This window comes from Schistocerca gregaria, chromosome 5 (genome assembly GCF_023897955.1).
Source record: "Schistocerca gregaria isolate iqSchGreg1 chromosome 5, iqSchGreg1.2, whole genome shotgun sequence".
Taxonomy (NCBI): domain Eukaryota; kingdom Metazoa; phylum Arthropoda; class Insecta; order Orthoptera; family Acrididae; genus Schistocerca; species Schistocerca gregaria.
The window spans coordinates 18,174,202-18,246,290 of NC_064924.1; the positions used below are offsets into that span (position 1 = coordinate 18,174,202).

The 72,089-nt window shown below is 45.9% G+C and overlaps 3 non-coding genes across 3 annotated transcripts; all 3 read left to right on the top strand.

The window, feature by feature from the left end:
• The first annotated feature begins 24,009 nt into the window (after positions 1 to 24,009).
• On the top strand, positions 24,010 to 24,082 carry Trnar-ucg (transfer RNA arginine (anticodon UCG)). The gene has a single exon. It is a non-coding gene; the product is annotated as a tRNA-Arg (tRNA).
• Positions 24,083 to 27,043: 2,961 nt separating this feature from the next.
• On the top strand, positions 27,044 to 27,116 carry Trnar-ucg (transfer RNA arginine (anticodon UCG)). The gene has a single exon. It is a non-coding gene; the product is annotated as a tRNA-Arg (tRNA).
• A 1,426-nt stretch (positions 27,117 to 28,542) lies between these two features.
• On the top strand, positions 28,543 to 28,615 carry Trnar-ucg (transfer RNA arginine (anticodon UCG)). The gene has a single exon. It is a non-coding gene; the product is annotated as a tRNA-Arg (tRNA).
• Positions 28,616 to 72,089: the final 43,474 nt, after the last annotated feature.

Consider the following 72,089-nt stretch of genomic DNA (forward strand, 5'->3'; position numbering starts at 1 on the left):
CTCGTTCGGCTTTTGAGTCACATAAAGTATGTGCGTTAATTTTGACGCCACTAGCTCTGCTTGTTGTCATGCAATTTCTTTACCTCTCAGAAATGATTATGACATAAAAGTGAAGTACGTGACGAGTGTGACGTTAGGAAAAAATTAGGCATCATGGAGAGATTCTGTATGGGACCAACCAACCCAAACGAGTACTATGTGACGTGCTACCCGGCAAGTATTCACCGAGATAGCCGGCTAGCTCAGTCGGTAGAGCGTCAGACTCTTAATCCCAGGGTCGTGGGTTCGAGCCAGACGCTGGGCGGAACGGAATTTTGTTCCGCTGCAAGTGTAAATTACCGTTTTTCTGATTAACGAGATTTAATGGAAATAGCAACTTTAAACTTTGCCTACGTCTCTGTCAGTCGCAAGGAAGCTGTATTTGAAGGTGAAGGTGATTTTGTAGACATGTGTGAAAGACATGTTCTGAAATGCAAGTGTTGTTGTTTGGAGAGCACATCGGTTACGTGTCAGATGTGTAGTCAAGCAGTAATTTGTCGCCATAGCTGCAAATATTAGCCGGGAATATGAAGTGTTGTCAGCTAAAGTCTGATGATGCAGATGACCGTAAGGACGAAGTACCCAAGAGTACCGCTAGGCCGCGCCTCTTTAGCTCAGTGGTAGAGCACTGGTCTAATAAACCAGGGGTCGTAAGTTCCATCCTCACAGGAGAAAGATGAATTTTGGAAATCAGTTGCGCGTCGTGGCCGTATAGCAAACAGTACCTGTGATGACGAACAATTAGCGACAGGCGTTTTTTTAAGAATCACTCTCAGATGCGATTAAGGCGAATGGCGCAGATAAAGCATTTGCCAAAGCGGTACAGCATAAGGTGGGACGATGCAGTCTGAATTACATTTTATAGATGTATTTCTCACATATCTCAGAGCCTCTCGCGATATTCGTCGTCGTCGTCGTCGTCGTCGTCGTCGCCGCCGCCGCCGCCGCCGCTTCTGCAGAAGGAGCAAATGGCAATCGTAGCAAATGCGGCGAGGGACGCCCTGCCTTCGATTCCGAATGCACAAAGTGTGTGGTCTTGTTTCTCAGTCTATATTTGGTCGGTCACGTCAGAGGTTGAATGTAACGAATGGGTGGGAAAGAGCAAGGGGCAGCGGCTGTGTAGAACGAAAACACAAATCCTCAGGGGTGTGAGCGTTTCGAGATGAGTCGTATACATGTAAATGTTGGTCGTCAGCGACCGTGTGGCCTAATGGATAAGGCGTCGGACTTCGGATCTGAAGATTACAGGTTCGAATGCTGTCACGCTTGTGTTTTTCCAGTTCTGAAAAAGAAACATAACGTTTTAATGTAGCAATTGAGCAGTACGAAACCGTCTGAATGTTGCTGTTGACCATTTTTTGCTTGGAGATGCTCTTGAGCTTGAAACACACACAACAAGACCGGTGTTAACTAGCGAAATGGTCGGCAGAGTGCCGACACAGCGAGTTTTGACTATCACTTGCACATCTAAAACAACGTCGGAAAGTAACTCGTTCGGCTTTTGAGTCACATAAAGTATGTGCGTTAATTTTGACGCCACTAGCTCTGCATGTTGTCATGCAATTTCTTTACCTCTCAGAAATGATTATGACATAAAAGTGAAGTACGTGACGAGTGTGACGTTAGGAAAACATTAGGCATCATGGAGAGATTCTGTATGGGACCACCCAACCCAAACGAGTACTGTGTGACGTGCTACCCGGCAGGTATTCACCGAGATAGCCGGCTAGCTCAGTCGGTAGAGCGTCAGACTCTTAATCCCAGGGTCGTGGGTTCGAGCCAGACGCTGGGCGGAACGGAATTTTGTTCCGCTGCAAGTGTAAATTACCGTTTTTCTGATAACGAGATTTAATGGAAATAGCAACTTTAAACTTTGCCTACGTCTCTGTCAGTCGCAAGGAAGCTGTATTTGAAGGTGAAGGTGATTTTGTAGACATGTGTGAAAGACATGTTCTGAAATGCAAGTGTTGTTGTTTGGAGAGCACATCGGTTACGTGTCAGATGTGTAGTCAAGCAGTAATTTGTCGCCATAGCTGCAAATATTAGCCGGTAATATGAAGTGTTGTCAGCTAAAGTCTGATGATGCAGACGACCGTAAGGACGAAGTACCCAAGAGTACCGCTAGGCCGCGCCTCTTTAGCTCAGTGGTAGAGAATTGGTCTAATAAACCAGGGGTCGTAAGTTCCATCCTCACAGGAGAAAGATGAATTATGGAAATCAGTTGCGCGTCGTGGCCGTATAGCAAACAGTACCTGTGATGACGAACAATTAGCGACAGGCGTTTTTTTAAGAATCACTCTCAGATGCGATTAAGGCGAATGGCGCAGATAAAGCATTTGCCAAAGCGGTACAGCATAAGGTGGGACGAGGCAGTCTGAATTACATTTTATAGATGTATTTCTCACATATCTCAGAGCATCTCGCGATATTCGTCGTCGTCGTCGTCGTCGTCGTCGTCGTCGTCGCCGCTTCTGCAGAAGTAGCAAATGGCAATCGTAGCAAATGCGGCGAGGGACGCCCTGCCTTCGATTCCGAATGCACAAAGTGTGTGGTCTTGTTTCACAGTCTATATTTGGTCGGTCTCGTCAGAGGTTGAATGTAACGAATGGGTGGGAAAGAGCAAGGGGCAGCGGCTGTGTAGAACGAAAACACAAATCCTCAGGGGTGTGAGCGTTTCTAGATGAGTCGTATACATGTAAATGTTGGTCGTCAGTGACCGTGTGGCCTAATGGATAAGGCGTCGGACTTCGGATCTGAATATTACAGGTTCGAATGCTGTCACGCTTGTGTTTTTCCAGTTCTGAAAAAGAAACATAACGTTTTAATGTAGCAATTGAGCAGTACGAAACCGTCTGAATGTTGCTGTTGACCATTTTTTGCTTGGAGATGCTCTTGAGCTTGAAACACACACAACAAGACCGGTGTTAACTAGCGAAATGGTCGGCAGAGTGCCGACACAGCGAGTTTTGACTATCACTTGCACATCTAAAACAACGTCGGAAAGTAACTCGTTCGGCTTTTGAGTCACATAAAGTATGTGCGTTAATTTTGACGCCACTAGCTCTGCATGTTGTCATGCAATTTCTTTACCTCTCAGAAATGATTATGACATAAAAGTGAAGTACGTGACGAGTGTGACGTTAGGAAAACATTAGGCATCATGGAGAGATTCTGTATGGGACCACCCAACCCAAACGAGTACTGTGTGACGTGCTACCCGCAGGTATTCACCGAGATAGCCGGCTAGCTCAGTCGGTTGAGCGTCAGACTCTTAATCCCAGGGTCGTGGGTTCGAGCCAGACGCTGGGCGGAACGGAATTTTGTTCCGCTGCAAGTGTAAATTACCGTTTTTCTGATAACGAGATTTAATGGAAATAGCAACTTTAAACTTTGCCTACGTCTCTGTCAGTCGCAAGGAAGCTGTATTTGAAGGTGAAGGTGATTTTGTAGACATGTGTGAAAGACATGTTCTGAAACGCAAGTGTTGTTGTTTGGAGAGCACATCGGTTACGTGTCAGATGTGTAGTCAAGCAGTAATTTGTCGCCATAGCTGCAAATATTAGCCGGTAATATGAAGTGTTGTCAGCTAAAGTCTGATGATGCAGACGACCGTAAGAACGAAGTACCCAAGAGTACCGCTAGGCCGCGCCTCTTTAGCTCAGTGGTAGAGAATTGGTCTAATAAACCAGGGGTCGTAAGTTCCATCCTCACAGGAGAAAGATGAATTATGGAAATCAGTTGCGCGTCGTGGCCGTATAGCAAACAGTACCTGTGATGACGAACAATTAGCGACAGGCGTTTTTTTAAGAATCACTCTCAGATGCGATTAAGGCGAATGGCGCAGATAAAGCATTTGCCAAAGCGGTACAGCATAAGGTGGGACGATGCAGTCTGAATTACATTTTATAGATGTATTTCTCACATATCTCAGAGCCTCTCGCGATATTCGTCGTCGTCGTCGTCGTCGTCGTCGCCGCCGCCGCTTCTGCAGAAGGAGCAAATGGCAATCGTAGCAAATGCGGCGAGGGACGCCCTGCCTTCGATTCCGAATGCACAAAGTGTGTGGTCTTGTTTCTCAGTCTATATTTGGTCGGTCACGTCAGAGGTTGAATGTAACGAATGGGTGGGAAAGAGCAAGGGGCAGCGGCTGTGTAGAACGAAAACACAAATCCTCAGGGGTGTGAGCGTTTCGAGATGAGTCGTATACATGTAAATGTTGGTCGTCAGCGACCGTGTGGCCTAATGGATAAGGCGTCGGACTTCGGATCTGAAGATTACAGGTTCGAATGCTGTCACGCTTGTGTTTTTCCAGTTCTGAAAAAGAAACATAACGTTTTAATGTAGCAATTGAGCAGTACGAAACCGTCTGAATGTTGCTGTTGACCATTTTTTGCTTGGAGATGCTCTTGAGCTTGAAACACACACAACAAGACCGGTGTTAACTAGCGAAATGGTCGGCAGAGTGCCGACACAGCGAGTTTTGACTATCACTTGCACATCTAAAACAACGTCGGAAAGTAACTCGTTCGGCTTTTGAGTCACATAAAGTATGTGCGTTAATTTTGACGCCACTAGCTCTGCATGTTGTCATGCAATTTCTTTACCTCTCAGAAATGATTATGACATAAAAGTGAAGTACGTGACGAGTGTGACGTTAGGAAAACATTAGGCATCATGGAGAGATTCTGTATGGGACCACCCAACCCAAACGAGTACTGTGTGACGTGCTACCCGGCAGGTATTCACCGAGATAGCCGGCTAGCTCAGTCGGTAGAGCGTCAGACTCTTAATCCCAGGGTCGTGGGTTCGAGCCAGACGCTGGGCGGAACGGAATTTTGTTCCGCTGCAAGTGTAAATTACCGTTTTTCTGATAACGAGATTTAATGGAAATAGCAACTTTAAACTTTGCCTACGTCTCTGTCAGTCGCAAGGAAGCTGTATTTGAAGGTGAAGGTGATTTTGTAGACATGTGTGAAAGACATGTTCTGAAATGCAAGTGTTGTTGTTTGGAGAGCACATCGGTTACGTGTCAGATGTGTAGTCAAGCAGTAATTTGTCGCCATAGCTGCAAATATTAGCCGGTAATATGAAGTGTTGTCAGCTAAAGTCTGATGATGCAGACGACCGTAAGGACGAAGTACCCAAGAGCACCGCTAGGCCGCGCCTCTTTAGCTCAGTGGTAGAGCACTGGTCTAATAAACCAGGGGTCGTAAGTTCCATCCTCACAGGAGAAAGATGAATTTTGGAAATCAGTTGCGCGTCGTGGCCGTATAGCAAACAGTACCTGTGATGACGAACAATTAGCGACAGGCGTTTTTTTAAGAATCACTCTCAGATGCGATTAAGGCGAATGGCGCAGATAAAGCATTTGCCAAAGCGGTACAGCATACGGTGGGACGAGGCAGTCTGAATTACATTTTATAGATGTATTTCTCACATATCTCAGAGCCTCTCGCGATATTCGTCGTCGTCGTCGTCGCCGTCGTCGCCGCCGCCGCCGCTTCTGCAGAAGTAGCAAATGGCAATCGTAGCAAATGCGGCGAGGGACGCCCTGCCTTCGATTCCGAATGCACAAAGTGTGTGGTCTTGTTTCTCAGTCTATATTTGGTCGGTCACGTCAGAGGTTGAATGTAACGAATGGGTGGGAAAGAGCAAGGGGCAGCGGCTGTGTAGAACGAAAACACAAATCCTCAGGGGTGTGAGCGTTTCGAGATAAGTCGTATACATGTAAATATTGGTCGTCAGTGACCGTGTGGCCTAATGGATAAGGCGTCGGACTTCGGATCTGAAGATTACAGGTTCGAATGCTGTCACGCTTGTGTTTTTCCAGTTCTGAAAAAGAAACATAACGTTTTAATGTAGCAATTGAGCAGTACGAAACCGTCTGAATGTTGCTGTTGACCATTTTTTGCTTGGAGATGCTCTTGAGCTTGAAACACACACAAGAAGACCGGTGTTAACTAGCGAAATGGTCGGCAGAGTGCCGACACAGCGAGTTTTGACTATCACTTGCACATCTAAAACAACGTCGGAAAGTAACTCGTTCGGCTTTTGAGTCACATAAAGTATGTGCGTTAATTTTGACGCCACTAGCTCTGCATGTTGTCATGCAATTTCTTTACCTCTCAGAAATGATTATGACATAAAAGTGAAGTACGTGACGAGTGTGACGTTAGGAAAACATTAGGCATCATGGAGAGATTCTGTATGGGACCACCCAACCCAAACGAGTACTGTGTGACGTGCTACCCGGCAGGTATTCACCGAGATAGCCGGCTAGCTCAGTCGGTAGAGCGTCAGACTCTTAATCCCAGGGTCGTGGGTTCGAGCCAGACGCTGGGCGGAACGGAATTTTGTTCCGCTGCAAGTGTAAATTACCGTTTTTCTGATAACGAGATTTAATGGAAATAGCAACTTTAAACTTTGCCTACGTCTCTGTCAGTCGCAAGGAAGCTGTATTTGAAGGTGAAGGTGATTTTGTAGACATGTGTGAAAGACATGTTCTGAAATGCAAGTGTTGTTGTTTGGAGAGCACATCGGTTACGTGTCAGATGTGTAGTCAAGCAGTAATTTGTCGCCATAGCTGCAAATATTAGCCGGTAATATGAAGTGTTGTCAGCTAAAGTCTGATGATGCAGACGACCGTAAGGACGAAGTACCCAAGAGCACCGCTAGGCCGCGCCTCTTTAGCTCAGTGGTAGAGCACTGGTCTAATAAACCAGGGGTCGTAAGTTCCATCCTCACAGGAGAAAGATGAATTTTGGAAATCAGTTGCGCGTCGTGGCCGTATAGCAAACAGTACCTGTGATGACGAACAATTAGCGACAGGCGTTTTTTTAAGAATCACTCTCAGATGCGATTAAGGCGAATGGCGCAGATAAAGCATTTGCCAAAGCGGTACAGCATAAGGTGGGACGAGGCAGTCTGAATTACATTTTATAGATGTATTTCTCACATATCTCAGAGCCTCTCGCGATATTCGTCGTCGTCGTCGTCGTCGTCGTCGCCGCCGCTTCTGCAGAAGTAGCAAATGGCAATCGTAGCAAATGCGGCGAGGGACGCCCTGCCTTCGATTCCGAATGCACAAAGTGTGTGGTCTTGTTTCTCAGTCTATATTTGGTCGGTCTCGTCAGAGGTTGAATGTAACGAATGGGTGGGAAAGAGCAAGGGGCAGCGGCTGTGTAGAACGAAAACACAAATCCTCAGGGGTGTGAGCGTTTCGAGATGATTCGTATACATGTAAATGTCGGTCGTCAGTGACCGTGTGGCCTAATGGATAAGGCGTCGGACTTCGGATCTGAAGATTACAGGTTCGAATGCTGTCTCGCTTGTGTTTTTCCAGTTCTGAAAAAGAAACATAACGTTTTAATGTAGCAATTGAGCAGTACGAAACCGTCTGAATGTTGCTGTTGACCATTTTTTGCTTGGAGATGCTCTTGAGCTTGAAACACACACAACAAGACCGGTGTTAACTAGCGAAATGGTCGGCAGAGTGCCGACACAGCGAGTTTTGACTATCACTTGCACATCTAAAACAACGTCGGAAAGTAACTCGTTCGGCTTTTGAGTCACATAAAGTATGTGCGTTAATTTTGACGCCACTAGCTCTGCATGTTGTCATGCAATTTCTTTACCTCTCAGAAATGATTATGACATAAAAGTGAAGTACGTGACGAGTGTGACGTTAGGAAAACATTAGGCATCATGGAGAGATTCTGTATGGGACCACCCAACCCAAACGAGTACTGTGTAACGTGCTACCCGGCAGGTATTCACCGAGGTAGCCGACTAGCTCAGTCGGTAGAGCGTCAGACTCTTAATCCCAGTGTCGTGGGTTCGAGCCAGACGCTGGGCGGAACGGAATTTTGTTCCGCTGCAAGTGTAAATTACCGTTTTTCTGATTAACGAGATTTAATGGAAATAGCAACTTTAAACTTTGCCTACGTCTCTGTCAGTCGCAAGGAAGCTGTATTTGAAGGTGAAGGTGATTTTGTAGACATGTGTGAAAGACATGTTCTGAAATGCAAGTGTTGTTGTTTGGAGAGCACATCGGTTACGTGTTAGATGTGTAGCCAAGCAGTAATTTGTCGCCATAGCTGCAAATATTAGCCGGTAATATGAAGTGTTGTCAGCTGAAGTCGGATGATGCAGACGACCGTAAGGACGAAGTACCCAAGAGTACCGCTGGGCCGCGCCTCTTTAGCTCAGCGGTAGAGCAGTGTTCTAATACACCAGGAGTCGTAAGTTCCATCCTAACAGGAGAAAGATGAATTTTGGAAATCAGTTGCGCGTCGTGGCCGTATAGCAAACAGTACCTGTGATGACGAACAATTAGCGACAGGCGTTTTTTTAAGAATTACTTTCAGATGCGATTAAGGCGAATGGCGCAGATAAAGCATTTGCCAAAGCGGTACAGCATAAGGTGGGACGAGGCAGTCTGAATTACATTTTATAGATGTATTTCTCACATATCTCTGAGCCTCTCGCGATATTCGTCGTCGTCGTCGTCGTCTTCGTCGTCGTCGTCGTCGCCGCCGCCGCCGCTTCTGCAGAAGTAGCAAATGGCAATCGTAGCAAATGCGGCGAGGGACGCCCTGCCTTCGATTCCGAATGCACAAAGTTTGTGGTCTTGTTTCACAGTCTATATTTGGTCGGTCTCGTCAGAGGTTGAATGTAACGAATGGGTGGGAAAGAGCAAGGGGCAGCGGCTGTGTAGAACGAAAACACAAATCCTCAGGGGTGTGAGCGTTTCGAGATGAGTCGTATACATGTAAATGTTGGTCGTCAGTGACCGTGTGGCCTAATGGATAAGGCGTCGGACTTCGGATCTGAAGATTACAGGTTCGAATGCTGTCACGCTTGTGTTTTTCCAGTTCTGAAAAAGAAACATAACGTTTTAATATAGCAATTGAGCAGTACGAAACCGTCTGAATGTTGCTGTTGACCATTTTTTGCTTGGAGATGCTCTTGAGCTTGAAACACACACAACAAGACCGGTGTTAACTAGCGAAGTGGTCGGCAGAGTGCCGACACAGCGAGTTTTGACTATCACTTGCACATCTAAAACAACGTCGGAAAGTAACTCGTTCGGCTTCTGAGTCACATAAAGTATGTGCGTTAATTTTGACGCCACTAGCTCTGCATGTTGTCATGCAATTTCTTTACCTCTCAGAAATGATTATGACATAAAAGTGAAGTACGTGACGAGTGTGACGTTAGGAAAACATTAGGCATCATGGAGAGATTCTGTATGGGACCACCCAACCCAAACGAGTACTGTGTGACGTGCTACCCGGCAGGTATTCACCGAGGTAGCCGGCTAGCTCAGTCGGTAGAGCGTCAGACTCTTAATCCCAGTGTCGTGGGTTCGAGCCAGACGCTGGGCGGAAGGGAATTTTGTTCCGCTGCAAGTGTAAATTACCGTTTTTCTGATTAACGGGATTTAATGGAAATAGCAACTTTAAACTTTGCCTACGTCTCTGTCAGTCGCAAGGAAGCTGTATTTGAAGGTGAAGGTGATTTTGTAGACATGTGTGAAAGACATGTTCTGAAATGCAAGTGTTGTTTTTTGGAGAGCACATCGGTTACGTGTCAGATGTGTAGCCAAGCAGTAATGGGTCGTCATAGCTGCAAATATTAGCTGGTAATATGAAGTGTTGTCAGCTGAAGTCGGATGATGCAGATGACCGTAAGGACGAAGTACCCAAGAGTACCGCTAGGCCGCGCCTCTTTAGCTCAGCGGTAGAGCAGTGTTCTAATAAACCAGGGGTCGTATGTTCCATCCTAACAGGAGAAAGATTAATTTTGGAAATCAGTTGCGCGTCGTGGCCGTATAGCAAACAGTACCTGTGATGACGAACAATTAGCGACAGGCGTTTTTTTAAGAATTACTTTCAGATGCGATTAAGGCGAATGGCGCAGATAAAGCATTTGCCAAAGCGGTACAGCATAAGGTGGGACGAGGCAGTCTGAATTACATTTTATAGATGTATTTCTCACATATCTCAGAGCCTCTCGCGATATTCGTCGTCGTCGTCGTCGCCGCCGCCGCTTCTGCAGGAGTAGCAAATGGCAATCGTAGCAAATGCGGCGAGGGACGCCCTGCCGTCGATTCCGAATGCATAAAGTGTGTGGTCTTGTTTCTCAGTCTATATTTGGTCGGTCTCGTCAGAGGTTGAATGTAACGAATGGGTGGGAAAGAGCAAGGGGCAGCGGCTGTGTAGAACGAAAACACAACACCTCAGGGGTGTGAGCGTTTCGAGATGAGTCGTATACATGTAAATTTTGGTCGTCAGTGACCTTGTGGCCTAATGGATAAGGCGTCGGACTTCGGATCTGAAGATTACAGGTTCGAATGCTGTCACACTTGTGTTTTTCCAGTTCTGAAAAAGAAACATAACGTTTTAATGTAGCAATTGAGCAGTACGAAACCGTCTGAAAGTTGCTGTTGACCATTTTTTGCTTGGAGATGCTCTTGAGCTTGAAACACACACAACAAGACCGGTGTTAACTAGCGAAATGGTCGGCAGAGTGCCGACACAGCGAGTTTTGACTATCACTTGCACATCTAAAACAACGTCGGAAAGTAACTCGTTCGGCTTTTGAGTCACATAAAGTATGTGTGTTAATTTTGACGCCACTAGCTCTGCATGTTGTCATGCAATTTCTGTACCTCTCAGAAATGATTATGACATAAAAGTGAAGTACGTGACGAGTGTGACGTTAGGAAAACATTAGGCATCATGGAGAGTTTCTGTATGGGACCACCCAACGCAAACGAGTACTGTGTTACGTGCTACCCGGCAGGTATTCTACGAGGTAGCCGGCTAGCTCAGTCGGTACAGCATCAGACTCTTAATCCCAGGGTAGTGGGTTCGAGCCAGACGCTGGGCTTAACGGAATTTTGTTCCGCTGCAGGTGTAAATTACCGTTTTTCTGATTAACGAGATTTAATGGAAATAGCAACTTTAAACTTTGCCTACGTCTCTGTCAGTCGCAAGGAAACTGTATTTGAAGGTGAAGGTGATTTTGTAGACATGTGTGAAAGACATGTTCTGAAATGCAAGTGTTGTTGTTTGGACAGCACATCGGTTACGTGTCAGATGTGTAGCCAAGCAGTAATTTGTCGCCATAGCTGCAAATATTAGCCGGTAATATGAAGTGTTGTCAGCTAAAGTCTGATGATGCAGACGACCGTAAGGACGAAGTACCCAAGAGTACCGCTAGGCCGCGCCTCTTTAGCTCAGTGGTAGAGCACTGGTCTAATAAACCAGGGGTCGTAAGTTCCATCCTAACAGGAGAAAGATTAATTTTGGAAATCAGTTGCGCGTCGTGGCCGTATAGCAAACAGTACCTGTGATGACGAACAATTAGCGACAGGCGTTTTTTTAAGAATTACTTTCAGATGCGATTAAGGCGAATGGCGCAGATAAAGCATTTGTCAAAGCGGTACAGCATAAGGTGGGACGAGGCAGTCTGAATTACATTTTATAGATGTATTTCTCACATATCTCAGAGCCTCTCGCGATATTCGTCGTCGTCGTCGTCGCCGTCGTCGCCGCCGCCGCCGCTTCTGCAGAAGTAGCAAATGGCAATCGTAGCAAATGCGGCGAGGGACGCCCTGCCTTCGATTCCGAATGCACAAAGTGTGTGGTCTTGTTTCTCAGTCTATATTTGGTCGGTCTCGTCAGAGGTTGAATGTAACGAATGGGTGGGAAAGAGCAAGGGGCAGCGGCTGTGTAGAACGAAAACACAAATCCTCAGGGGTGTGAGCGTTTCGAGATGAGTCGTATACATGTAAATGTTGGTCGTCAGTGACCGTGTGGCCTAATGGATAAGGCGTCGGACTTCGGATCTGAAGATTACAGGTTCGAATGCTGTCACGCTTGTGTTTTTCCAGTTCTGAAAAAGAAACATAACGTTTTAATGTAGCAATTGAGCAGTACGAAACCGTCTGAATGTTGCTGTTGACCATTTTTTGCTTGGAGATGCTCTTGAGCTTGAAACACACACAACAAGACCGGTGTTAACTAGCGAAATGGTCGGCAGAGTGCCGACACAGCGAGTTTTGACTATCACTTGCACATCTAAAACAACGTCGGAAAGTAACTCGTTCGGCTTTTGAGTCACATAAAGTATGTGCGTTAATTTTGACGCCACTAGCTCTGCATGTTGTCATGCAATTTCTTTACCTCTCAGAAATGATTATGACATAAAAGTGAAGTACGTGACGAGTGTGACGTTAGGAAAACATTAGGCATCATGGAGAGATTCTGTATGGGACCACCCAACCCAAACGAGTACTGTGTGACGTGCTACCCGGCAGGTATTCACCGAGGTAGCCGGCTAGCTCAGTCGGTAGCGCGTCAGACCCTTAATCTCAGTGTCGTGGGTTCGAGCCAGACGCTGGGCGGAACGGAATTTTGTTCCGCTGCAAGTGTAAATTACCGTTTTTCTGATTAACGAGATTTAATGGAAATAGCAACTTTAAACTTTGCCTACGTCTCTGTCAGTCGCAAGGAAGCTGTATTTGAAGGTGAAGGTGATTTTGTAGACATGTGTGAAAGACATGTTCTGAAATGCAAGTGTTGTTGTTTGGAGAGCACATCGGTTACGTGTCAGATGTGTAGCCAAGCAGTAATGGGTCGTCACAGCTGCAAATATTAGCTGGTAATATGAAGTGTTGTCAGCTGAAGTCGGATGATGCAGACGACCGTAAGGACGAAGTACCCAAGAGTACCGCTAGGCCGCGCCTCTTTAGCTCAGCGGTAGAGCAGTGTTCTAATAAACCAGGAGTCGTAAGTTCCATCCTAACAGGAGAAAGATTAATTTTGGAAATCAGTTGCGCGTCGTGGCCGTATAGCAAACAGTACCTGTGATGACGAACAATTAGCGACAGGCGTTTTTTTAAGAATTACTTTCAGATGCGATTAAGGCGAATGGCGCAGATAAAGCATTTGCCAAAGCGGTACAGCATAAGGTGGGACGAGGCAGTCTGAATTACATTTTATAGATGTATTTCTCACATATCTCAGAGCCTCTCGCGATATTCGTCGTCGTCGTCGTCGCCGTCGTCGCCGCCGCCGCCGCTTCTGCAGAAGTAGCAAATGGCAATCGTAGCAAATGCGGCGAGGGACGCCCTGCCTTCGATTCCGAATGCACAAAGTGTGTGGTCTTGTTTCTCACTCTATATTTGGTCGGTCACGTCAGAGGTTGAATGTAACGAATGGGTGGGAGAGAGCAAGGGGCAGCGGCTGTGTAGAACGAAAACACAAATCCTCAGGGGTGTGAGCGTTTCGAGATGAGTCGTATACATGTAAATGTTGGTCGTCAGTGACCGTGTGGCCTAATGGATAAGGCGTCGGACTTCGGATCTGAAGATTACAGGTTCGAATGCTGTCACGCTTGTGTTTTTCCAGTTCTGAAAAAGAAACATAACGTTTTAATGTAGCAATTGAGCAGTACGAAACCGTCTGAATGTTGCTGTTGACCATTTTTTGCTTGGAGATGCTCTTGAGCTTGAAACACACGCAACAAGACCGGTGTTAACTAGCGAAATGGTCGGCAGAGTGCCGACACCGCGAGTTTTGATTGGCACTTACACATCTGAAACAACGTCGGAAAGTAACTCGTTCGGCTTTTGAGTCACATAAAGTATGTGTGTTAATTTTGACGCAACTAGCTCTGCATGTTGTCATGCAATTTCCTTACCTCTCAGAAATGATTATGACATAAAAGTGAAGTACGTGACGAGTGTGACGTTAGGAAAACATTAGGCAGCATGGAGAGATTCTGTATGGGACCACCCAACCCAAACGAGTACTATGTGACATGCTACCCGGCAGATATTCGCCGAGGTAGCCGGCTAGCGCTGTCGGTAGAGCGTCAGACTCTTAATCCAAGGGTCGTGGGTTCGAGCCACACGCTGGGAGGAACGGAATTTTGTTCCGCTGCAGATGTAAATTACCGTTTTTCTGATTACCGAGATGTAATGGAAAAAGCAACTTTAAACTTTGCCTATGTCTCTGTCAGTCACAAGAAAACTGTATTTGAAGGTGAAGGTGATTTTGTAGACATGTGTGAAAGATATGTTCTGAAATGCAAGTGTTGTTGTTTGGAGAGAACATTGGTTACGTGTCAGATGTGTAGCTAAGCAGTAATGGGTCGTCATAGCTGCAAATATTAGCCGGTAATATGAAGTGTTGTCAGCTGAAGTCGGATGATGCAGACGACCGTAAGGACGAAGTACCCAAGAGTACCGCTAGGCCGCGCCTCTTTAGCTCAGCGTTAGAGCAGTGCTCTAATAAACCAGGAGTCGTAAGTTCCATTCTAACAGGAGAAAGATGAATTTTGGAAATCAGTTGTGCGTCGTGGCCGTATAGCAAACAGTATCTGTGATGACGAACAATTAGCGACAGGCGTTTTTTTAAGAATTACTCTCAGATGTGATTAAGGCGAATGGCGCAGATAAAGCATTTACCAAAGCGGTACAGCATACGGTGGGACGAGGCAGTCTGAATTACATTTTATAGATGTATTTCTCACATATCTCAGAGCCTCTCGCGGTCGTCGTCGTCGTCGTCATCGGCGGCGCCGCTTCTGCAGAAGTAGCAAATTTCCAGCGTAGCAAATCCGGCGAGGGACGCCCTGCCTTCGATTCCGAATGCACAAAGTGTGTGGTCTTGTTTCTCAGTCTATATTTGGTCGGTCTCGTAAGAGGTTGAATGTACCGAGTGGGTGGGAAAGAGCAAGCGGCAGCGGCTGTGTAGAACGAAAACACAAATCCTCAGGGGTGTGAGCGTTTCGAGATGAGTCGTATACATGTTATAGTTGGTCGTCAGTGACCGTGTGGCCTAATGGATAAGGCGTCGGACTTCGGATCTGAAGATTACAGGTTCGAATGCTGTCACGCTTGTGTTTTTCCAGTTCTGAAAAAGAAACATAACGTTTTAATGTAGCAATTGAGCAGTACGAAACCGTCTGAATGTTGCTGTTGACCATTTTTTGCTTGGAGATGCTCTTGAGCTTGAAACACACACAAGAAGACCGGTGTTAACTAGCGAAATGGTCGGCAGAGTGCCGACACAGCGAGTTTTGACTATCACTTGCACATCTAAAACAACGTCGGAAAGTAACTCGTTCGGCTTTTGAGTCACATAAAGTATGTGCGTTAATTTTGACGCCACTAGCTCTGCATGTTGTTATGCAATTTCTTTACCTCTCAGAAATGATTATGACATAAAAGTGAAGTACGTGACGAGTGTGACGTTAGGAAAACATTAGGCATCATGGAGAGATTCTGTATGGGACCACCCAACCCAAACGAGTACTGTGTGACGTGCTACCTGGCAGGTATTCACCGCGGTAGCCGGCTAGCTCAGTCGGTAGAGCGTCAGACTCTTAATCCCGGTGTCGTGGGTTCGAGCCAGACGCTGGGCGGAACGGAATTTTGTTCCGCTGCAAGTGTAAATTACCGTTTTTCTGATTAACGAGATTTAATGGAAATAGCAACTTTAAACTTTGCCTACGTCTCTGTCAGTCGCAAGGAAGCTGTATTTGAAGGTGAAGGTGATTTTGTAGACATGTGTGAAAGACATGTTCTGAAATGCAAGTGTTGTTGTTTGGAGAGCACATCGGTTACGTGTCAGATGTGTAGCCAAGCAGTAATGGGTCGTCATAGCTGCAAATATTAGCTGGTAATATGAAGTGTTGTCAGCTGAAGTCGGATGATGCAGACGACCGTAAGGACGAAGTACCCAAGAGTACCGCTAGGCCGCGCCTCTTTAGCTCAGCGGTAGAGCAGTGTTCTAATAAACCAGGAGTCGTAAGTTCCATCCTAACAGGAGAAAGATTAATTTTGGAAATCAGTTGCGCGTCGTGGCCGTATAGCAAACAGTACCTGTGATGACGAACAATTAGCGACAGGCGTTTTTTTAAGAATTACTTTCAGATGCGATTAAGGCGAATGGCGCAGATAAAGCATTTGCCAAAGCGGTACAGCATAAGGTGGGACGAGGCAGTCTGAATTACATTTTATAGATGTATTTCTCACATATCTCAGAGCCTCTCGCGATATTCGTCGTCGTCGTCGTCGTCGTCGTCGTCGTCGTCGTCGTCGTCGTCGCCGCCGCCGCCGCTTCTGCAGAAGTAGCAAATGGCAATCGTAGCAAATGCGGCGAGGGACGCCCTGCCTTCGATTCCGAATGCACAAAGTTTGTGGTCTTGTTTCACAGTCTATATTTGGTCGGTCTCGTCAGAGGTTGAATGTAACGAATGGGTGGGAAAGAGCAAGGGGCAGCGGCTGTGTAGAACGAAAACACAAATCCTCAGGGGTGTGAGCGTTTCGAGATGAGTCGTATACATGTAAATGTTGGTCGTCAGTGACCGTGTGGCCTAATGGATAAGGCGTCGGACTTCGGATCTGAAGATTACAGGTTCGAATGCTGTCACGCTTGTGTTTTTCCAGTTCTGAAAAAGAAACATAACGTTTTAATATAGCAATTGAGCAGTACGAAACCGTCTGAATGTTGCTGTTGACCATTTTTTGCTTGGAGATGCTCTTGAGCTTGAAACACACACAACAAGACCGGTGTTAACTAGCGAAGTGGTCGGCAGAGTGCCGACACAGCGAGTTTTGACTATCACTTGCACATCTAAAACAACGTCGGAAAGTAACTCGTTCGGCTTCTGAGTCACATAAAGTATGTGCGTTAATTTTGACGCCACTAGCTCTGCATGTTGTCATGCAATTTCTTTACCTCTCAGAAATGATTATGACATAAAAGTGAAGTACGTGACGAGTGTGACGTTAGGAAAACATTAGGCATCATGGAGAGATTCTGTATGGGACCACCCAACCCAAACGAGTACTGTGTGACGTGCTACCCGGCAGGTATTCACCGAGGTAGCCGGCTAGCTCAGTCGGTAGAGCGTCAGACTCTTAATCCCAGTGTCGTGGGTTCGAGCCAGACGCTGGGCGGAAGGGAATTTTGTTCCGCTGCAAGTGTAAATTACCGTTTTTCTGATTAACGGGATTTAATGGAAATAGCAACTTTAAACTTTGCCTACGTCTCTGTCAGTCGCAAGGAAGCTGTATTTGAAGGTGAAGGTGATTTTGTAGACATGTGTGAAAGACATGTTCTGAAATGCAAGTGTTGTTTTTTGGAGAGCACATCGGTTACGTGTCAGATGTGTAGCCAAGCAGTAATGGGTCGTCATAGCTGCAAATATTAGCTGGTAATATGAAGTGTTGTCAGCTGAAGTCGGATGATGCAGATGACCGTAAGGACGAAGTACCCAAGAGTACCGCTAGGCCGCGCCTCTTTAGCTCAGCGGTAGAGCAGTGTTCTAATAAACCAGGAGTCGTATGTTCCATCCTAACAGGAGAAAGATTAATTTTGGAAATCAGTTGCGCGTCGTGGCCGTATAGCAAACAGTACCTGTGATGACGAACAATTAGCGACAGGCGTTTTTTTAAGAATTACTTTCAGATGCGATTAAGGCGAATGGCGCAGATAAAGCATTTGCCAAAGCGGTACAGCATAAGGTGGGACGAGGCAGTCTGAATTACATTTTATAGATGTATTTCTCACATATCTCAGAGCCTCTCGCGATATTCGTCGTCGTCGTCGTCGCCGCCGCCGCTTCTGCAGGAGTAGCAAATGGCAATCGTAGCAAATGCGGCGAGGGACGCCCTGCCGTCGATTCCGAATGCATAAAGTGTGTGGTCTTGTTTCTCAGTCTATATTTGGTCGGTCTCGTCAGAGGTTGAATGTAACGAATGGGTGGGAAAGAGCAAGGGGCAGCGGCTGTGTAGAACGAAAACACAACACCTCAGGGGTGTGAGCGTTTCGAGATGAGTCGTATACATGTAAATTTTGGTCGTCAGTGACCTTGTGGCCTAATGGATAAGGCGTCGGACTTCGGATCTGAAGATTACAGGTTCGAATGCTGTCACGCTTGTGTTTTTCCAGTTCTGAAAAAGAAACATAACGTTTTAATGTAGCAATTGAGCAGTACGAAACCGTCTGAAAGTTGCTGTTGACCATTTTTTGCTTGGAGATGCTCTTGAGCTTGAAACACACACAACAAGACCGGTGTTAACTAGCGAAATGGTCGGCAGAGTGCCGACACAGCGAGTTTTGACTATCACTTGCACATCTAAAACAACGTCGGAAAGTAACTCGTTCGGCTTTTGAGTCACATAAAGTATGTGTGTTAATTTTGACGCCACTAGCTCTGCATGTTGTCATGCAATTTCTGTACCTCTCAGAAATGATTATGACATAAAAGTGAAGTACGTGACGAGTGTGACGTTAGGAAAACATTAGGCATCATGGAGAGTTTCTGTATGGGACCACCCAACGCAAACGAGTACTGTGTTACGTGCTACCCGGCAGGTATTCTACGAGGTAGCCGGCTAGCTCAGTCGGTACAGCATCAGACTCTTAATCCCAGGGTAGTGGGTTCGAGCCAGACGCTGGGCTTAACGGAATTTTGTTCCGCTGCAGGTGTAAATTACCGTTTTTCTGATTAACGAGATTTAATGGAAATAGCAACTTTAAACTTTGCCTACGTCTCTGTCAGTCGCAAGGAAACTGTATTTGAAGGTGAAGGTGATTTTGTAGACATGTGTGAAAGACATGTTCTGAAATGCAAGTGTTGTTGTTTGGACAGCACATCGGTTACGTGTCAGATGTGTAGCCAAGCAGTAATTTGTCGCCATAGCTGCAAATATTAGCCGGTAATATGAAGTGTTGTCAGCTAAAGTCTGATGATGCAGACGACCGTAAGGACGAAGTACCCAAGAGTACCGCTAGGCCGCGCCTCTTTAGCTCAGTGGTAGAGCACTGGTCTAATAAACCAGGGGTCGTAAGTTCCATCCTAACAGGAGAAAGATTAATTTTGGAAATCAGTTGCGCGTCGTGGCCGTATAGCAAACAGTACCTGTGATGACGAACAATTAGCGACAGGCGTTTTTTTAAGAATTACTTTCAGATGCGATTAAGGCGAATGGCGCAGATAAAGCATTTGTCAAAGCGGTACAGCATAAGGTGGGACGAGGCAGTCTGAATTACATTTTATAGATGTATTTCTCACATATCTCAGAGCCTCTCGCGATATTCGTCGTCGTCGTCGTCGCCGTCGTCGCCGCCGCCGCCGCTTCTGCAGAAGTAGCAAATGGCAATCGTAGCAAATGCGGCGAGGGACGCCCTGCCTTCGATTCCGAATGCACAAAGTGTGTGGTCTTGTTTCTCAGTCTATATTTGGTCGGTCTCGTCAGAGGTTGAATGTAACGAATGGGTGGGAAAGAGCAAGGGGCAGCGGCTGTGTAGAACGAAAACACAAATCCTCAGGGGTGTGAGCGTTTCGAGATGAGTCGTATACATGTAAATGTTGGTCGTCAGTGACCGTGTGGCCTAATGGATAAGGCGTCGGACTTCGGATCTGAAGATTACAGGTTCGAATGCTGTCACGCTTGTGTTTTTCCAGTTCTGAAAAAGAAACATAACGTTTTAATGTAGCAATTGAGCAGTACGAAACCGTCTGAATGTTGCTGTTGACCATTTTTTGCTTGGAGATGCTCTTGAGCTTGAAACACACACAACAAGACCGGTGTTAACTAGCGAAATGGTCGGCAGAGTGCCGACACAGCGAGTTTTGACTATCACTTGCACATCTAAAACAACGTCGGAAAGTAACTCGTTCGGCTTTTGAGTCACATAAAGTATGTGCGTTAATTTTGACGCCACTAGCTCTGCATGTTGTCATGCAATTTCTTTACCTCTCAGAAATGATTATGACATAAAAGTGAAGTACGTGACGAGTGTGACGTTAGGAAAACATTAGGCATCATGGAGAGATTCTGTATGGGACCACCCAACCCAAACGAGTACTGTGTGACGTGCTACCCGGCAGGTATTCACCGAGGTAGCCGGCTAGCTCAGTCGGTAGCGCGTCAGACCCTTAATCCCAGTGTCGTGGGTTCGAGCCAGACGCTGGGCGGAACGGAATTTTGTTCCGCTGCAAGTGTAAATTACCGTTTTTCTGATTAACGAGATTTAATGGAAATAGCAACTTTAAACTTTGCCTACGTCTCTGTCAGTCGCAAGGAAGCTGTATTTGAAGGTGAAGGTGATTTTGTAGACATGTGTGAAAGACATGTTCTGAAATGCAAGTGTTGTTGTTTGGAGAGCACATCGGTTACGTGTCAGATGTGTAGCCAAGCAGTAATGGGTCGTCACAGCTGCAAATATTAGCTGGTAATATGAAGTGTTGTCAGCTGAAGTCGGATGATGCAGACGACCGTAAGGACGAAGTACCCAAGAGTACCGCTAGGCCGCGCCTCTGTAGCTCAGCGGTAGAGCAGTGTTCTAATAAACCAGGAGTCGTAAGTTCCATCCTAACAGGAGAAAGATTAATTTTGGAAATCAGTTGCGCGTCGTGGCCGTATAGCAAACAGTACCTGTGATGACGAACAATTAGCGACAGGCGTTTTTTTAAGAATTACTTTCAGATGCGATTAAGGCGAATGGCGCAGATAAAGCATTTGCCAAAGCGGTACAGCATAAGGTGGGACGAGGCAGTCTGAATTACATTTTATAGATGTATTTCTCACATATCTCAGAGCCTCTCGCGATATTCGTCGTCGTCGTCGTCGCCGTCGTCGCCGCCGCCGCCGCTTCTGCAGAAGTAGCAAATGGCAATCGTAGCAAATGCGGCGAGGGACGCCCTGCCTTCGATTCCGAATGCACAAAGTGTGTGGTCTTGTTTCTCAGTCTATATTTGGTCGGTCTCGTCAGAGGTTGAATGTAACGAATGGGTGGGAAAGAGCAAGGGGCAGCGGCTGTGTAGAACGAAAACACAAATCCTTAGGGGTGTGAGCGTTTCGAGATGAGTCGTATACATGTAAATGTTGGTCGTCAGTGACCGTGTGGCCTAATGGATAAGGCGTCGGACTTCGGATCTGAAGATTACAGGTTCGAATGCTGTCACGCTTGTGTTTTTCCAGTTCTGAAAAAGAAACATAACGTTTTAATGTAGCAATTGAGCAGTACGAAACCGTCTGAATGTTGCTGTTGACCATTTTTTGCTTGGAGATGCTCTTGAGCTTGAAACACACACAACAAGACCGGTGTTAACTAGCGAAATGGTCGGCAGAGTGCCGACACAGCGAGTTTTGACTATCACTTGCACATCTAAAACAACGTCGGAAAGTAACTCGTTCGGCTTTTGAGTCACATAAAGTATGTGCGTTAATTTTGACGCCACTAGCTCTGCATGTTGTCATGCAATTTCTTTACCTCTCAGAAATGATTATGACATAAAAGTGAAGTACGTGACGAGTGTGACGTTAGGAAAACATTAGGCATCATGGAGAGATTCTGTATGGGACCACCCAACCCAAACGAGTACTGTGTGACGTGCTACCCGGCACGTATTCACCGAGGTAGCCGGCTAGCTCAGTCGGTACAGCGTCAGACTCTTAATCCCAGGGTCGTGGGTTCGAGCCAGACGCTGGGCTTAACGGAATTTTGTTCCGCTGCAGGTGTAAATTACCGTTTTTCTTATTAACGAGATTTAATGGAAATAGCAACTTTAAACTTTGCCTACGTCTCTGTCAGTCGCAAGGAAACTGTATTTGAAGGTGAAGGTGATTTTGTAGACATGTGTGAAAGACATGTTCTGAAATGCAAGTGTTGTTGTTTGGAGAGCACATCGGTTACGTGTCAGATGTGTAGCCAAGCAGTAATTTGTCGCCATAGCTGCAAATATTAGCCGGTAATATGAAGTGTTGTCAGCTAAAGTCTGATGATGCAGACGACCGTAAGGACGAAGTACCCAAGAGTACCGCTAGGCCGCGCCTCTTTAGCTCAGTGGTAGAGCAGTGGTCTAATAAACCAGGGGTCGTAAGTTCCATTCTCACAGGAAAAAGATTAATTTTGGAAATTAGTTGCGCGTCGTGGCCGTATAGCAAACAGTACCTGTGATGACGAACAATTAGCGACAGGCGTTTTTTTAAGAATTACTCTTAGATGCGATTAAGGCAAATGGCGCAGATAAAGCATTTGCCAAAGCGGTACAGCATAAGGTGGGACGAGGCAGTCTGAATTACATTTTATAGATGTATTTCTCACATATCTCAGAGCCTCTCGCGATATTCGTCGTCGTCGTCGTCGTCGTCGTCGCCGTCGCCGCCGCCGCCGCTTCTGCAGAAGTAGCAAATGGCAATCGTAGCAAATGCGGCGAGGGACGCCCTGCCTTCGATTCCGAATGCACAAAGTGTGTGGTCTTGTTTCTCACTCTATATTTGGTCGGTCACGTCAGAGGTTGAATGTAACGAATGGGTGGGAGAGAGCAAGGGGCAGCGGCTGTGTAGAACGAAAACACAAATCCTCAGGGGTGTGAGCGTTTCGAGATGAGTCGTATACATGTAAATGTTGGTCGTCAGTGACCGTGTGGCCTAATGGATAAGGCGTCGGACTTCGGATCTGAAGATTACAGGTTCGAATGCTGTCACGCTTGTGTTTTTCCAGTTCTGAAAAAGAAACATAACGTTTTAATGTAGCAATTGAGCAGTACGAAACCGTCTGAATGTTGCTGTTGACCATTTTTTGCTTGGAGATGCTCTTGAGCTTGAAACACACGCAACAAGACCGGTGTTAACTAGCGAAATGGTCGGCAGAGTGCCGACACCGCGAGTTTTGATTGGCACTTACACATCTGAAACAACGTCGGAAAGTAACTCGTTCGGCTTTTGAGTCACATAAAGTATGTGTGTTAATTTTGACGCAACTAGCTCTGCATGTTGTCATGCAATTTCCTTACCTCTCAGAAATGATTATGACATAAAAGTGAAGTACGTGACGAGTGTGACGTTAGGAAAACATTAGGCAGCATGGAGAGATTCTGTATGGGACCACCCAACCCAAACGAGTACTATGTGACATGCTACCCGGCAGGTATTCGCCGAGGTAGCCGGCTAGCGCTGTCGGTAGAGCGTCAGACTCTTAATCCAAGGGTCGTGGGTTCGAGCCACACGCTGGGAGGAACGGAATTTTGTTCCGCTGCAGATGTAAATTACCGTTTTTCTGATTACCGAGATGTAATGGAAAAAGCAACTTTAAACTTTGCCTATGTCTCTGTCAGTCACAAGAAAACTGTATTTGAAGGTGAAGGTGATTTTGTAGACATGTGTGAAAGATATGTTCTGAAATGCAAGTGTTGTTGTTTGGAGAGAACATTGGTTACGTGTCAGATGTGTAGCTAAGCAGTAATGGGTCGTCATAGCTGCAAATATTAGCCGGTAATATGAAGTGTTGTCAGCTGAAGTCGGATGATGCAGACGACCGTAAGGACGAAGTACCCAAGAGTACCGCTAGGCCGCGCCTCTTTAGCTCAGCGTTAGAGCAGTGCTCTAATAAACCAGGAGTCGTAAGTTCCATTCTAACAGGAGAAAGATGAATTTTGGAAATCAGTTGTGCGTCGTGGCCGTATAGCAAACAGTATCTGTGATGACGAACAATTAGCGACAGGCGTTTTTTTAAGAATTACTCTCAGATGTGATTAAGGCGAATGGCGCAGATAAAGCATTTACCAAAGCGGTACAGCATACGGTGGGACGAGGCAGTCTGAATTACATTTTATAGATGTATTTCTCACATATCTCAGAGCCTCTCTCGGTCGTCGTCGTCGTCGTCGTCGTCGTCGGCGCGGCCGCCGCCGCTTCTGCAGAAGTAGCAAATGGCCAGCGTAGCAAATCCGGCGAGGGACGCCCTGCCTTCGATTCCGAATGCACAAAGTGTGCGATCTTGTTTCTCAGTCTATATTTGGTCGGTCTCGTAAGAGGTTGAATGTACCGAGTGGGTGGGAAAGAGCAAGCGGCAGCGGCTGTGTAGAACGAAAACACAAATCCTCAGGGGTGTGAGCATTTCGAGATGAGTCGTATACATGTTATAGTTGGTCGTCAGTGACCGTGTGGCCTAATGGATAAGGCGTCGGACTTCGGATCTGAAGATTACAGGTTCGAATGCTGTCACGGTCGTGTTTTTCCAGTTCTGAAAAAGAAACATACCGTTTTAATGTAGCAATTGAGCAGTACGAAACCGTCTGAATGTTGCTGTTGACCATTTTTTGCTTGGAGATGCTCTTGAGCTTGAAACACACACAACAAGACCGGTGTTAACTAGTGAAATGGTCGGCAGAGTGCCGACACGGCGAGTTTTGACTGGCACTTACACATCTGAAACAACGTCGGAAAGTAACTCGTTCGGCTTTTGAGTCACATAAAGTATGTGTGTTAATTTTGACGCATCTAGCTCTGCATGTTGTCATGCAATTTCCTTACCTCTCAGAAATGATTATGACATAAAAGTGAAGTACGTGACGAGTGTGACGTTAGGAAAACATTAGGCAGCATGGAGAGATTCTGTATGGGACCACCCAACCCAAACGAGTACTGTGTGACGTGCTACCCGGCAGGTATTCCCCGAGGTAGCCGGCTAGCGCAGTCGGTTGAGCGTCAACTCTTAATCCAAGGGTCGTGGGTTCGAGCCACACGCTGGGAGAAACGGAATTTTGTTCCGCTGCAGATGTAAATTACCGTTTTTCTGATTACCGAGATGTAATGGAAAAAGCAACTTTAAACTTTGCCTATGTCTCTGCAGTCACAAGAAAACTGTATTTGAAGGTGAAAGTGATTTTGTAGACATGTGTGAAAGACATGTTCTGAAATGCAAGTGTTGTTGTTTGGAGAGAACATTGGTTACGTGTCAGATGTGTAGCTAAGCAGTAATGGGTCGTCATAGCTGCAAATATTAGCCGGTAATATGAAGTGTTGTGAGCTGAAGTCGGATGATGCAGACGGCCGTAAGGACGAAGTACCCAAGAGCACCGCTAGGCCGCGCCTCTTTAGCTCAGCGGTAGAGCAGTGTTCTAATAAACGAGGGGTCGTAAGTTCCATCCTAACAGGAGAAAGATGAGTTTTGGAAATCAGTTGTGCGTCGTGGCCGTATAGCAAACAGTATCTGTGATGACGAACAATTAGCGACAGGCGTTTTTTTAAGAATTACTCTCAGATGTGATTAAGGCGAATGGCGCAGATAAAGCATTTACCAAAGCGGTACAGCATACGGTGGGACGAGGCAGTCTGAATTACATTTTATAGATGTATTTCTCACATATCTCAGAGCCTCTCGCGGTCGTCGTCGTCGTCGTCATCGGCGGCGCCGCTTCTGCAGAAGTAGCAAATTTCCAGCGTAGCAAATCCGGCGAGGGACGCCCTGCCTTCGATTCCGAATGCACAAAGTGTGTGGTCTTGTTTCTCAGTCTATATTTGGTCGGTCTCGTAAGAGGTTGAATGTACCGAGTGGGTGGGAAAGAGCAAGCGGCAGCGGCTGTGTAGAACGAAAACACAAATCCTCAGGGGTGTGAGCGTTTCGAGATGAGTCGTATACATGTTACAGTTGGTCGTCAGTGACCGTGTGGCCTAATGGAGAAGGCGTCGGACTTCGGATCTGAAGATTACAGGTTCGAATGCTGTCACGCTCGTGTTTTTCCAGTTCTGAAAAAGAAACATACCGTTTTAATGTAGCAATTGAGCACTACGAAACCGTCTGAATGTTGCTGTTGACCATTTTTTTGCTTGGAGATGCTCTTGAGCTTGAAACACACACAACAAGACCGGTGTTAACTAGCGAAATGGTCGGCAGAGTGCCGACACCGCGAGTTTTGACTGGCACTTACACATCTGAAACAACGTCGGAAAGTAACTCGTTCGGCTTTTGAGTCACATAAAGTATGTGTGTTAATTTTGACGCAACTAGCTCTGCATGTTGTCATGCAATTTCCTTACCTCTCAGAAATGATTATGACATAAAAGTGAAGTACGTGACGAGTGTGACGTTAGGAAGACATTAGGCAGCATGGAGAGATTCTGTATGGGACCACCCAACCCAAACGAGTACTGTGTGACGTGCTACCCGGCAGGTATTCGCCGAGGTAGCCGGCTAGCGCAGTCGTTAGAGCGTCAGACTCTTAATCCCAGGGTCGTGGGTTCGAGCCACACGCTGGGAGGAACGGAATTTTGTTCCGCTGCAGATGTAAATTACCGTTTTTCTGATTACCGAGATGTAATGGAAAAAGCAACTTTAAACTTTGCCTATGTCTCTGTCAGTCACAAGAAAACTGTATTTGAAGGTGAAAGTGATTTTGTAGACATGTGTGAAAGACATGTTCTGAAATGCAAGTGTTGTTGTTTGGAGAGAACATTGGTTACGTGTCAGATGTGTAGCTAAGCAGTAATGGGTCGTCATAGCTGCAAATATTAGCCGGTAATATGAAGTGTTGTCAGCTGAAGTCGGATGATGCAGACGGCCGTAAGGACGAAGTACCCAAAAGTACCACTAGGCCGCGCATCTTTAGCTCAGCGGTAGAGCAGTGTTCTAATAAACCAGGAGTCGTAAGTTCCATCCTAACAGGAAAAAGATGAATTTTGGAAATCAGTTGTGCGTCGTGGCCGTATAGCAAACAGTATCTGTGATGACGAACAATTAGCTACAGGCGTTTTTTTAAGAATTACTCTCAGATGTGATTAAGGCGAATGGCGCAGATAAAGCATTTACCAAAGCGGTACAGCATACGGTGGGACGAGGCAGTCTGAATTACATTTTACAGATGTATTTCTCACATATCTCAGAGCCTCTCGCGGTCGTCGTCGTCGTCGTCGTCGTCGTCGTCGTCGTCGGCGCGGCCGCCGCCGCTTCTGCAGAAGTAGCAAATGGCCAGCGTAGCAAATCCGGCGAGGGACGCCCTGCCTTCGATTCCGAATGCACAAAGTGTGCGATCTTGTTTCTCAGTCTATATTTGGTCGGTCTCGTAAGAGGTTGAATGTACCGAGTGGGTGGGAAAGAGCAAGCGGCAGCGGCTGTGTAGAACGAAAACACAAATCCTCAGGGGTGTGAGCGTTTCGAGATGAGTCGTATACATGTTATAGTTGGTCGTCAGTGACCGTGTGGCCTAATGGATAAGGCGTCGGACTTCGGATCTGAAGATTACAGGTTCGAATGCTGTCACGGTCGTGTTTTTCCAGTTCTGAAAAAGAAACATACAGTTTTAATGTAGCAATTGAGCACTACGAAACCGTCTGAATGTTGCTGTTGACCATTTTTTGCTTGGAGATGCTCTTGAGCTTGAAACACACACAACAAGACCGGTGTTAACTAGTGAAATGGTCGGCAGAGTGCCGACACGGCGAGTTTTGACTGGCACTTACACATCTGAAACAACGTCGGAAAGTAACTCGTTCGGCTTTTGAGTCACATAAAGTATGTGTGTTAATTTTGACGCATCTAGCTCTGCATGTTGTCATGCAATTTCCTTACCTCTCAGAAATGATTATGACATAAAAGTGAAGTACGTGACGAGTGTGACGTTAGGAAAACATTAGGCAGCATGGAGAGATTCTGTATGGGACCACCCAACCCAAACGAGTACTGTGTGACGTGCTACCCGGCAGGTATTCCCCGAGGTAGCCGGCTAGCGCAGTCGGTAGAGCGTCAACTCTTAATCCAAGGGTCGTGGGTTCGAGCCACACGCTGGGAGGAACGGAATTTTGTTCCGCTGCAGATGTAAATTACCGTTTTTCTTATTAACGAGATGTAATGGAAAAAGCAACTTTAAACTTTGCCTATGTCTCTGCAGTCACAAGAAAACTGTATTTGAAGGTGAAAGTGATTTTGTAGACATGTGTGAAAGACATGTTCTGAAATGCAAGTGTTGTTGTTTGGAGAGAACATTGGTTACGTGTCAGATGTGTAGCTAAGCAGTAATGGGTCGTCATAGCTGCAAATATTAGCCGGTAATATGAAGTGTTGTCAGCTGAAGTCGGATGATGCAGACGGCCGTAAGGACGAAGTACCCAAGAGTACCGCTAGGCCGCGCCTCTTTAGCTCAGCGGTAGAGCAGTGTTCTAATAAACCAGGGGTCGTAAGTTCCATCCTAACAGGTGAAAGATGAATTTTGGAAATCAGTTGTGCGTCGTGGCCGTATAGCAAACAGTATCTGTGATGACGAACAATTAGCGACAGGCGTTTTTTTAAGAATTACTCTCAGATGTGATTAAGGCGAATGGCGCAGATAAAGCATTTACCAAAGCGGTACAGCATACGGTGGGACGAGGCAGTCTGAATTACATTTTATAGATGTATTTCTCACATATCTCAGAGCCTCTCGCGGTCGTCGTCGGCGCCGCCGCCGCCGCTTCTGCAGAAGTAGCAAATGGCCAGCGTAGCAAATCCGGCGAGGGACGCCCTGCCTTCGATTCCGAATGCACAAAGTGTGCGGTCTTGTTTCTCAGTCTATATTTGGTCGGTCTCGTAAGAGGTTGAATGTACCGAGTGGGTGGGAAAGAGCAAGCGGCAGCGGCTGTGTAGAACGAAAACACAAATCCTCAGGGGTGTGAGCGTTTCGAGATGAGTCGTATACATGTTATAGTTCGTCGTCAGTGACCGTGTGGCCTAATGGATAAGGCGTCGGACTTCGGATCTGAAGATTACAGGTTCGAATGCTGTCACGGTCGTGTTTTTCCAGTTCTGAAAAAGAAACATACCGTTTTAATGTAGCAATTGAGCACTGCGAAACCGTCTGAATGTTGCTGTTGACCATTTTTTGCTTGGAGATGCTCTTGAGCTTGAAACACACACAACAAGACCGGTGTTAACTAGTGAAATGGTCGGCAGAGTGCCGACACGGCGAGTTTTGACTGGCACTTACACATCTGAAACAACGTCGGAAAGTAACTCGTTCGGCTTTTGAGTCACATAAAGTATGTGTGTTAATTTTGACGCATCTAGCTCTGCATGTTGTCATGCAATTTCCTTACCTCTCAGAAATGATTATGACATAAAAGTGAAGTACGTGACGAGTGTGACGTTAGGAAAACATTAGGCAGCATGGAGAGATTCTGTATGGGACCACCCAACCCAAACGAGTACTGTGTGACGTGCTACCCGGCAGGTAATCCCCGAGGTAGCCGGCTAGCGCAGTCGGTTGAGCGTCAACTCTTAATCCAAGGGTCGTGGGTTCGAGCCACACGCTGGGAGAAACGGAATTTTGTTCCGCTGCAGATGTAAATTACCGTTTTTCTGATTACCGAGATGTAATGGAAAAAGCAACTTTAAACTTTGCCTATGTCTCTGCAGTCACAAGAAAACTGTATTTGAAGGTGAAAGTGATTTTGTAGACATGTGTGAAAGACATGTTCTGAAATGCAAGTGTTGTTGTTTGGAGAGAACATTGGTTACGTGTCAGATGTGTAGCTAAGCAGTAATGGGTCGTCATAGCTGCAAATATTAGCCGGTAATATGAAGTGTTGTGAGCTGAAGTCGGATGATGCAGACGGCCGTAAGGACGAAGTACCCAAGAGCACCGCTAGGCCGCGCCTCTTTAGCTTAGCGGTAGAGCAGTGTTCTAATAAACGAGGGGTCGTAAGTTCTATCCTAACAGGAGAAAGATGAATTTTGGAAATCAGTTGTGCGTCGTGGCCGTATAGCAAACAGTATCTGTGATGACGAACAATTAGCGACAGGCGTTTTTTTTAAGAATTACTCTCAGATGTGATTAAGGCGAATGGCGCAGATAAAGCATTTACCAAAGCGGTACAGCATACGGTGGGACGAGGCAGTCTGAATTACATTTTATAGATGTATTTCTCACATATCTCAGAGCCTCTCGCGGTCGTCGTCGTCGTCGTCATCGGCGGCGCCGCTTCTGCAGAAGTAGCAAATTTCCAGCGTAGCAAATCCGGCGAGGGACGCCCTGCCTTCGATTCCGAATGCACAAAGTGTGTGGTCTTGTTTCTCAGTCTATATTTGGTCGGTCTCGTAAGAGGTTGAATGTACCGAGTGGGTGGGAAAGAGCAAGCGGCAGCGGCTGTGTAGAACGAAAACACAAATCCTCAGGGGTGTGAGCGTTTCGAGATGAGTCGTATACATGTTATAGTTGGTCGTCAGTGACCGTGTGGCCTAATGGAGAAGGCGTCGGACTTCGGATCTGAAGATTACAGGTTCGAATGCTGTCACGCTCGTGTTTTTCCAGTTCTGAAAAAGAAACATACCGTTTTAATGTAGCAATTGAGCACTACGAAACCGTCTGAATGTTGCTGTTGACCATTTTTTTGCTTGGAGATGCTCTTGAGCTTGAAACACACACAACAAGACCGGTGTTAACTAGCGAAATGGTCGGCAGAGTGCCGACACCGCGAGTTTTGACTGGCACTTACACATCTGAAACAACGTCGGAAAGTAACTCGTTCGGCTTTTGAGTCACATAAAGTATGTGTGTTAATTTTGACGCAACTAGCTCTGCATGTTGTCATGCAATTTCCTTACCTCTCAGAAATGATTATGACATAAAAGTGAAGTACGTGACGAGTGTGACGTTAGGAAGACATTAGGCAGCATGGAGAGATTCTGTATGGGACCACCCAACCCAAACGAGTACTGTGTGACGTGCTACCCGGCAGGTATCCGCCGAGGTAGCCGGCTAGCGCAGTCGTTAGAGCGTCAGACTCTTAATCCCAGGGTCGTGGGTTCGAGCCACACGCTGGGAGGAACGGAATTTTGTTCCGCTGCAGATGTAAATTACCGTTTTTCTGATTACCGAGATGTAATGGAAAAAGCAACTTTAAACTTTGCCTATGTCTCTGTCAGTCACAAGAAAACTGTATTTGAAGGTGAAAGTGATTTTGTAGACATGTGTGAAAGACATGTTCTGAAATGCAAGTGTTGTTGTTTGGAGAGAACATTGGTTACGTGTCAGATGTGTAGCTAAGCAGTAATGGGTCGTCATAGCTGCAAATATTAGCCGGTAATATGAAGTGTTGTCAGCTGAAGTCGGATGATGCAGACGGCCGTAAGGACGAAGTACCCAAGAGTACCACTAGGCCGCGCATCTTTAGCTCAGCGGTAGAGCAGTGTTCTAATAAACCAGGAGTCGTAAGTTCCATCCTAACAGGAAAAAGATGAATTTTGGAAATCAGTTGTGCGTCGTGGCCGTATAGCAAACAGTATCTGTGATGACGAACAATTAGCGACAGGCGTTTTTTTAAGAATTACTCTCAGATGTGATTAAGGCGAATGGCGCAGATAAAGCATTTACCAAAGCGGTACAGCATACGGTGGGACGAGGCAGTCTGAATTACATTTTACAGATGTATTTCTCACATATCTCAGAGCCTCTCGCGGTCGTCGTCGTCGTCGTCGGCGCGGCCGCCGCCGCTTCTGCAGAAGTAGCAAATGGCCAGCGTAGCAAATCCGGCGAGGGACGCCCTGCCTTCGATTCCGAATGCACAAAGTGTGCGGTCTTGTTTCTCAGTCTATATTTGGTCGGTCTCGTAAGAGGTTGAATGTACCGAGTGGGTGGGAAAGAGCAAGCGGCAGCGGCTGTGTAGAACGAAAACACAAATCCTCAGGGGTGTGAGCGTTTCGAGATGAGTCGTATACATGTTATAGTTGGTCGTCAGTGACCGTGTGGCCTAATGGATAAGGCGTCGGACTTCGGATCTGAAGATTACAGGTTCGAATGCTGTCACGCTCGTGTTTTTCCAGTTCTGAAAAAGAAACATACAGTTTTAATGTAGCAATTGAGCACTACGAAACCGTCTGAATGTTGCTGTTGACCATTTTTTGCTTGGAGATGCTCTTGAGCTTGAAACACACACAACAAGACCGGTGTTAACTAGTGAAATGGTCGGCAGAGTGCCGACACGGCGAGTTTTGACAGGCACTTACACATCTGAAACAACGTCGGAAAGTAACTCGTTCGGCTTTTGAGTCACATAAAGTATGTGTGTTAATTTTGACGCATCTAGCTCTGCATGTTGTCATGCAATTTCCTTACCTCTCAGAAATGATTATGACATAAAAGTGAAGTACGTGACGAGTGTGACGTTAGGAAAACATTAGGCAGCATGGAGAGATTCTGTATGGGACCACCCAACCCAAACGAGTACTGTGTGACGTGCTACCCGGCAGGTATTCCCCGAGGTAGCCGGCTAGCGCAGTCGGTAGAGCGTCAACTCTTAATCCAAGGGTCGTGGGTTCGAGCCACACGCTGGGAGGAACGGAATTTTGTTCCGCTGCAGATGTAAATTACCGTTTTTCTGATTAACGAGATGTAATGGAAAAAGCAACTTTAAACTTTGCCTATGTCTCTGCAGTCACAAGAAAACTGTATTTGAAGGTGAAAGTGATTTTGTAGACATGTGTGAAAGACATGTTCTGAAATGCAAGTGTTGTTGTTTGGAGAGAACATTGGTTACGTGTCAGATGTGTAGCTAAGCAGTAATGGGTCGTCATAGCTGCAAATATTAGCCGGTAATATGAAGTGTTGTCAGCTGAAGTCGGATGATGCAGACGGCCGTAAGGACGAAGTACCCAAGAGTACCGCTAGGCCGCGCCTCTTTAGCTCAGCGGTAGAGCAGTGTTCTAATAAACCAGGGGTCGTAAGTTCCATCCTAACAGGAGAAAGATGAATTTTGGAAATCAGTTGTGCGTCGTGGCCGTATAGCAAACAGTATCTGTGATGACGAACAATTAGCGACAGGCGTTTTTTTAAGAATTACTCTCAGATGTGATTAAGGCGAATGGCGCAGATAAAGCATTTACCAAAGCGGTACAGCATACGGTGGGACGAGGCAGTCTGAATTACATTTTATAGATGTATTTCTCACATATCTCAGAGCCTCTCGCGGTCGTCGTCGTCGTCGTCGACGGCGGCGGCGTCGTCGGCGCCGCCGCCGCCGCTTCTGCAGAAGTAGCAAATGGCCAGCGTAGCAAATCCGGCGAGGGACGCCCTGCCTTCGATTCCGAATGCACAAAGTGTGCGGTCTTGTTTCTCAGTCTATATTTGGTCGGTCTCGTAAGAGGTTGAATGTACCGAGTGGGTGGGAAAGAGCAAGCGGCAGCGGCTGTGTAGAACGAAAACACAAATCCTCAGGGGTGTGAGCGTTTCGAGATGAGTCGTATACATGTTATAGTTAGACGTCAGTGACCGTGTGGCCTAATGGATAAGGCGTCGGACTTCGGATCTGAAGATTACATGTTCGAATGCTGTCATGCTCATGTTTTTCCAGTTCTGAAAAAGAAAAATACCGTTTTAATGTAGCAATTGGACACTACGAAACCGTCTGAATGTTGCTGTTGACAATTTTTTTGCTTGGAGATGCTCTTGAGCTTGAAACACACACAACAAGACCGGTGTTAACTAGCGAAATGGTCGGCAGAGTGCCGACACCGCGAGTTTTGACTGGCACTTACACATCTGAAACAACGTCGGAAAGTAACTCGTTCGGCTTTTGAGTCACATAAAGTATGTGTGTTAATTTTGACGCAACTAGCTCTGCATGTTGTCATGCAATTTCCTTACCTCTCAGAAATGATTATGACTTAAAAGTGAAGTACGTGACGAGTGTGACGTTAGGAAAACATTAGGCAGCATGGAGAGATTCTGTATGGGACCACCCAACCCAAACGAGTACTGTGTGACGTGCTACCCGGCAGGTATTCGCCGAGGTAGCCGGCTAGCGCAGTCGTTAGAGCGTCAGACTCTTAATCCCAGGGTCGTGGGTTCGAGCCACACGCTGGGAGGGACGGAATTTTGTTCCGCTGCAGATGTAAATTACCGTTTTTCTGATTACCGAGATGTAATGGAAAAAGCAACTTTAAACTTTGCCTATGTCTCTGCAGTCACAAGAAAACTGTATTTGAAGGTGAAAGTGATTTTGTAGACATGTGTGAAAGACATGTTCTGAAATGCAAGTGTTGTTGTTTGGAGAGAACATTGGTTACGTGTCAGATGTGTAGCTAAGCAGTAATGGGTCGTCATAGCTGCAAATATTAGCCGGTAATAAGAAGTGTTGTCAGCTGAAGTCGGATGATGCAGACGGCCGTAAGGACGAAGTACCCAAGAGTACCGCTAGGCCGCGCCTCTTTAGCTCAGCGGTAGAGCAGTGTTCTAATAAACCAGGGGTAGTAAGTTCCATCCTAACAGGAGAAAGATGAATTTTGGAAATCAGTTGTGCGTCGTGGCCGTATAGCAAACAGTATCTGTGATGACGAACAATTAGCGACAGGCGTTTTTTTAAGAATTACTCTCAGATGTGATTAAGGCGAATGGCGCAGATAAAGCATTTACCAAAGCGGTACAGCATACGGTGGGACGAGGCAGTCTGAATTACATTTTATAGATGTATTTCTCACATATCTCAGAGCCTCTCGCGGTCGTCGTCGTCGTCGTCGTCGACGGCGGCAGCGTCGTCGGCGCCGCCACCGCCGCTTCTGCAGAAGTAGCAAATGGCCAGCGTAGCAAATCCGGCGAGGGACGCCCTGCCTTCGATTCCGAATGCACAAAGTGTGCGGTCTTGTTTCTCAGTCTATATTTGGTCGGTCTCGTAAGAGGTTGAATGTACCGAGTGGGTGGGAAAGAGCAAGCGGCAGCGGCTGTGTAGAACGAAAACACAAATCCTCAGGGGTGTGAGCGTTTCGAGATGAGTCGTATACATGTTATAGTTAGACGTCAGTGACCGTGTGGCCTAATGGATAAGGCGTCGGACTTCGGATCTGAAGATTACAGGTTCGAATGCTGTCATGCTCATGTTTTTCCAGTTCTGAAAAAGAAACATACCGTTTTAATGTAGCAATTGAACACTACGAAACCGTCTGAATGTTGCTGTTGACCATTTTTTTGCTTGGAGATGCTCTTGAGCTTGAAACACACACAACAAGACCGGTGTTAACTAGCGAAATGGTCGGCAGAGTGCCGACACCGCGAGTTTTGACTGGCACTTACACATCTGAAACAACGTCGGAAAGTAACTCGTTCGGCTTTTGAGTCACATAAAGTATGTGTGTTAATTTTGACGCAACTAGCTCTGCATGTTGTCATGCAATTTCCTTACCTCTCAGAAATGATTATGACATAAAAGTGAAGTACGTGACGAGTGTGACGTTAGGAAGACATTAGGCAGCATGGAGAGATTCTGTATGGGACCACCCAACCCAAACGAGTACTATGTGACGTGCTACCCGGCAGGTATTCGCCGAGGTAGCCGGCTAGCGCAGTCGTTAGAGCGTCAGACTCTTAATCCCAGGGTCGTGGGTTCGAGCCACACGCTGGGAGGAACGGAATTTTGTTCCGCTGCAGATGTAAATTACCGTTTTTCTGATTACCGAGATGTAATGGAAAAAGCAACTTTAAACTTTGCCTATGTCTCTGTCAGTCACAAGAAAACTGTATTTGAAGGTGAAAGTGATTTTGTAGACATGTGTGAAAGACATGTTCTGAAATGCAAGTGTTGTTGTTTGGAGAGAACATTGGTTACGTGTCAGATGTGTAGCTAAGCAGTAATGGGTCGTCATAGCTGCAAATATTAGCCGGTAATATGAAGTGTTGTCAGCTGAAGTCGGATGATGCAGACGGCCGTAAGGACGAAGTACCCAAGAGTACCACTAGGCCGCCCCTCTTTAGCTCAGCGGTAGAGCAGTGTTCTAATAAACCAGGAGTCGTAAGTTCCATCCCAACAGGAGAAACATGAATTTTGGAAATCAGTTGTGCGTCGTGGCCGTATAGCAAACAGTATCTGTGATGACGAACAATTAGCAACAGGCGTTTTTTTAAGAATTACTCTCAGATGTGATTAAGGCGAATGGCGCAGATAAAGCATTTACCAAAGCGGTACAGCATACGGTGGGACGAGGCAGTCTGAATTACGTTTTACAGAGGTATTTCTCACATATCTCAGAGCCTCTCGCGGTCGTCGTCGTCGTCGTCGGCGCGGCCGCCGCCGCTTCTGCAGAAGTAGCAAATGGCCAGCGTAGCAAATCCGGCGAGGGACGCCCTGCCTTCGATTCCGAATGCACAAAGTGTGTGGTCTTGTTTCTCAGTCTATATTTGGTCGGTCTCGTAAGAGGTTGAATGTACCGAGTGGGTGGGAAAGAGCAAGCGGCAGCGGCTGTGTAGAACGAAAACACAAATCCTCAGGGGTGTGAGCGTTTCGAGATGAGTCGTATACATGTTATAGTTAGACGTCAGTGACCGTGTGGCCTAATGGATAAGGCGTCGGACTTCGGATCTGAAGATTACATGTTCGAATGCTGTCATGCTCATGTTTTTCCAGTTCTGAAAAAGAAAAATACCGTTTTAATGTAGCAATTGGACACTACGAAACCGTCTGAATGTTGCTGTTGACCATTTTTTTGCTTGGAGATGCTCTTGAGCTTGAAACACACACAACAAGACCGGTGTTAACTAGCGAAATGGTCGGCAGAGTGCCGACACCGCGAGTTTTGACTGGCACTTACACATCTGAAACAACGTCGGAAAGTAACTCGTTCGGCTTTTGAGTCACATAAAGTATGTGTGTTAATTTTGACGCAACTAGCTCTGCATGTTGTCATGCAATTTCCTTACCTCTCAGAAATGATTATGACTTAAAAGTGAAGTACGTGACGAGTGTGACGTTAGGAAAACATTAGGCAGCATGGAGAGATTCTGTATGGGACCACCCAACCCAAACGAGTACTGTGTGACGTGCTACCCGGCAGGTATTCGCCGAGGTAGCCGGCTAGCGCAGTCGTTAGAGCGTCAGACTCTTAATCCCAGGGTCGTGGGTTCGAGCCACACGCTGGGAGGGACGGAATTTTGTTCCGCTGCAGATGTAAATTACCGTTTTTCTGATTACCGAGATGTAATGGAAAAAGCAACTTTAAACTTTGCCTATGTCTCTGCAGTCACAAGAAAACTGTATTTGAAGGTGAAAGTGATTTTGTAGACATGTGTGAAAGACATGTTCTGAAATGCAAGTGTTGTTGTTTGGAGAGAACATTGGTTACGTGTCAGATGTGTAGCTAAGCAGTAATGGGTCGTCATAGCTGCAAATATTAGCCGGTAATAAGAAGTGTTGTCAGCTGAAGTCGGATGATGCAGACGGCCGTAAGGACGAAGTACCCAAGAGTACCTCTAGGCCGCGCCTCTTTAGCTCAGCGGTAGAGCAGTGTTCTAATAAACCAGGGGTCGTAAGTTCCATCCTAACAGGAGAAAGATGAATTTTGGAAATCAGTTGTGCGTCGTGGCCGTATAGCAAACAGTATCTGTGATGACGAACAATTAGCGACAGGCGTTTTTTTAAGAATTACTCTCAGATGTGATTAAGGCGAATGGCGCAGATAAAGCATTTACCAAAGCGGTACAGCATACGGTGGGACGAGGCAGTCTGAATTACATTTTATAGATGTATTTCTCACATATCTCAGAGCCTCTCGCGGTCGTCGTCGTCGTCGTCGTCGACGGCGGCAGCGTCGTCGGCGCCGCCACCGCCGCTTCTGCAGAAGTAGCAAATGGCCAGCGTAGCAAATCCGGCGAGGGACGCCCTGCCTTCGATTCCGAATGCACAAAGTGTGCGGTCTTGTTTCTCAGTCTATATTTGGTCGGTCTCGTAAGAGGTTGAATGTACCGAGTGGGTGGGAAAGAGCAAGCGGCAGCGGCTGTGTAGAACGAAAACACAAATCCTCAGGGGTGTGAGCGTTTCGAGATGAGTCGTATACATGTTATAGTTAGACGTCAGTGACCGTGTGGCCTAATGGATAAGGCGTCGGACTTCGGATCTGAAGATTACAGGTTCGAATGCTGTCATGCTCATGTTTTTCCAGTTCTGAAAAAGAAACATACCGTTTTAATGTAGCAATTGAACACTACGAAACCGTCTGAATGTTGCTGTTGACCATTTTTTTGCTTGGAGATGCTCTTGAGCTTGAAACACACACAACAAGACCGGTGTTAACTAGCGAAATGGTCGGCAGAGTGCCGACACCGCGAGTTTTGACTGGCACTTACACATCTGAAACAACGTCGGAAAGTAACTCGTTCGGCTTTTGAGTCACATAAAGTATGTGTGTTAATTTTGACGCAACTAGCTCTGCATGTTGTCATGCAATTTCCTTACCTCTCAGAAATGATTATGACATAAAAGTGAAGTACGTGACGAGTGTGACGTTAGGAAGACATTAGGCAGCATGGAGAGATTCTGTATGGGACCACCCAACCCAAACGAGTACTATGTGACGTGCTACCCGGCAGGTATTCGCCGAGGTAGCCGGCTAGCGCAGTCGTTAGAGCGTCAGACTCTTAATCCCAGGGTCGTGGGTTCGAGCCACACGCTGGGAGGAACGGAATTTTGTTCCGCTGCAGATGTAAATTACCGTTTTTCTGATTACCGAGATGTAATGGAAAAAGCAACTTTAAACTTTGCCTATGTCTCTGTCAGTCACAAGAAAACTGTATTTGAAGGTGAAAGTGATTTTGTAGACATGTGTGAAAGACATGTTCTGAAATGCAAGTGTTGTTGTTTGGAGAGAACATTGGTTACGTGTCAGATGTGTAGCTAAGCAGTAATGGGTCGTCATAGCTGCAAATATTAGCCGGTAATATGAAGTGTTGTCAGCTGAAGTCGGATGATGCAGACGGCCGTAAGGACGAAGTACCCAAGAGTACCACTAGGCCGCCGCTCTTTAGCTCAGCGGTAGAGCAGTGTTCTAATAAACCAGGAGTCGTAAGTTCCATCCTAACAGGAGAAAGATGAATTTTGGAAATCAGTTGTGCGTCGTGGCCGTATAGCAAACAGTATCTGTGATGACGAACAATTAGCGACAGGCGTTTTTTTTTATAAATTACTCTCAGATGTGATTAAGGCGAATGGCGCAGATAAAGCATTTACCAAAGCGGTACAGCATACGGTGGGACGAGGCAGTCTGAATTACGTTTTACAGAGGTATTTCTCACATATCTCAGAGCCTCTCGCGGTCGTCGTCGTCGTCGTCGGCGCGGCCGCCGCCGCTTCTGCAGAAGTAGCAAATGGCCAGCGTAGCAAATCCGGCGAGGGACGCCCTGCCTTCGATTCCGAATGCACAAAGTGTGTGGTCTTGTTTCTCAGTCTATATTTGGTCGGTCTCGTAAGAGGTTGAATGTACCGAGTGGGTGGGAAAGAGCAAGCGGCAGCGGCTGTGTAGAACGAAAACACAAATCCTCAGGGGTGTGAGCGTTTCGAGATGAGTCGTATACATGTTATAGTTGGTCGTCAGTGACCGTGTGGCCTAATGGATAAGGTGTCGGACTTCGGATCTGAAGATTACTGGTTCGAATGCTGTCACGCTCGTGTTTTTCCAGTTCTGAAAAAGAAACATACCGTTTTAATGTAGCAATTGAGCACTACGAAACCGTCTGAATGTTGCTGTTGACCATTTTTTGGTTGGAGATTCTCTTGAGCTTGAAACACACACAACAAGACCGGTGTTAACTAGCGAAATGGTCGGCAGAATGCCGACACCGCGAGTTTTGTCTGGCACTTACACATCTGAAACAACGTCGGAAAGTAACTCGTTCGGCTTTTGAGTCACATAAAGTATGTGTGTTAATTTTGACGCAACTAGCTCTGCATGTTGTCATGCAATTTCCTTACCTCTCAGAAATGATTATGACATAAAAGTGAAGTACGTGACGAGTGTGACGTTAGGAAAACATTAGGCAGCATGGAGAGATTCTGTATGGGACCACCCAACCCAAACGAGTACTGTGTGACGTGCTACCCGGCAGGTATTCGCCGAGGTAGCCGGCTAGCGCAGTCGGTAGAGCGTCAGACTCTTAATCCCAGGGTCGTGGGTTCGAGCCATACGCTGGGAGGAACGGAATTTTGTTCCGCTGCAGATGTAAATTACCGTTTTTCTGATTAACGAGATGTAATGGGAAAAGCAACTTTAAACTTTGCCTATGTCTCTGTCAGTCACAAGAAAACTGTATTTGAAGGTGAAGGTGATTTTGTAGACATGTGTGAAAGACATGTTCTGAAATGCAAGTGTTGTTGTTTGGAGAGAACATTGGTTACGTGTCAGATGTGTAGCTAAGCAGTAATGGGTCGTCATAGCTGCAAATATTAGCCGGTAATACGAAGTGTTGTCAGCTGAAGTCGGATGATGCAGACGACCGTAAGGACGAAGTAACCAAGAGTACCGCTAGGCCGCGCCTCTTTAGCTCAGCGGTAGAGCAGTGTTCTAATAAACCAGGAGTCGTAAGTTCCATCCTAAAAGGAGAAAGATGAATTTTGGAAATCAGTTGTGCGTCGTGGCCGTATAGCAAACAGTGTCTGTGATGACGAACAATTAGCGACAGGCGTTTTTTTAAGAATTACTCTCAGATGTGATTAAGGCGAATGGCGCAGATAAAGCATTTACCAAAGCGGTACAGCATACGGTGGGACGAGGCAGTCTGAATTACATTTTATAGATGTATTTCTCACATATCTCAGAGCCTCTCGCGGTCGTCGTCGTCGTCGTCGTCGGCGCCTACGCCGCCGCTTCTGCAGAAGTAGCAAATGGCCAGCGTAGCAAATCCGGCGAGGGACGCCCTGCCTTCGATTCCGAATGCACAAAGTGTGAGGTCTTGTTTCTCAGTCTATATTTGTTCGGTCTCGTAAGAGGTTGAATGTACCGAGTGGGTGGGAAAGAGCAAGCGGCAGCGGCTGAGTAGAACGAAAACACAAATCCTCAGGGGTGTGAGCGTTTCGAGATGAGTCGTATACATGTTATAGTTGGTCGTCAGTGACCGTGTGGCCTAATGGATAAGGGGTCGGACTTCGGATCTGAAGATTACAGGTTCGAATGCTGTCGCGCTCATGTTTTTCCAGTTCTGAAAAAGAAACATACCGTTTTAATGTAGCAATTGAGCACTACGAAACCGTCTGAATGTTGCTGTTGACCATTTTTTGCTTGGAGATGCTCTTGAGCTTGAAACACACACAACAAGACCGGTGTTAACTAGTGAAATGGTCGGCAGAGTGCCGACACCGCGATTTTTGACTGGCACTTACACATCTGAAACAACGTCGGAAAGTAACTCGTTCGGCTTTTGAGTCACATAAAGTATGTGTGTTAATTTTGACGCAACTAGCTCTGCATGTTGTCATGCAATTTCCTTACCTCTCAGAAATGATTATGACATAAAAGTGAAGTACGTGACGAGTGTGACGTTAGGAAAACATTAGGCAGCATGGAGAGATTCTGTATGGGACCACCCAACCCAAACGAGTACTGTGTGACGTGCTACCCGGCAGGTATTCGCCGAGGTAGCCGGCTAGCGCAGTCGGAAGAGCGTCAGACTCTTAATCCCAGGGTCGTGGGTTCGAGCCACACGCTGGGAGGAACGGAATTTTGTTCTGCTGCAGATGTAAATTACCGTTTTTCTGATTAACGAGATGTAATGGAAAAAGCAACTTTAAACTTTGCCTATGTCTCTGTCAGTCACAAGAAAACTGTATTTGAAGGTGAAGGTGATTTTGTAGACATGTGTGAAAGACATGTTCTGAAATGCAAGTGTTGTTGTTTGGAGAGAACATTGGTTACGTGTCAGATGTGTAGCTAAGCAGTAATGGGTCGTCATAGCTGCAAATATTAGCCGGTAATATGAAGTGTTGTCAGCTGAAGTCGGATGATGCAGACGACCGTAAGGACGAAGTACCCAAGAGTACCGCTAGGCCGCGCCTCTTTAGCTCAGCGGTAGAGCAGTGTTCTAATAAACCAGGAGTCGTAAGTTCCATCCTAACAGGAGAAAGATGAATTTTGGAAATCAGTTGCGCGTCGTGGCCGTATAGCAAACAGTATCTGTGATGACGAACAATTAGCGACAGGGGTTTTTTTAAGAATTACTCTCAGATGTGATTAAGGCGAATGGCGCAGATAAAGCATTTACCAAAGCGGTACAGCATACGGTGGAACGAGGCAGTCTGAATTACATTTTATAGATGTATTTCTCACATATCTCAGATCCTCTCGCGGTCGTCGTCGTCGTCGTCGTCGCCGCCGCCGCCGCCGCCGCCGCCGCCGCTTCTGCAGAAGTAGCAAATGGATAGCGTAGCAAATCCGGCGAGGGACGCCCTGCCTTCGATTCCGAATGCACAAAGTGTGTGGTCTTGTTTCTCAGTCTATATTTGGTCGGTCTCGTAAGAGGTTGAATGTACCGAGTGGGTGGGAAAGAGCAAGCGGCAGCGGCTGTGTAGAACGAAAACACAAATCCTCAGGGGTGTGAGCGTTTCGAGATGAGTCGTATACATGTTATAGTTGGTCGTCAGTGACCGTGTGGCGTAATGGATAAGGCGTCGGACTTCGGATCTGAAGATTACAGGTTCAAATGCTGTCACGCTCGTGTTTTTCCAGTTCTGAAAAAGAAACATACCGTTTTAACGTAGCAATTGAGCACTACGAAACCGTCTGAATGTTGCTGTTGACCAATTTTTGCTTGGAGATGCTCTTGAGCTTGAAACACACACAACAAGACCGGTGTTAACTAGCGAAATGGTCGGCAGAGTGCCGACACCGCGAGTTTTGACTGGCACTTACACATATGAAACAACGTCGGAAAGTAACTCGTTCGGCTTTTGAGTCACATAAAGTATGTGTGTTAATTTTGACACAACTAGCTCTGCATGTTGTCATGCAATTTCCTTACCTCTCAGAAATGATTATGACATAAAAGTGAAGTACGTGACGAGTGTGACGTTAGGAAAACATTAGGCAGCATGGAGAGATTCTGTATGGGACCACCCAACCCAAACGAGTAATGTGTGACGTGCTACCCGGCAGGTATTCGCCGCGGTAGTCGGCTAGCGCAGTCGGTAGAGCGTCAGACTCTTAATCCCAGGGTCGTGGGTTCGAGCCACACGCTGGGAGGAACGGAATTTGTTCCGCTGCAGATGTAAATTACCGTTTTTCTGATTAACGAGATGTAATGGAAAAAGCAACTTTAAACTTTGCCTATGTCTCTGTCAGTCACAAGAAAACTGTATTTGAAGGTGAAGGTGATTTTGTAGACATGTGTGAAAGACATGTTCTGAAATGCAAGTGTTGTTGTTTGGAGAGAACATTGGTTACGTGTCAGATGTGTAGCTAAGCAGTAATGGGTCGTCATAGCTGCAAATATTAGCCGGTAATATGAAGTGTTGTCAGCTGAAGTCGGATGATGCAGACGACCGTAAGGACGAAGTACCCAACAGTACCGCTAGGCCGCGCCTCTTTAGCTCAGCGGTAGAGCAGTGTTCTAATAAACCAGGAGTCGTAAGTTCCATCCTAACAGGAGAAAGATGAATTTTGGAAATCAGTTGTGCGTCGTGGCCGTATAGCAAACAGTATCTGTGATGACGAACAATTAGCGACAGGCGTTTTTTTAAGAATTACTCTCAGATGTGATTAAGGCGAATGGCGCAGATAAAGCATTTACCAAAGCGGTACAGCATACAGTGGGACGAGGCAGTCTGAATTACATTTTATAGATGTATTTCTCACGTATCTCAGAGCCTCTCGCGGTCGTCGTCGTCGTCGTCGTCGTCGTCGTCGTCGCCGCTTCTGCAGAACTAGCAAATGGCCAGCGTAGCAAATCCGGCGAGGGACGCCCTGCCTTCGATTCCGAATGCACAAAGTGTGTGGTCTTGTTTCTCAGTCTATATTTGGTCGGTCTCGTAAGAGGTTGAATGTACCGAGTGGGTGGAAAAGAGCAAGCGGCAGCGGCTGTGTAGAACGAAAACACAAATCCTCAGGGGTGTGAGCGTTTCGAGATGAGTCGTATACATGTTATAGTTGGTCGTCAGTGACCGTGTGGCCTAATGGATAAGGCGTCGGACTTCGGATCTGAAGATTACAGGTTCGAATGCTGTCACGCTCGTGTTTTTCCAGTTCTGAAAAAGAAACGTACCGTTTTAATGTAGCAATTGAGCACTACGAAACCGTCTGAATGTTGCTGTTGACCATTTTTTGGTTGGAGATGCTCTTGAGCTTGAAACACACACAACAAGACCGGTGTTAACTAGCGAAATGGTCGGCAGAGTGCCGACACCGCGAGTTTTGACTGGCACTTACACATCTGAAACAACGTCGGAAAGTAACTCGTTCGGCTTTTGAGTCACATAAAGTATGTGTGTTAATTTTGACGCAACTAGCTCTGCATGTTGTCATGCAATTTCCTTACCTCTCAGAAATGATTATGACATAAAAGTGAAGTACATGAGGAGTGTGACGTTAGGAAAACATTAGGCAGCATGGAGAGATTCTGTATGGGACCACCCAACCCAAACGAGTACTGTGTGACGTGCTACCCGGCAGGTATTCGCCGAGGTAGCCGGCTAGCGCAGTCGGTAGAGCGTCAGACTCTTAATCCCAGGGTCGTGGGTTCGAGCCACACGCTGGGAGGAACGGAATTTTGTTCCGCTGCAGATGTAAATTACCGTTTTTCTGATTAACGAGATGTAATGGAAAAAGCAACTTTAAACTTTGCCTATGTCTCTGTCAGTCACAAGAAAACTGTATTTGAAGGTGAAGGTGATTTTGTAGACATGTGTGAAAGACATGTTCTGAAATGCAAGTGTTGTTGTTTGGAGAGAACATTGGTTACGTGTCAGATGTGTAGCTAAGCAGTAATGGGTCGTCATAGCTGCAAATATTAGCCGGTAATATGAAGTGTTGTCAGCTGAAGTCGGATGATGCAGACGACCGTAAGGACGAAGTACCCAAGAGTACCGCTAGGCCGCGCCTCTTTAGCTCAGCGGTAGAGCAGTGTTCTAATAAACCAGGAGTCGTAAGTTCCATCCTAACAGGAGAAAGATGAATTTTGGAAATCAGTTGCGCGTCGTGGCCGTATAGCAAACAGTATCTGTGATGACGAACAATTAGCGACAGGGTTTTTTTTAAGAATTACTCTCAGATGTGATTAAGGCGAATGGCGCAGATAAAGCATTTACCAAAGCGGTACAGCATACAGTGGGACGAGGCAGTCTGAATTACATTTTATAGATGTATTTCTCACGTATCTCAGAGCCTCTCGCGGTCGTCGTCGTCGTCGTCGTCGTCGTCGCCGCTTCTGCAGAACTAGCAAATGGCCAGCGTAGCAAATCCGGCGAGGGACGCCCTGCCTTCGATTCCGAATGCACAAAGTGTGTGGTCTTGTTTCTCAGTCTATATTTGGTCGGTCTCGTAAGAGGTTGAATGTACCGAGTGGGTGGAAAAGAGCAAGCGGCAGCGGCTGTGTAGAACGAAAACACAAATCCTCAGGGGTGTGAGCGTTTCGAGATGAGTCGTATACATGTTATAGTTGGTCGTCAGTGACCGTGTGGCCTAATGGATAAGGCGTCGGACTTCGGATCTGAAGATTACAGGTTCGAATGCTGTCACGCTCGTGTTTTTCCAGTTCTGAAAAAGAAACGTACCGTTTTAATGTAGCAATTGAGCGAAACCGTCTGAATGTTGCTGTTGACCATTTTTTGGTTGGAGATGCTCTTGAGCTTGAAACACACACAACAAGACCGGTGTTAACTAGCGAAATGGTCGGCAGAGTGCCGACACCGCGAGTTTTGACTGGCACTTACACATCTGAAACAACGTCGGAAAGTAACTCGTTCGGCTTTTGAGTCACATAAAGTATGTGTGTTAATTTTGACGCAACTAGCTCTGCATGTTGTCATGCAATTTCCTTACCTCTCAGAAATGATTATGACATAAAAGTGAAGTACATGAGGCGTGTGACGTTAGGAAAACATTAGGCAGCATGGAGAGATTCTGTATGGGACCACCCAACCCAAACGAGTACTGTGTGACGTGCTACCCGGCAGGTATTCGCCGAGGTAGCCGGCTAGCGCAGTCGGTAGAGCGTCAGACTCTTAATCCCAGGGTCGTGGGTTCGAGCCACACGCTGGGAGGAACGGAATTTTGTTCCGCTGCAGATGTAAATTACCGTTTTTCTGATTAACGAGATGTAATGGAAAAAGCAACTTTAAACTTTGCCTATGTCTCTGTCAGTCACAAGAAAACTGTATTTGAAGGTGAAGGTGATTTTGTAGACATGTGTGAAAGACATGTTCTGAAATGCAAGTGTTGTTGTTTGGAGAGAACATTGGTTACGTGTCAGATGTGTAGCTAAGCAGTAATGGGTCGTCATAGCTGCAAATATTAGCCGGTAATATGAAGTGTTGTCAGCTGAAGTCGGATGATGCAGACGACCGTAAGGACGAAGTACCCAACAGTACCGCTAGGCCGCGCCTCTTTAGCTCAGCGGTAGAGCAGTGTTCTAATAAACCAGGAGTCGTAAGTTCCATCCTAACAGGAGAAAGATGAATTTTGGAAATCAGTTGTGCGTCGTGGCCGTATAGCAAACAGTATCTGTGATGACGAACAATTAGCGACAGGCGTTTTTTTAAGAATTACTCTCAGATGTGATTAAGGCGAATGGCGCAGATAAAGCATTTACCAAAGCGGTACAGCATACAGTGGGACGAGGCAGTCTGAATTACATTTTATAGATGTATTTCTCACGTATCTCAGAGCCTCTCGCGGTCGTCGTCGTCGTCGTCGTCGTCGTCGTCGTCGTCGCCGCCGCTTCTGCAGAACTAGCAAATGGCCAGCGTAGCAAATCCGGCGAGGGACGCCCTGCCTTCGATTCCGAATGCACAAAGTGTGTGGTCTTGTTTCTCAGTCTATATTTGGTCGGTCTCGTAAGAGGTTGAATGTACCGAGTGGGTGGGAAAGAGCAAGCGGCAGCGGCTTTGTAGAACGAAAACACAAATCCTCAGGGGAGTGAGCGTTTCGAGATGAGTCGTATACATGTTATAGTTGGTCGTCAGTGACCGTGTGGCCTAATGGATAAGGCGTCGGACTTCGGATCTGAAGATTACAGGTTCGAATGCTGTCACGCTCGTGTTTTTCCAGTTCTGAAAAAGAAACATACCGTTTTAATGTAGCAATTGAGCACTACGAAACCGTCTGAATGTTGCTGTTGACCATTTTTTGCTTGGAGATGCTCTTGAGCTTGAAACACACACAACAAGACCGGTGTTAACTAGCGAAATGGTCGGCAGAGTGCCGACACCGCGAGTTTTGACTGGCACTTACACATCTGAAACAACGTCGGAAAGTAACTCGTTCGGCTTTTGAGTCACATAAAGTATGTGTGTTAATTTTGACGCAACTAGCTCTGCATGTTGTCATGCAATTTCCTTACCTCTCAGAAATGATTATGACATAAAAGTGAAGTACGTGACGAGTGTGACGTTAGGAAAACATTAGGCAGCATGGAGAGATTCTGTATGGGACCACCCAACCCAAACGAGTACTGTGTGACGTGCTACCCGGCAGGTATTCGCCGAGGTAGCCGGCTAGCGCAGTCGGTAGAGCGTCAGACTCTTAATCCCAGGGTCGTGGGTTCGAGCCACACGCTGGGAGGAACGGAATTTTGTTCCGCTGCAGATGTAAATTACCGTTTTTCTGATTAACGAGATGTAATGGAAAAAGCAACTTTAAACTTTGCCTATGTCTCTGTCAGTCACAAGAAAACTGTATTTGAAGGTGAAGGTGATTTTGTAGACATGTGTGAAAGACATGTTCTGAAATGCAAGTGTTGTTGTTTGGAGAGAACATTGGTTACGTGTCAGATGTGTAGCTAAGCAGTAATGGGTCGTCATAGCTGCAAATATTAGCCGGTAATATGAAGTGTTGTCAGCTGAAGTCGGATGATGCAGACGACCGTAAGGACGAAGTACCCAACAGTACCGCTAGGCCGCGCCTCTTTAGCTCAGCGGTAGAGCAGTGTTCTAATAAACCAGGAGTCGTAAGTTCCATCCTAACAGGAGAAAGATGAATTTTGGAAATCAGTTGTGCGTCGTGGCCGTATAGCAAACAGTATCTGTGATGACGAACAATTAGCGACAGGCGTTTTTTTAAGAATTACTCACAGATGTGATTAAGGCGAATGGCGCAGATAAAGCATTTACCAAAGCGGTACAGCATACAGTGGGACGAGGCAGTCTGAATTACATTTTATAGATGTATTTCTCACGTATCTCAGAGCCTCTCGCGGTCGTCGTCGTCGTCGTCGTCGTCGTCGTCGTCGTCGTCGTCGCCGCTTCTGCAGAACTAGCAAATGGCCAGCGTAGCAAATCCGGCGAGGGACGCCCTGCCTTCGATTCCGAATGCACAAAGTGTGTGGTCTTGTTTCTCAGTCTATATTTGGTCGGTCTCGTAAGAGGTTGAATGTACCGAGTGGGTGGAAAAGAGCAAGCGGCAGCGGCTGTGTAGAACGAAAACACAAATCCTCAGGGGTGTGAGCGTTTCGAGATGAGTCGTATACATGTTATAGTTGGTCGTCAGTGACCGTGTGGCCTAATGGATAAGGCGTCGGACTTCGGATCTGAAGATTACAGGTTCGAATGCTGTCACGCTCGTGTTTTTCCAGTTCTGAAAAAGAAACGTACCGTTTTAATGTAGCAATTGAGCACTACGAAACCGTCTGAATGTTGCTGTTGACCATTTTTTGGTTGGAGATGCTCTTGAGCTTGAAACACACACAACAAGACCGGTGTTAACTAGCGAAATGGTCGGCAGAGTGCCGACACCGCGAGTTTTGACTGGCACTTACACATCTGAAACAACGTCGGAAAGTAACTCGTTCGGCTTTTGAGTCACATAAAGTATGTGTGTTAATTTTGACGCAACTAGCTCTGCATGTTGTCATGCAATTTCCTTACCTCTCAGAAATGATTATGACATAAAAGTGAAGTACGTGACGAGTGTGACGTTAGGAAAACATTAGGCAGCATGGAGAGATTCTGTATGGGACCACCCAACCCAAACGAGTACTGTGTGACGTGCTACCCGGCAGGTATTCGCCGAGGTAGCCGGCTAGCGCAGTCGGTAGGGCGTCAGACTCTTAATCCCAGGGTCGTGGGTTCGAGCCACACGCTGGGAGGAACGGAATTTTGTTCCGCTGCAGATGTAAATTACCGTTTTTCTGATTAACGAGATGTAATGGAAAAAGCAACTTTAAACTTTGCCTATGTCTCTGTCAGTCACAAGAAAACTGTATTTGAAGGTGAAGGTGATTTTGTAGACATGTGTGAAAGACATGTTCTGAAATGCAAGTGTTGTTGTTTGGAGAGAACATTGGTTACGTGTCAGATGTGTAGCTAAGCAGTAATGGGTCGTCATAGCTGCAAATATTAGCCGGTAATATGAAGTGTTGTCAGCTGAAGTCGGATGATGCAGACGACCGTAAGGACGAAGTACCCAACAGTACCGCTAGGCCGCGCCTCTTTAGCTCAGCGGTAGAGCAGTGTTCTAATAAACCAGGAGTCGTAAGTTCCATCCTAAAAGGAGAAAGATGAATTTTGGAAATCAGTTGCGCGTCGTGGCCGTATAGCAAACAGTATCTGTGATGACGAACAATTAGCGACAGGCGTTTTTTTAAGAATTACTCTCAGATGTGATTAAGGCGAATGGCGCAGATAAAGCATTTACCAAAGCGGTACAGCATACGGTGGGACGAGGCAGTCTGAATTACATTTTATAGATGTATTTCTCACATATCTCAGAGCCTCTCTCGGTCGTCGTCGTCGTCGTCGTCGTCGTCGTCGTCGTCGTCGCCGTCGCCGCCGCTTCTGCAGAACTAGCAAATGGCCAGCGTTGCAAATCCGGCGAGGGACGCCCTGCCTTCGATTCCGAATGCACAAAGTGTGTGGTCTTGTTTCTCAGTCTATATTTGGTCGGTCTCGTAAGAGGTTGAATGTACCGAGTGGGTGGGAAAGAGCAAGCGGCAGCGGCTTTGTAGAACGAAAACACAAATCCTCAGGGGAGTGAGCGTTTCGAGATGAGTCGTATACATGTTATAGTTGGTCGTCAGTGACCGTGTGGCCTAATGGATAAGGCGTCGGACTTCGGATCTGAAGATTACAGGTTCGAATGCTGTCACGCTCGTGTTTTTCCAGTTCTGAAAAAGAAACATACCGTTTTAATGTAGCAATTGAGCACTACGAAACCGTCTGAATGTTGCTGTTGACCATTTTTTGCTTGGAGATGCTCTTGAGCTTGAAACACACACAACAACACCGGTGTTAACTAGCGAAATGGTCGGCAGAGTGCCGACACCGCGAGTTTTGACTGGCACTTACACATCTGAAACAACGTCGGAAAGTAACTCGTTCGGCTTTTGAGTCACATAAAGTATGTGTGTTAATTTTGACGCAACTAGCTCTGCATGTTGTCATGCAATTTCCTTACCTCTCAGAAATGATTATGACATAAAAGTGAAGTACGTGACGAGTGTGACGTTAGGAAAACATTAGGCAGCATGGAGAGATTCTGTATGGGACCACCCAACCCAAACGAGTACTGTGTGACGTGCTACCCGGCAGGTATTCGCCGAGGTAGCCGGCTAGCGCAGTCGGTAGAGCGTCAGACTCTTAATCCCAGGGTCGTGGGTTCGAGCCACACGCTGGGAGGAACGGAATTTTGTTCCGCTGCAGATGTAAATTACCGTTTTTCTGATTAACGAGATGTAATGGAAAAAGCAACTTTAAACTTTGCCTATGTCTCTGTCAGTCACAAGAAAACTGTATTTGAAGGTGAAGGTGATTTTGTAGACATGTGTGAAAGACATGTTCTGAAATGCAAGTGTTGTTGTTTGGAGAGAACATTGGTTACGTGTCAGATGTGTAGCTAAGCAGTAATGGGTCGTCATAGCTGCAAATATCAGCCGGTAATATGAAGTGTTGTCAGCTGAAGTCGGATGATGCAGACGACCGTAAGGACGAAGTACCCAACAGTACCGCTAGGCCGCGCCTCTTTAGCTCAGCGGTAGAGCAGTGTTCTAATAAACCAGGAGTCGTAAGTTCCATCCTAACAGGAGAAAGATGAATTTTGGAAATCAGTTGTGCGTCGTGGCCGTATAGCAAACAGTATCTGTGATGACGAACAATTAGCGACAGGCGTTTTTTTAAGAATTACTCACAGATGTGATTAAGGCGAATGGCGCAGATAAAGCATTTACCAAAGCGGTACAGCATACAGTGGGACGAGGCAGTCTGAATTACATTTTATAGATGTATTTCTCACGTATCTCAGAGCCTCTCGCGGTCGTCGTCGTCGTCGTCGTCGTCGTCGTCGTCGTCGTCGTCGTCGTCGCCGCTTCTGCAGAACTAGCAAATGGCCAGCGTAGCAAATCCGGCGAGGGACGCCCTGCCTTCGATTCCGAATGCACAAAGTGTGTGGTCTTGTTTCTCAGTCTATATTTGGTCGGTCTCGTAAGAGGTTGAATGTACCGAGTGGGTGGAAAAGAGCAAGCGGCAGCGGCTGTGTAGAACGAAAACACAAATCCTCAGGGGTGTGAGCGTTTCGAGATGAGTCGTATACATGTTATAGTTCGTCGTCAGTGACCGTGTGGCCTAATGGATAAGGCGTCGGACTTCGGATCTGAAGATTACAGGTTCGAATGCTGTCACGCTCGTGTTTTTCCAGTTCTGAAAAAGAAACGTACCGTTTTAATGTAGCAATTGAGCACTACGAAACCGTCTGAATGTTGCTGTTGACCATTTTTTGGTTGGAGATGCTCTTGAGCTTGAAACACACACAACAAGACCGGTGTTAACTAGCGAAATGGTCGGCAGAGTGCCGACACCGCGAGTTTTGACTGGCACTTACACATCTAAAACAACGTCGGAAAGTAACTCGTTCGGCTTTTGAGTCACATAAAGTATGTGTGTTAATTTTGACGCAACTAGCTCTGCATGTTGTCATGCAATTTCCTTACCTCTCAGAAATGATTATGACATAAAAGTGAAGTACGTGACGAGTGTGACGTTAGGAAAACATTAGGCAGCATGGAGAGATTCTGTATGGGACCACCCAACCCAAACGAGTACTGTGTGACGTGCTACCCGGCAGGTATTCGCCGAGGTAGCCGGCTAGCGCAGTCGGTAGGGCGTCAGACTCTTAATCCCAGGGTCGTGGGTTCGAGCCACACGCTGGGAGGAACGGAATTTTGTTCCGCTGCAGATGTAAATTACCGTTTTTCTGATTAACGAGATGTAATGGAAAAAGCAACTTTAAACTTTGCCTATGTCTCTGTCAGTCACAAGAAAACTGTATTTGAAGGTGAAGGTGATTTTGTAGACATGTGTGAAAGACATGTTCTGAAATGCAAGTGTTGTTGTTTGGAGAGAACATTGGTTACGTGTCAGATGTGTAGCTAAGCAGTAATGGGTCGTCATAGCTGCAAATATTAGCCGGTAATATGAAGTGTTGTCAGCTGAAGTCGGATGATGCAGACGACCGTAAGGACGAAGTACCCAACAGTACCGCTAGGCCGCGCCTCTTTAGCTCAGCGGTAGAGCAGTGTTCTAATAAACCAGGAGTCGTAAGTTCCATCCTAAAAGGAGAAAGATGAATTTTGGAAATCAGTTGCGCGTCGTGGCCGTATAGCAAACAGTATCTGTGATGACGAACAATTAGCGACAGGCGTTTTTTTAAGAATTACTCTCAGATGTGATTAAGGCGAATGGCGCAGATAAAGCATTTACCAAAGCGGTACAGCATACGGTGGGACGAGGCAGTCTGAATTACATTTTATAGATGTATTTCTCACATATCTCAGAGCCTCTCTCGGTCGTCGTCGTCGTCGTCGTCGTCGTCGTCGTCGGCGCCGCCGCCGCCGCTTCTGCAGAACTAGCAAATGGCCAGCGTTGCAAATCCGGCGAGGGACGCCCTGCCTTCGATTCCGAATGCACAAAGTGTGTGGTCTTGTTTCTCAGTCTATATTTGGTCGGTCTCGTAAGAGGTTGAATGTACCGAGTGGGTGGGAAAGAGCAAGCGGCAGCGGCTGTGTAGAACGAAAACACAAATCCTCAGGGGTGTGAGCATTTCGAGATGAGTCGTATACATGTTATAGTTGGTCGTCAGTGACCGTGTGGCCGAATGGATAAGGCGTCGGACTTCGGATCTGAAGATTACAGGTTCGAATGCTGTCACGCTCATGTTTTTCCAGTTCTGAAAAAGAAACATACCGTTTTAATGTAGCAATTGAGCACTACGATACCGTCTGAATGTTGCTGTTGACCATTTTTTGCTTGGAGATGCTCTTGAGCTTGAAACACACACAACAAGACCGGTGTTAACTAGTGAAATGGTCGGCAGAGTGCCGACACCGCGAGTTTTGAATGGCACTTACACATTTGGAACAACGTCGGAAAGTAACTCGTTCGGCTTTTGAGTCACATAAAGTATGTGTGTTAATTTTGACGCAACTAGCTCTGCATGTTGTCATGCAATTTCCTTACCTCTCAGAAATGATTATGACATAAAAGTGAAGTACGTGACGAGTGTGACGTTAGGAAAACATTAGGCAGCATGGAGAGATTCTGTATGGGACCACCCAACCCAAACGAGTACTGTGTGACGTGCTACCCGGCAGGTATTCGCCAAGGTAGCCGGCTAGCGCAGTTGGTAGAGCGTCAGGCTCTTAATTCCAGGGTCGTGGCTTCGAGCCACACGCTGGGAGGAACGGAATTTTGTTCCGCTGCAGATGTAAATTACCGTTTTTCTGATTAACGAGATGTAATGGAAAAAGCAACTTTAAACTTTGCCTATGTCTCTGTCAGTCACAAGAAAACTGTATTTGAAGGTGAAGGTGATTTTGTAGACATGTGTGAAAGACATGTTCTGAAATGCAAGTGTTGTTGTTTGGAGAGAACATTGGTTACGTGTCAGATGTGTAGCTAAGCAGTAATGGGTCGTCATAGCTGCAAATATTAGCCGGTAATATGAAGTGTTGTCAGCTGAAGTCGGATGATGCAGACGACCGTAAGGACGAAGTACCCAACAGTACCGCTAGGCCGCGCCTCTTTAGCTCAGCGGTAGAGCAGTGTTCTAATAAACCAGGAGTCGTAAGTTCCATCCTAAAAGGAGAAAGATGAATTTTGGAAATCAGTTGCGCGTCGTGGCCGTATAGCAAACAGTATCTGTGATGACGAACAATTAGCGACAGTCGTCGTCGGCGCCGCCGCCGCCGCTTCTGCAGAACTAGCAAATGGCCAACGTTGCAAATCCGGCGAGGGACGCCCTGCCTTCGATTCCGAATGCACAAAGTGTGTGGTCTTGTTTCTCAGTCTATATTTGGTCGGTCTCGTAAGAGGTTGAATGTACCGAGTGGGTGGGAAAGAGCAAGCGGCAGCGGCTGTGTAGAACGAAAACACAAATCCTCAGGGGTGTGAGCATTTCGAGATGAGTCGTATACATGTTATAGTTGGTCGTCAGTGACCGTGTGGCCGAATGGATAAGGCGTCGGACTTCGGATCTGAAGATTACAGGTTCGAATGCTGTCACGCTCATGTTTTTCCAGTTCTGAAAAAGAAACATACCGTTTTAATGTAGCAATTGAGCACTACGATACCGTCTGAATGTTGCTGTTGACCATTTTTTGCTTGGAGATGCTCTTGAGCTTGAAACACACACAACAAGACCGGTGTTAACTAGTGAAATGGTCGGCAGAGTGCCGACACCGCGAGTTTTGAATGGCACTTACACATCTGGAACAACGTCGGAAAGTAACTCGTTCGGCTTTTGAGTCACATAAAGTATGTGTGTTAATTTTGACGCAACTAGCTCTGCATGTTGTCATGCAATTTCCTTACCTCTCAGAAATGATTATGACATAAAAGTGAAGTACGTGACGAGTGTGACGTTAGGAAAACATTAGGCAGCATGGAGAGATTCTGTATGGGACCACCCAACCCAAACGAGTACTGTGTGACGTGCTACCCGGCAGGTATTCGCCAAGGTAGCCGGCTAGCGCAGTTGGTAGAGCGTCAGGCTCTTAATTCCAGGGTCATGGGTTCGAGCCACACGCTGGGAGGAACGGAATTTTGTTCCGCTGCAGATGTAAATTACCGTTTTTCTGATTAACGAGATGTAATGGAAAAAGCAACTTTAAACTTTGCCTATGTCTCTGTCAGTCACAAGAAAACTGTATTTGAAGGTGAAGGTGATTTTGTAGACATGTGTGAAAGACATGTTCTGAAATGCAAGTGTTGTTGTTTGGAGAGAACATTGGTTACGTGTCAGATGTGTAGCTAAGCAGTAATGGGTCGTCATAGCTGCAAATATTAGCCGGTAATATGAAGTGTTGTCAGCTGAAGTCGGATGATGCAGACGACCGTAAGGACGAAGTACCCATCAGTACCGCTAGGCCGCGCCTCTTTAGCTCAGCGGTAGAGCAGTGTTCTAATAAACCAGGAGTCGTAAGTTCCATCCTAAAAGGAGAAAGATGAATTTTGGAAATCAGTTGCGCGTCGTGGCCGTATAGCAAACAGTATCTGTGATGACGAACAATTAGCGACAGGCGTTTTTTTAAGAATTACTCTCAGATGTGATTAAGGCGAATGGCGCAGATAAAGCATTTACCAAAGCGGTACAGCATACGGTGGGACGAGGCAGTCTGAATTACATTTTATAGATGTATTTCTCACATATCTCAGAGCCTCTCTCGGTCGTCGTCGTCGACGTCGGCGGCGGCGCTTCTGCAGAACTAGCAAATGGCCAGCGTTGCAAATCCGCCGAGGGACGCCCTGCCTTCGATTCCGAATGCACAAAGTGTGTGGTCTTGTTTCTCAGTCTATATTTGGTCGGTCTCGTAAGAGGTTGAATGTACCGAGTGGGTGGGAAAGAGCAAGCGGCAGCGGCTGTGTAGAACGAAAACACAAATCCTCAGGGGTGTGAGCGTTTCGAGATGAGTCGTATACATGTTATAGTTGGTCGTCAGTGACCGTGTGGCCTAATGGATAAGGCGTCGGACCTCGGATCTGAAGATTAAAGGTTCGAATGCTGTCACGCTCATGTTTTTCCAGTTCTGAAAAAGAAACATACCGTTTTAATGTAGCAATTGAGCACTACGATACCGTCTGAATGTTGCTGTTGACCATTTTTTGCTTGGAGATGCTCTTGAGCTTGAAACACACACAACAAGACCGGTGTTAACTAGTGAAATGGTCGGCAGAGTGCCGACACCGCGAGTTTTGACTGGCACTTACACATCTGAAACAACGTCGGAAAGTAACTCGTTCGGCTTTTGAGTCACATAAAGTATGTGTGTTAATTTTGACGCAACTAGCTCTGCATGTTGTCATGCAATTTCCTTACCTCTCAGAAATGATTATGACATAAAAGTGAAGTACGTGACGAGTGTGACGTTAGGAAAACATTAGGCAGCATGGAGAGATTCTGTATGGGACCACCCAACCCAAACGAGTACTGTGTGACGTGCTTCCCGGCAGGTATTCGCCGAGGTAGCCGGCTAGCGCAGTTGGTAGAGCGTCAGACTCTTAATTCAAGGGTCGTGGGTTCGAGCCACACGCTGGGAGGAACGGAATTTTGTTCCGCTGCAGATGTAAATTACCGTTTTTCTGATTAACGAGATGTAATGGAAAAAGCAACTTTAAACTTTGCCTATGTCTCTGTCAGTCACAAGAAAACTGTATTTGAAAGTGAAGGTGATTTTGTACACATGTGTGAAAGACATGTTCTGAAATGCAAGTGTTGTTGTTTGGAAAGAACATTGGTTACGTGTCAGATGTGTAGCTAAGCAGTAATGGGTCGTCATAGCTGCAAATATTTGCCGGTAATATGAAGTGTTGTCAGCTGAAGTCGGATGATGCAGACGACCGTAAAGACGAAGTACCCAACAGTACCGCTAGGCCGCGCCTCTTTAGCTCAGCGGTAGAGCAGTGTTCTAATAAACCAGGAGTCGTAAGTTCCATCCTAACAGGAGAAACATGAATTTTGGAAATCAGTTGCGCGTCGTGGCCGTATAGCAAAGAAGTATCTGTGATGACGAACAATTAGCGACAGGCGTTTTTTTAAGAATTACTCTCAGATGTGATTAAGGCGAATGGCGCAGATAAAGCATTTACCAAAGCGGTACAGCATACGGTGGGACGAGGCAGTGTGAATTACATTTTATAGATGTATTTCTCACATATCTCAGAGCCTCTCGCGGTCGTCGTCGTCGTCGTCGTCGTCGTCGTCGTCGTCGTCGTCGTCGTCGTCGGCGGCGGCGCCGCCGCCGCCGCCGCTTCTGCAGGAGTAGCAAATGGCCAGCGTAGCAAATCCGGCGAGGGACGCCCTGCCATCGATTCCGAATGCACAAAGTGTGTGGTCTTGTTTCTCAGTCTATATTTGGTCGGTCTCGTAAGAGGTTGAATGTACCGAGTGGGTGGGAAAGAGCAAGCGGCAGCGGCTGTGTAGAACGAAAACACAAATCCTCAGGGGTGTGAGCGTTTCGAGATGAGTCGTATACATGTTATAGTTGGTCGTCAGTGACCGTGTGGCCTAATGGATAAGGCGTCGGACTTCGGATCTGAAGATTACAGGTTCGAATGCTGTCACGCTAATGTTTTTCCAGTTCTGAAAAAGAAACATACCGTTTTAATGTAGCAATTGAGCACTACGAAACCGTCTGAATGTTGCTGTTGACCATTTTTTGCTTGGAGATGCTCTTGAGCTTGAAACACAGACAACAAGACCGGTGTTAACTAGCGAAATGGTCGGCAGAGTGCCGACACCGCGAGTTTTGACTGGCACTTACACATCTGAAACAACGTCGGAAAGTAACTCGTTCGGCTTTTGAGTCACATAAAGTATGTGTGTTAATTTTGACGCAACTAGCTCTGCATGTTGTCATGCAATTTCCTTACCTCTCAGAAATGATTATGACATAAAAGTGAAGTACGTGACGAGTGTGACGTTAGGAAAACATTAGGCAGCATGGAGAGATTCTGTATGGGACCACCCAACCCAAACGAGTACTGTGTGACGTGCTTCCCGGCAGGTATTCGCAGAGGTAGCCGGTTAGCGCAGTTGGTAGAGCGTCAGACTCTTAATTCCAGGGTCGTGTCTTCGAGCCACACGCTGGGAGGAACGGAATTTTGTTCCGCTGCAGATGTAAATTACCGTTTTTCTGATTAACGAGATGTAATGGAAAAAGCAGCTTTAAACTTTGCCTATGTCTCTGTCAGTCACAAGAAAACTGTATTTGAAAGTGAAGGTGATTTTGTAGACATGTGTGAAAGACATGTTCTGAAATGCAAGTGTTGTTGTTTGGAAAGAACATTGGTTACGTGTCAGATGTGTAGCTAAGCAGTAATGGGTCGTCATAGCTGCAAATATTTGCCGGTAATATGAAGTGTTGTCAGCTGAAGTCGGATGATGCAGACGACCGTAAAGACGAAGTACCCAACAGTACCGCTAGGCCGCGCCTCTTTAGCTCAGCGGTAGAGCAGTGTTCTAATAAACCAGGAGTCGTAAGTTCCATCCTAACAGGAGAAACATGAATTTTGGAAATCAGTTGCGCGTCGTGGCCGTATAGCAAAGAAGTATCTGTGATGACGAACAATTAGCGACAGGCGTTTTTTTAAGAATTACTCTCAGATGTGATTAAGGCGAATGGCGCAGATAAAGCATTTACCAAAGCGGTACAGCATACGGTGGGACGAGGCAGTGTGAATTACATTTTATAGATGTATTTCTCACATATCTCAGAGCCTCTCGCGGTCGTCGTCGTCGTCGTCGTCGTCGTCGTCGTCGTCGTCGTCGGCGGCGGCGCCGCCGCTTCTGCAGGAGTAGCAAATGGCCAGCGTAGCAAATCCGGCGAGGGACGCCCTGCCATCGATTCCGAATGCACAAAGTGTGTGGTCTTGTTTCTCAGTCTATATTTGGTCGGTCTCGTAAGAGGTTGAATGTACCGAGTGGGTGGGAAAGAGCAAGCGGCAGCGGCTGTGTAGAACGAAAACACAAATCCTCAGGGGTGTGAGCGTTTCGAGATGAGTCGTATACATGTTATAGTTGGTCGTCAGTGACCGTGTGGCCTAATGGATAAGGCGTCGGACTTCGGATCTGAAGATTACAGGTTCGAATGCTGTCACGCTAATGTTTTTCCAGTTCTGAAAAAGAAACATACCGTTTTAATGTAGCAATTGAGCACTACGAAACCGTCTGAATGTTGCTGTTGACCATTTTTTGCTTGGAGATGCTCTTGAGCTTGAAACACAGACAACAAGACCGGTGTTAACTAGCGAAATGGTCGGCAGAGTGCCGACACCGCGAGTTTTGACTGGCACTTACACATCTGAAACAACGTCGGAAAGTAACTCGTTCGGCTTTTGAGTCACATAAAGTATGTGTGTTAATTTTGACGCAACTAGCTCTGCATGTTGTCATGCAATTTCCTTACCTCTCAGAAATGATTATGACATAAAAGTGAAGTACGTGACGAGTGTGACGTTAGGAAAACATTAGGCAGCATGGAGAGATTCTGTATGGGACCACCCAACCCAAACGAGTACTGTGTGACGTGCTTCCCGGCAGGTATTCGCAGAGGTAGCCGGTTAGCGCAGTTGGTAGAGCGTCAGACTCTTAATTCCAGGGTCGTGTCTTCGAGCCACACGCTGGGAGGAACGGAATTTTGTTCCGCTGCAGATGTAAATTACCGTTTTTCTGATTAACGAGATGTAATGGAAAAAGCAGCTTTAAACTTTGCCTATGTCTCTGTCAGTCACAAGAAAACTGTATTTGAAAGTGAAGGTGATTTTGTAGACATGTGTGAAAGACATGTTCTGAAATGCAAGTGTTGTTGTTTGGAAAGAACATTGGTTACGTGTCAGATGTGTAGCTAAGCAGTAATGGGTCGTCATAGCTGCAAATATTTGCCGGTAATATGAAGTGTTGTCAGCTGAAGTCGGATGATGCAGACGACCGTAAAGACGAAGTACCCAACAGTACCGCTAGGCCGCGCCTCTTTAGCTCAGCGGTAGAGCAGTGTTCTAATAAACCAGGAGTCGTAAGTTCCATCCTAACAGGAGAAACATGAATTTTGGAAATCAGTTGCGCGTCGTGGCCGTATAGCAAAGAAGTATCTGTGATGACGAACAATTAGCGACAGGCGTTTTTTTAAGAATTACTCTCAGATGTGATTAAGGCGAATGGCGCAGATAAAGCATTTACCAAAGCGGTACAGCATACGGTGGGACGAGGCAGTGTGAATTACATTTTATAGATGTATTTCTCACATATCTCAGAGCCTCTCGCGGTCGTCGTCGTCGTCGTCGTCGTCGTCGTCGTCGTCGTCGTCGTCGTCGTCGTCGGCGGCGCCGCCGCCGCCGCCGCTTCTGCAGAAGTAGCAAATGGCCAGCGTAGCAAATCCGGCGAGGGACGCCCTGCCATCGATTCCGAATGCACAAAGTGTGTGGTCTTGTTTCTCAGTCTATATTTGGTCGGTCTCGTAAGAGGTTGAATGTACCGAGTGGGTGGGAAAGAGCAAGCGGCAGCGGCTGTGTAGAACGAAAACACAAATCCTCAGGGGTGTGAGCGTTTCGAGATGAGTCGTATACATGTTATAGTTGGTCGTCAGTGACCGTGTGGCCTAATGGATAAGGCGTCGGACTTCGGATCTGAAGATTACAGGTTCGAATGCTGTCACGCTAATGTTTTTCCAGTTCTGAAAAAGAAACATACCGTTTTAATGTAGCAATTGAGCACTACGAAACCGTCTGAATGTTGCTGTTGACCATTTTTTGCTTGGAGATGCTCTTGAGCTTGAAACACAGACAACAAGACCGGTGTTAACTAGCGAAATGGTCATCAGAGTGCCGACACCGCGAGTTTTGACTGGCACTTACACATCTGAAACAACGTCGGAAAGTAACTCGTTCGGCTTTTGAGTCACATAAAGTATGTGTGTTAATTTTGACGCAACTAGCTCTGCATGTTGTCATGCAATTTCCTTACCTCTCAGAAATGATTATGACATAAAAGTGAAGTACGTGACGAGTGTGACGTTAGGAAAACATTACTCAGCATGGAGAGATTCTGTATGGGACCACCCAACCCAAACGAGTACTGTGTGACGTGCTTCCCGGCAGGTATTCGCCGAGGTAGCCGGTTAGCGCAGTTGGTAGAGCGTCAGACTCTTAATTCCAGGGTCGTGTCTTCGAGCCACACGCTGGGAGGAACGGAATTTTGTTCCGCTGCAGATGTAAATTACCGTTTTTCTGATTAACGAGATGTAATGGAAAAAGCAACTTTAAACTTTGCCTATGCCTCTGTCAGTCACAAGAAAACTGTATTTGAAAGTGAAGGTGATTTTGTAGACATGTGTGAAAGACATGTTCTGAAATGCAAGTGTTGTTGTTTGGAAAGAACATTGGTTACGTGTCAGATGTGTAGCTAAGCAGTAATGGGTCGTCATAGCTGCAAATATTTGCCGGTAATATGAAGTGTTGTCAGCTGAAGTCGGATGATGCAGACGACCGTAAAGACGAAGTACCCAACAGTACCGCTAGGCCGCGCCTCTTTAGCTCAGCGGTAGAGCAATGTTCTAATAAACCAGGAGTCGTAAGTTCCATCCTAACAGGAGAAAGATGAATTTTGGAAATCATTTGCGCGTCGTGGCCGTATAGCAAACAGTATCTGTGATGACGAACAATTAGCGACAGGCGTTTTTTTAAGAATTACTCTCAGATGTGATTAAGGCGAATGGCGCAGATAAAGCATTTACCAAAGCGGTACAGCATACGGTGGGACGAGGCAGTCTGAATTACATTTTATAGATGTATTTCTCACATATCTCAGAGCCTCTCGCGGTCGTCGTCGTCGTCGTCGTCGTCGTCGCCGCCGCCGCCGCTTCTGCAGAAGTAGCAAATGGCCAGCGTAGCAAATCCGGCGAGGGACGCCCTGCCATCGATTCCGAATGCACAAAGTGTGTGGTCTTGTTTCTCAGTCTATATTTGGTCGGTCTCGTAAGAGGTTGAATGTACCGAGTGGGTGGGAAAGAGCAAGCGGCAGCGGCTGTGTAAGACGAAAACACAAATCCTCAGGGGTGTGAGCGTTTCGAGATGAGTCGTATACATGTTATAGTTGGTCGTCAGTGACCGTGTGGCCTAATGGATAAGGCGTCGGACTTCGGATCTGAAGATTACAGGTTCGAATGCTGTCACGCTCATGTTTTTCCAGTTCTGAAAAAGAAACATACCGTTTTAATGTAGCAATTGAGCACTACGAAACCGTCTGAATGTTGCTGTTGACCATTTTTTGCTTGGAGATGCTCTTGAGCTTGAAACACACACAACAAGACCGGTGTTAACTAGCGAAATGGTCGGCAGAGTGCCGACACCGCGAGTTATGAGTGGCACATACACATCTGAAACAACGTCGGAAAGTAACTCGTTCGGCTTTTGAGTCACATGAAGTATGTGTGTTAATTTTGACGCAACTAGCTCTGCATGTTGTCATGCAATTTTCTTACCTCTCAGAAATGATTATGACATAAAAGTGAAGTACGTGACGAGTGTGACGTTAGGAAAACATTAGGCAGCATGGAGAGATTCTGTATGGGACCACCCAACCCAAACGAGTACTGTGTGACGTGCTACCCGGCAGGTATTTGCCGAGGTAGCCGGCTAGCGCAGTCGGTAGAGCGTCAGACTCTTAATCCCAGGGTCGTGGGTTCGAGCCACACGCTGGGAGGAACGGAATTTTGTTCCGCTGCAGATGTAAATTACCGTTTTTCTGATTAACGAGATGTAATGGAAAAAGCAACTTTAAACTTTGCCTATGTCTCTGTCAGTCACAAGAAAACTGTATTTGAAGGTGAAGGTGATTATGTAGACATGTGTGAAAGACATGTTCTGAAATGCAAGTGTTGGTGTTTGGAGAGAACATTGGTTACGTGTCAGATGTGTAGCTAAGCAGTAATGGGTCGTCATAGCTGCAAATATTAGCCGGTAATATGAAGTGTTGTCAGCTGAAGTCGGATGATGCAGACGACCGTAAGGACGAAGTACCCAACAGTACCGCTAGGCCGCGCCACTTTAGCTCAGCGGTAGAGCAGTGTTCTAATAAACCAGGAGTCGTAAGTTCCATCCTAACAGGAGAAAGATGAAATTTGGAAATCAGTTGTGCGTCGTGGCCGTATAGCAAACAGTATCTGTGATGACGAACAATTAGCGACAGGCGTTTTTTTAAGAATTACTCCCAGATGTGATTATGGCGAATGGCACAGATAAAGCATTTACCAAAGCGGTACAGCATACGGTGGGACGAGGCAGTCTGAATTACATTTTATAGATGTATTTCTCACATATCTCAGAGCCTGTCGTCGTCGTCGTCGTCGTCGTCGTCGTCGTCGTCGTCGTCGTCGTCGTCGTCGTCGGCGCCGCCGCCGCCGCTTCTGCAGAAGTAGCAAATGGCCAGCGTTGCAAATCCGGCGAGGGACGCCCTGCCTTCGATTCCGAATGCACAAAGTGTGTGGTCTTGTTTCTCAGTCTATATTTGGTCGGTCTCGTAAGAGGTTGAATGTACCGAGTGGGTGGGAAAGAGCAAGCGGCAGCGGCTGTGTAGAACGAAAACACAAATCCTCAGGGGTGTGAGCGTTTCGAGATGAGTCGTATACATGTTATAATTGGTCGTCAGTGACCGTGTGGCCTAATGGATAAGGCGTCGGACTTCGGATCTGAAGATTACAGGTTCGAATGCTGTCATGCTCGTGTTTTTCCAGTTCTGAAAAAGAAACATACCGTTTTAATGTAGCAATTGAGCACTACGAAACCGTCTGAATGTTGCTGTTGACCATTTTTTGCTTGGAGATGCTCTTGAGCTTGAAACACACACAACAAGACCGGTGTTAACTAGTGAAATGGTCGGCAGAGTGCCGACACCGCGAGTTTTGACTGGCACTTACACATCTGAAACAACGTCGGAAAGTAACTCGTTCGGTTTTTGAGTCACATAAAGTATGTGTGTTAATTTTGACGCAACTAGCTCTGCATGTTGTCATGCAATTTCCTTACCTACACGAGCGTGACATCATTCGAACCTGTAATCTTCAGATCCGAAGTCCGACGCCTTATCCATTAGGCCACACGGTCACTGACGACCAACTATAACATGTATACGACTCATCTCGAAACGCTCACACCCCTGAGGATTTGTGTTTTTCCAGTTCTGAAAAAGAAACATACCGTTTTAATGTAGCAATTGAGCACTACGAAACCGTCTGAATGTTGCTGTTGACCATTTTTTGCTTGGAGATGCTCTTGAGCTTGAAACACACACAACAAGACCGGTGTTAACTAGTGAAATGGTCGGCAGAGTGCCGACACCGCGAGTTTTGACTGGCACTTACACATCTGAAACAACGTCGGAAAGTAACTCGTTCGGCTTTTGAGTCACATAAAGTATGTGTGTTAATTTTGACGCAACTAGCTCTGCATGTTGTCATGCAATTTCCTTACCTCTCAGAAATGATTGTGACATAAAAGTGAAGTACGTGACGAGTGTGACGTTAGGAAAACATTAGGCAGCATGGAGAGATTCTGTATGGGACCACCCAACCCAAACGAGTACTGTGTGACGTGCTACCAGGCAGGTATTCGCCGAGGTAGCCGGCTAGCGCAGTCGGTAGAGCGTCAGACTCTTAATCCCAGGGTCGTGGGTGTGAGCCACACGCTGGGAGGAACGGTATTTTGTTCCGCTGCAGATGTAAATTACCGTTTTTCTGATTAACGAGATGTAATGGAAAAAGCAACTTTAAACTTTGCCTATGTCTCTGTGAGTCACAAGAAAACTGTATTTGAAGGTGAAGTTGATTTTGTAGACATGTGTGAAAGACATTTTCTGAAATGCAAGTGTTATTGTTTGGAGAGCACATTGGTTACGTGTCAGATGTGTAGCTAAGCAGTAATGGGTCGTCATAGCTGCAAATATTAGCCGGTAATATGAAGTGTTGTCAGTTGAAGTCGGATGATGCAGACGACCGTAAGGACGAAGCACCCAAACGTACAGCTAGGCCGCGCCTCTTTAGCTCAGCGGTCGAGCAGTGTTCTAATAAACCAGGAGTCATATGTTCCATCCTAACAGGAGAAAGATGAATTTTGGAAATCAGTTGCACATCGTGGCCGTATAGCAAACGGTATCAGTGATGACGAACAATTAGCGACAGGCGTTTTTTTAAGAATTACTCTCAGATGTGATTAAGGCGAATGGCGCAGATAAAGCATTTACCAAAGCGGTACAGCATACGGTGGGCCGAGGCAGTCTGAATTACATTTTATAGATGTATTTCTCACATATCTCAGAGCCTCTCGCGGTCGTCGTCGTCGCCGCTTCTGCAGAAGTAGCAAATGGCCAGCGTAGCAAATCCGGCGAGGGACGCCCTGCCTTCGATTCCGAATGCACAAAGTGTGTGGTCTTGTTTCTCAGTCTATATTTGGTCGGTCTCGTAAGAGGTTGAATGTACCGAGTGGGTGGGAAAGAGCAAGCGGCAGCGGCTGTGTAGAACGAAAACACAAATCCTCAGGGGTGTGAGCGTTTCGAGATGAGTCGTATACATGTTATAGTTGGTCGTCAGTGACCGTGTGGCCTAATGGATAAGGCGTCGGACTTCGGATCTGAAGATTACAGGTTCGAATGATGTCACGCTCGTGTTTTTCCAGTTCTGAAAAAGAAACATACCGTTTTAATGTAGCAATTGAGCACTACGAAACCGTCTGAATGTTGCTGTTGACCATTTTTTGCTTGGAGATGCTCTTGAGCTTGAAACACACACAACAAGACCGGTGTTAACTAGTGAAATGGTCGGCAGAGTGCCGACACCGCGAGTTTTGACTGGCACTTACACATCTGAAACAACGTCGGAAAGTAACTCGTTCGGTTTTTGAGTCACATAAAGTATGTGTGTTAATTTTGACGCAACTAGCTCTGCATGTTGTCATGCAATTTCCTTACCTCTCAGAAATGATTATGACATAAAAGTGAAGTACGTGACGAGTGTGACGTTAGGAAAACATTAGGCAGCATGGAGAGATTCTGTATGGGACCACCCAACCCAAACGAGTACTGTGTGACGTGCTACCCGGCAGGCATTCGCCGAGGTAGCCGGCTAGCGCAGTCGGTAGAGAGTCAGACTCTTAATCCCAGGGTCGTGGGTTCGAGCCACACGCTGGGAGGAACGGAATTTTGTTCCGCTGCAGATGTAAATTACCGTTTTTCTGATTAACGAGATGTAATGGAAAAAGCAACTTTAAACTTTGCCTATGTCTCTGTCAGTCACAAGAAAACTGTATTTGAAGGTGAAGGTGATTTTGTAGACATGTGTGAAAGACATGTTCTGAAATGCAAGTGTTGTTGTTTGGAGAGAACATTGGTTACGTGTCAGATGTGTAGCTAAGCAGTAGTGGGTCGTCATAGCTGCAAATATTAGCCGGTAATATGAAGTGTTGTCAGCTGAAGTCGGATGATGCAGACGACCGTAAGGACGAAGTACCCAAGAGTACAGCTAGGCCGCGCCTCTTTAGCTCAGCGGTAGTGCAGTGTTCTAATAAACCAGGAGTCGTAAGTTCCATCCTAACAGGAGAAAGATGAATTTTGGAAATCAGTTGCACATCGTGGCCGTATAGCAAACGGTATCTGTGATGACGAACAATTAGCGACAGGCGTTTTTTTAAGAATTACTCTCAGATGTGATTAAGGCGAATGGCGCAGATAAAGCATTTACCAAAGCGGTACAGCATACGGTGGGCCGAGGCAGTCTGAATTACATTTTATAGATGTATTTCTCACATATCTCAGAGCCTCTCGCGGTCGTCGTCGTCGCCGCTTCTGCAGAAGTAGCAAATGGCCAGCGTAGCAAATCCGGCGAGGGACGCCCTGCCTTCGATTCCGAATGCACAAAGTGTGTGGTCTTGTTTCTCAGTCTATATTTGGTCGGTCTCGTCAGAGGTTGAATGTAACGAATGGGTGGGAAAGAGCAAGCGGCAGCGGCTGTGTAGAACGAAAACACAAATCCTCAGGCGTGTGAGCGTTTCGAGATGAGTCGTATACATGTAATAGTTGGTCGTCAGTGACCGTGTGGCCTAATGGATAAGGCGTCGAACTTCGGATCTGAAGATTACAGGTTCGAATGCTGTCTCGCTCGTGTTTTTCCAGTTCTGAAAAAGAAACATACCGTTTTAATGTAGCAATTGAGCACTACGAAACCGTCTGAATGTTGCTGTTGACCATTTTTTGCTTGGAGATGCTCTTGAGCTTGAAACACACACAACAAGACCGGTGTTAACTAGCGAAATGGTCGGCAGAGTGCCGACACCGCGAGTTTTGACTGGCACTTACACATCTAAAACAACGTCGGAAAGTAACTCGTTCGGCTTTTGAGTCACATAAAGTATGTGTGTTAATTTTGACGCCACTAGCTCTGCATGTTGTCATGCAATTTCTTTACCTCTCAGAAATGATTATGACATAAAAGGGAAGTACGTGACGAGTGTGACGTTAGGAAAACATTAGGCAGCATGGAGAGATGCTGTATGGGACCACCCAACCCAAACGAGTACTGTGTGACGTGCTACCCGGCAGGTATTCGGCGAGGTAGCCGGCTAGCGCAGTCGGTAGAGCGTCAGACTCTTAATCCCAGGGTCGTGAATTCGAGCCAGACGCTGGGAGGAACGGAATTTTGTTCCGCTGCAGATGTAAATTACCGTTTTTCTGATTAACGAGATGTAATGGAAAAAGCAACTTTAAACTTTGCCTATGTCTCTGTCAGTCACAAGGAAACTGTATTTGAAGGTGAAGGTGATTTAGTAGACATGTGTGAAAGACATGTTCTGAAATGCAAGTGTTGTTGTTTTTAGAGCACATCTGTTACGTGTCAGATGTGTAGCCAAACAGTAATGGGTCGTCATAGCTGCAAATATTAGCTGGTAATATGAAGTGTTGTCAGCTGAAGTCGGATGATGCAGACGACCGTAAGGACGAAGTACCCAAGAGTACCGTGAAACCTTCCCGTCTAATATTGGATGAACGTTTGCTTGCTGACTGAACGCTGCGTCTCTTAAAATCTTTTAACTGCTGCTCTGTCAAGACTACCTGCTGATTATTACGACGAAGCATAAAATGTGTTGTCGCCGTGGCCCTCAGTCGTTACCTGAAATTATTAAGACTGATTCTTACCTTTAATTATTTATACTGGATCGCCATCTGACTGCTACAGCAAACTGTGGAATGAATATACTTACTTCTCTTTAACATAATTATAAGCTGCTGGTGGAGTTTCATAATACTTTGTGACTGGAATTCTTTAAGTTGAAGTTAATTTAGATTTGATAAAAGCTGAAGCTCAGTTTAGACTTTTCTTTTAAGATAACAATAAATTCCGTAAAGCATTTACGTGAATGATTTTGGGATAGAAAATTCTTAATGCATTTAATCTGGTAGAAGTTAACTATATTCTGAGAACGATCTTGACAAACAATTACAAGGGGTATAGTTCTTTACAAAAATTCTTAAAAAGTAGCGTTGTGCTACATACCTAATTTTCCATCAAAATTACATAACTATATTCTGAGAACGATCTTGACAAACAATTACAAGGGGCATAGTTCTTTACAAAAATTCTTAAAAACCAGCATTGCGCTACATATAGCGAGTGGCTGGCGAGCACACCGCTTCTTTCAAAGTGTTAATTCATACCTCGCTTACAGCGACCTCCTCTCATGTCTCGCTAGCTACGACTGCCTCGTCTCACATCTTACTCGCAACTGCTCGCTTCCAACGCTCAATGCTACAAAAGTGCGGTCTCGCCGCCAACAATGGTTTTTGGTGCAGACAATCCCTGCTATCATTACAGATGTATTACTGCGCGCTGTTTCCCGCTCTTTCTCAATAATACACAATGCAATTTAATTAACAAAACAATTTAAATAAGAAACATTTCAGATAATTACATGCTAAAACAGTTTAAATACGCCTATTACATAATTACATATGCCGCTACTTGGCTTTCTTAAAATTTTACTACGTTGTTGAGTCATATGGACTCAACATAAGTATAAAATTTGATTATAGAAAATAGTTTGAACAAAGTGTATACACAAATGCTGTCATACGAAATGATTTGTCTATCTCTAATAAAGAGAATATGTAAATAGAAAGGGTTTTAGTAGGAATTGTACATCAAGTAAAATTTGGTTCCCTTAAATTTAACAACAAGAATAAGAGTAAATGTGAAAATCAATATACAGATCATATGAAGCAATTGAAAGTTTACATTATGAAACATTTAATTCAAATTGGCATCTCTTAGTACCACAATTAAGGAAGGTACAAAAGGAATAGGATAGCATGGTCAAAGCACTGGCAACTGTCTGTGAATGCACTCAAAAGTCTGTTCCTTTCCCTCACATAGCACAACACCAGGTTTCGCCATGTGGTTCCATCATCGCCTTGCTCCATAGTTTTAGTGTACCCAAACACTAAGTACGTCGTCGAATAGCCTGAGTTGCCGCAGCCACATCAGGATTAAGTTCCATCTCCAATGGTCCATTAAGGTTGGTGGTGTGCATCTTGGTATGCAAACACCTATTGTCGTACATCATACTGTGGTGTGTATCTAGGTATGCTGGCACCAATTGACATACATCGGGCTGTGGTGTGCATCTAGGTATGCAAACACCTCGCCGAGAACATCATTGGTTGAAGTCACGTGTTTCACAATTCACTGATTCTGTGCTCAATAACCATGGGGATGCACAGGAATTAAGGTACGGGTAAAATTGTTTTGGCAATGGGTTCACGGACATTGTTGGTACCATAATTTGACTACCAAATAATTTTCCCTATGACAAAATATGTTGTGTCGTAATTTGTAACAATATGTAATTTTAATTTAAGAATTCTTCCAGAAAATTATTCCCATATATAAAAGACATAAAAGTTCCTATTTATTCAGTATTTGATAGTATACAGATTTGTTATAGACAAGTACATTATTACTTATTCTGTATTTACATATCTTAGTTTCTTACATCATTAATTATAAATTTTGTTGACAATGCATTTCTTGACTTCCTGTCCTAAAATTTTATCTTCCATTCAGGGGTGTAGTCGTCAGTTATGAGTCGTCAAATGTCAGGTCATAATATACAATAAAATTACTGTCATAAAATTATTTAAAGTATTCTTTTGCAGCTGAAAATTAAGGTAAACATTATTCTGGTTAGACATTGTAATGTGTGGTCCCCATCCATAGTGTTGCAATGTGTCACATGCTAGCAAAATTATTTCTTAACATTATACATTTCTTATATACTAACATAACATACACATTCTTCTTCTGCATCTGTGTCAACTCTCTGCATAACCTGTTATAAACATTCAGCATTAATTAACGTCAGCGCACGGCATGACTTATTATAAAACATTCAGTATTAATTATCGTCAGTGCACGGCATGACTTCAATAAACATCTTCTGGTACTTCTCGTCCGCTCCTGGCATGACCTATAAAACACTTTATCATAATATTAACTGCTGCAAAATCACGTCAGCTCCCGGCATGACCTATAAAATTTCTGTAATGACAATTAGCGTCAGCTATCTGCGTGACCTAAAGATTCACATCCTTATTCTAACTAAAACTACGTTTCATTTTGATGATGTGTGATAACAATGCTGCATTCTGGAATAAAGAGTACATGTTAATGTTGTTGTTGTTGTTGTTGTCTTCAGTCCTGAGACTGGTTTGATGCAGCTCTCCATGCTACTCTATCCTGTGCAAGCTGCTTCATCTCCCAGTACCTACTGCAACCTACATCCTTCTGAATCTGCTTAGTGTACTCATCTCTCGGTCTCCCTCTACGATTTTTACCCTCCACGCTGCCCTCCAATGCTAAATTTGTGATCCCTTGATGCCTCAAAACATGTCCTACTAACCGATCCCTTCTTCTAGTCAAGTTGTGCCACAAACTTCTCTTCTCCCCAATCCCATTCAATACCTCCTCATTAGTTACGTGATCTATCCACCTTATCTTCAGTATTCTTCTGTAGCACCACATTTCGAAAGCTTCTATTCTCTTCTTGTCCAAACTAGTTATCGTCCATGTTTCACTTCCATACATGGCTACACTCCAAACAAATACTTTCAGAAACGACTTCCTGATACATAAATCTATATTTGATGTTAACAAATTTCTCTTCTTCAGAAACGCTTTCCTTGCCATTGCCAGTCTACATTTTATATCCTCTCTACTTCGACCATCATCAGTTATTTTACTTCCTAAATAGCAAAACTCCTTTACTACTTTAAGTGTCTCATTTCCTAATCTAATTCCCTCAGCATCACCCGATTTAATTTGACTACATTCCATTATCCTCGTTTTGCTTTTGTTAATGTTCATCTTATATCCTCCTTTCAAGACACTGTCCATTCCGTTCAACTGCTCTTCCAAGTCCTTTGCCGTCTCTGACAGAATTACAATGTCATCGGCGAACCTCAAAGTTTTTACTTCGTCTCCATGAATTTTAATACCTACTCCAAATTTTTCTTTTGTTTCCTTTACTGCTTGCTCAATATACAGATTGAATAACATTGGGGAGAGGCTACAACCCTGTCTCACTCCTTTCCCAACCACTGCTTCCCTTTCATGCCCCTCGACTCTTATTACTGCCATCTGGTTTCTGTACAAATTATAAATAGCCTTTCGCTCCCTGTATTTTACCCCTGCCACCTTTAGAATTTGAAAAAGAGTATTCCAGTCAACATTGTCAAAAGCTTTCTCTAAGTCTACAAATGCTAGAAACGTAGGTTTGCCTTTTCTTAATCTTTCTTCTAAGATAAGTCGTAAGGTCAGTATTGCCTCACGTGTTCCAACATTTCGACGGAATCCAAACTGATCCTCCCCGAGGTCTGCATCTACCAGTTTTTCCATTCGTCTGTAAAGAATTCGCGTTAGTATTTTGCAGCCGTGGCTTATTAAACTGATAGTTCGGTAATTTTCACATCTGTCAGCACCTGCTTTCTTTGGGATTGGAATTATTATATTCTTCTTGAAGTCTGAGGGTATTTCGCCTGTCTCAAACATCTTGCTCACCAGCTGGTAGAGTTTTGTCATGACTGGCTCTCCCAAGGCCGTCAGTAGTTCTAATGGAATGTTGTCTACTCCGGGGGCCTTGTTTCGACTCAGGTCTTTCAGTGCTCTGTCAAACTCTTCACGCAGTATTGTATCTCCCATTTCGTCTTCATCTACATCCTCTTCTATTTCCATAATATTGTCCTCAAGTACATCGCCCTTGTATAAACCTTCTATATACTCCTTCCACCTTTCTGCCT